This window comes from Ostrea edulis, chromosome 8 (assembly GCF_947568905.1).
Source record: "Ostrea edulis chromosome 8, xbOstEdul1.1, whole genome shotgun sequence".
In the NCBI taxonomy this organism is placed as follows: domain Eukaryota; kingdom Metazoa; phylum Mollusca; class Bivalvia; order Ostreida; family Ostreidae; genus Ostrea; species Ostrea edulis.
In genome coordinates this window covers 13531428-13591052 of record NC_079171.1, presented here as the reverse complement: position 1 = coordinate 13591052, position 59625 = coordinate 13531428, and the positions used below count along the sequence as shown (strand labels likewise).

Here is a 59625-nt window from a genome sequence, read left to right as displayed (position 1 = left end):
TCCTCCCTGGAATATGATTCCATCTCGTGTTTCCAGGGGTTTGTGTTAAACCTCTCTTGTAGTCCTAATTTTATTTTTTATATTGATCACTGTTTGCTACTTTTTATGTTTTCATATGCAATTGATTAAAGATACATTAAATGAAAAGTATTCAGACAAGAGAAAAATTAAAGTTGTAAGCCATGAAAATGATAACCTCTGTTACCTGATATTTTAAAGTGTATGGAGATTCTCAACGCGATGATTTTGTTTACATGGTCACGTTCAAGAACATATACTACACATGTGTTATTAATTAAACTATTGATGAAGACTATAATAAATGTAATTAAAAGTAACTGGATTTCCGGATTAACGATAGAAAATAACGTGTAAAAACTATGTTCCCAGAAAAGTTTTCCGGAAGGTGAAGCGTCTGAATTACAGAGACTCTTGTAATTGATTAGGTACGATTTCAGGCTCTCAGACATACAAATAGAAATCAAGAACAAATTAAAGTTGTAAGTCATGAAGGTTAACAAAAGTGTTTCCTGATATTTTGAAGGTTGTGAGTTATTTTACATTATGTTCTCTTTCGCTTTGCTCAGCCGAACATCAAATATTTCCTGTTCTATTATCAAAATAAAATACAAAATTATATTTAGGTGGCGACAATGTCAGCTAATTTTATTCACATATGTACAAAATAGAACGCGATTCTTTCAATCCATAGGCAGGCAACCCGAAATGGAAGCTTCAGTTGACAATGCATGTCGTCCGAAAGGAAAACTAGGATTTCCGGACACTAACTTGAAAAAATGTATCTGAAAAGAAAACTCATTCACAAAAATGTATACGGTTTGAAGGAAACTTACTGGTCGTAGCTGAATTGTCAAATGATATTCAAAATTCGAACACGAATTTAAATACCCTGATGGACAAATAACTGCGAATAATAAAATAGTATCCGATAAAAATACAATGTAACAATACGCTCAATGAACAATAGCAAACTGCTGACAGTACAAAATCAATCAGGTAAAACCATGAAAAAAGCTGAATCAACGAATTCAAAATAGAATTTTTATTTTATATGAAAAACGAAAAGAAATATATTTATGTTCTTTTTCGCTTTGCTCAGCCGAACATCAAATATATCCTGTTCTATTATCAAAATAAAATACAAAAATATATTTAGGTGGCGACAATGTCAGCTAATTTCGAAGAACAAACGTCAGTGAAAACGAAATAAAAATTATCAAAGAATTCAATTACAAACCAAACTTTTTTGACACAGAAAGAACCTTTTCCGTACTGTCTTTTATGTAACCGTCCTTTGCGGTTTCACTTTTCCATCTACCATGAGCTTTAAATAAACGATCCCATATATTTGAATTGGCTGCAGCAGTGGCGCCACCAGATCTGAGAGAATGCACACCGAATTTAGACTGATCTTCACCCACATCTTTCAGAGATTTCAGAATGATTTCTCTTAAACACGTAAAGGTTTATTAGTTGTTGAAAGTTTATAAGAATTGCTCAATTTGAAGTGTCTCAAAGACCTAAATATGAATTGATCTGAATCACACGGAATGCTCGCCAAATCAAGATAGTCTATCAAACATTGTACGGGATACATCGTTGATTGCGTTTTTGCTATGTATACAATGTTACCTCTTCTATATAAGTCGGTCTTTGATCTTCTGATTTTTGATTTCTACGTGTGTTGGAAGAACATTTATATCAGATCTTCGTATGTCTCACAACTCTCTGGCCCTGAAAACCCCTGTGTATCCAGGCACGAACAACGGTCTAGTACGTAAATGAGATAAATGAAATAAGTTGTTTTTTTTAAACTGAACACTTTCTGCATGATCTCGATGGTGATGGGTTCTTTTTCGTTTATTGAAGATTTGGTAAGGATTCGAGAAGCTCCCTCAAAAAGTCAATTTAACAAGTTTATCACTACATGGATTAGGAAATAAATTTTTCTCGTGATACCGCATAAATAACTGAAGTGATAATCGAAACAGGTGATTTTGTCTCAACGATATGGGAGATAAAGAGAGACACTGTTGCAGGCGTTGCTGGAAGAAATGATAATTCGTGAGAACTGCACCAATTTTGAAAAATAAGTTCTGTATTTACGCACAGAGTTGCATTGGATTTTGAAGCGTTGATCAATTCTGGGATTCTTCTAGCTAACGATGCAATGTATTTCTCTTCATGACCTCTCAATTCCGCCCAATGAGAATGATTTAAAAACTGAAAACAAAAAATAGGAATAACGAATTATAAGTGTAATAGTTTAATCAAACAATTCGTAATTTTTTATAATGTATATAGGTGCATTTAATATGCTTGTAGATTTCATTATACAATATAAGAATAAAGTCCAAGAATCTCAGCACAAAAATGATTTTAAAGTCAGTACATAGAAATTCATACCACATTGAAGAATTGACTCTCAGCCACTTCAGTTTTCAGTTCTCGATATCAACCCTTTTCATGTATTCTTTAAAAAAAAGAATTTTTTGTAAATGACTACACACAGTACGCTGCAATTACCCAAATACTTTACAGCTAACAAAATACGGAGGGAGAAATATGCGTCTCATCAATTTTCAGGCATATCGAATTTTTCAATGCACTTATCAATGTTCTATTATATACACAAAAAGTGTTCACCTTTGCACTTGACTAAGGAAAGATGTACAACTTGTTCTTCGGTGTAGACAAATCAAACGCGCCCATTGCTGTATGAATATCCTTTTCGTATTCATAATCATAAAACAACGTATCGTAAAACTCATTTGAACTTGACATTGTGAGTTCATACATGTATAAGGTTTTAAGATGTTAACTAACAGATATTTAATTCATTCGAGCTAATGTACTGCAATATATGTTGAACATTTTGTTGCTGTAATATTTCTTTTGTTTTTTTAAACCTTCATCCACCTAAAACAAGAGGTACTGTGAGCAATGCACACTAAGAATACCAACCGCAATCTCCCAAAGGGTGTTATTAATAGGTATAAATTACCTCTTTCTTGAGTGTAAAAAAGAAAGGGCATGAGAAAACCTTGGATAGTCTCTTCTCTAGGAGTGCGTTTGTTTGTTTTTTATCCCAAAGTCGACAGGGAACATCTTCGTCCCATTTGTATGATATGGTGACTGTAGGTGGAAAGAATAACGCCTTAGAACCCAGAGTCAACTATGGACAACCCTATTTCAGTATAACACCCCCCCAACTTTGTTGCGGGACGTATAAAAATCATGCATGTTCAAGAAAGAATGATAAGGCAACAACAATATGTGCCGTCATGCAGACGTGATTCAATACACACTTCCTTAGTCGATCGATATTTAAAAACTGCACTCGTGCAATGTATTGTTGTGAATGTATTTTGTAAAGGGGCTCTGCATATGGTTTAAGAATTTGTTCATGTCGTTCTCTAAAGCTGTCAAAATCTGATACAATCTTCAGGAGTTATGGAATTTTAAACGAAATAAGATACACGTGTAGGTAATTCAAAGGGGCAAAACAAATTCTTTCTATTATTCATGGCTATTGAAAATATCCAGAACACTGACATTGTTTCTGAAAATTGTGTTTGATATATTGAAGTTGTACGTTTCATACAATTACAAGAGTAGTATCGTGAGGAGATTGTTTTTGTTTTCTCCAACAATGAAGGATTACAATGTATCTTAAAAATAAGATTCGTTTATTCTATTTGCTAATAACACACTTACAAAAATGTATATATTCCTGTATTCAATGTAAAACGTATACGGTACCAATTTTGATGCACCAGATGCGCATTTCGACAAATAATGTCTCTTCAGTGATGCTCAACCGAAATGTTTGAAATCCGAAATAACTATGAAGTTTTGGAGCTAAATATAGCCAAAAACAGCGTGCCAAAAAAGTGGAGCCAAATTCGTCCAAGGATAAGAGCTATGCACGAGGGAGATAATCCTTAATTTTGAAATGAATTTCTAAATTTTATAACAGCAATTAAATATACATCCGTATTTTCAAGCTAGTAACGAAGTACTAAGCTACTGGGTTGTAGAGACCCCCGGGGACTAACAGTCAACCAGCAGAGACCTCGACACAGGGGTCATAATGTAAAACGTATATAGTAAATTCGACATTAATTCCTATCATCTCATAAAATAGTAAAAATGTCCTTACTGTTCCTCGTTGTATTGTGGATAGCGAATTACCCAGCGCTCCCCAAGCCGCCGGATATAACGTCAATTGAATGATCTTTGATAAACATGTTTGGTGACAATATGAATGGATGTGACCCTTGATTGCCAGAATTCAAGCAGGAAATCTTTTTCAGTTTGAAGTAAACGTTTAAATTGATTTCCATTACGAGATATATTTTGTTGACAATTGTCTAAAGTAAACATTTGGCAAAACTTATACGTATGATCGATAGAATGATCTCGTTTGCAGATACAGTCAGACGTGTTTTATGCACAATGTTGGGCCGTTCTTTACACACCGAATTTTGACTACGGATTACTATGTTGACCAGGTGGAGATGTAGAGCTCACGGTGGGTGAGGTTGGGGGAGGAGTGAAATGTTCTGCTGACAAAATATATCATTAGATTTAATTCAAAGTATGTACATACATGTAAGAGCGTTGTGAAACGGGCGTCTAAAACATCTTTAGTCACAGTTATTTACACATTTAATTGTATCGTTAGCATTTATCAGAAAAATTCTAAATAACATATCTCGATTTTGAATACAATATCAGGACCCTGTAATATTTACAGAATCCCTTCGTTCAAACTTGCATCCCCTACAGAGATTCAGGGTGTATGATTATGACGTGTTTTGCACAGAAATATATATGTTATGACGTCATACAGAACGTTTCATAATCATTGTATCATAATTTCATTTAAACTAGCCAAACGTATGATATTCTACAACATTGTGTATGGAGCAAAAAGGTTCAAGTTACTAGTTTATTTTGTATTGATAAAACATAATATATTCTCCTTTTTGTTTATAGGGCAGCTTATATTTAAATTCTTTGCAACACGCCTCAGAATACAACAATTGCTAATAAAAAGTGGAAACTTTACAAATTTAAATTTAAATGAATTAAACGTAGCCAAAAGCGGAAAATTTGTTTGAACTGGGGATGAACAAGGCAATTGTTTGACTTCAATGATACTAGTTCTTTATAGTGTTATTGTCACATGTACTCACTACGACTGCACAGTAAACATGCTAAGTTCTAAACATACAGAATTCATGGACACCTTAAAAGTTTGAATTGATTGATTAATTCTATATTGCTTAACGACCCTCTCAAGAAAGTTTCACTCATATGGAGACGTCACCATTGCCGGTGAAGGGCTGCAAAATTTAGGACTATGCTTAATAAGAAACAGGGTAAAAACAATATGTTCCCAAACTTTGTTTGGGGAACATGATAATAATAAGAAACAGAGTAAAAACTATATGTTCCTAAACTTTGTTTGGGGAACATCATAAGAAACAGAGTAAAAACAATATGTTCCCAAACTTTGTTTGGGGAACATAATAAGAAAACAGTAAAAATAAACTTTGTTTGGGGAACATAATTATTAATTTTATAATACTATATGTCAAACAATACATAATTACTTGTTTAATACAGAATAAAAAACCAAACCTGGTTGGATTATTATGTCATGAAAGGTGAAGATAACGAACAGTGATAAATAAGCAATACTAAATAGAGAGTTGATCAAACACGAACATCTGAATATACCAGATATGGGATCAGGTAATCTAAGGTTAAAATACAATGTGGAAAATATGCTGCAATCCAAAAGTTTAAGAAATACAGCTTTGATAAATTCTGGACCAGATAGAAGTTTTTTTTTGACTGATTTGTTTTTACTGGCATCTTTTCACTTGTGTGATTTGAGAAACGCACTAAAGACGCGAAATACCTAAAAATTGAAAGAGGGGAAAAATGGGTAAACATAATCTATATGAAATAGAACAAGGAAAAAAAATGAAGACAGCCAAAGTATAATGTTCAATTTCCCTCTCTGCGTGCAATATCACAAAAGTAATGTTTTGATTAAATTTAAGGTATTTGAGATTTCAAGTATATAAGGTCTTTAGTGCTTTCATTAAAATGGTAGATCTTGTCAACAGTTAATGTTGCTAAGAAAAAAATGAGTCAAATAAAGTCTACGCGAAGAACATTATTAACCTATGAGGATGTAAGCAGCATATATTTGATTTTGATTGATAGGTCCGAAATATTCCACACTAGTCTGAATTAGGATGATTTTAAAATACATTATGTGCATTTGTTATATGAAACCGTGGATTCTGAGCATGTTCATAAGCTCTTTGATTTTACATATGCTGACCTCCTTTCAATATATCATTACATAAAATAGTTTCCGTGTTCCGTTCCGTTTTCTGTTTTAGCAACACCCCAAATACATTGAGTTGTCTCTAGACTTATTGCATATCAGTAATAATTTCTAACCAAATTGTAATAAGTGGCAGATTTAAGGGAGCGTACCAGACGGCTCCTCCCCCTAAAATGTTCAAATGTAAGGTAAATCATGGTCTGTTGTTCAGAAAAACGATAACAGAAGTAATATTTTTTCCAATCTCGAAGAAAAAAATGACATGATCTTTTACTTTCATTGGGAGAAATTATGATTTAAATTAAAACCCTTATCATTTGTGTCATTTTTATTATTTTAAATCATCAAAAATGACAGAAAATAGTAAAAATGACTACATAGCAGACATATTTCAAACCCTATAAAATCTGTAAAATACTGCAGTTTCCGGGGGCTTCGCCGCCGGGACCCACGGGCAGTTGTATCACTTGGATTTAAATTACATGTGTACTCTTTAATAGTAAATTCGAACCCAAACGATATAATTGCCTGCACCAGGACCTAATGGGGGCCTTAAGGCGTCCCGACCCCTTGCCTTATGAAGTTGTTCCATCTCACCTCATTTGCTGGATCCGCCCCGATAATATGGTACTATATAATTTTTCCATAATTGAAAGTACTCGCACCTAAGCGGTTAAAGATGAAAATGGCATGCTACACGTCTCCCAGCTTTTCAACTTTCTCAGACACGAGTTTCTTCTAACAATGTCTGATGCTAACCGATGGACCACGTAACATGTATCAGCCAATCCCGAAAGATCACATTATGAATATATGTGATAAGTTTGACAGGGACCACGAGATGCTCGTTCATCCCATTTTAGTTACAATTAACGAGTTCGGTTATACAGTTTGTTTTCCTTCGGTTTCATGAGATTTCCTTTTGTTTCGTTTCAGCAGGTTTCATTTTGGTAGATTTCGCTTCGTTTCGATTTTGTTTCGCACTTTACAAGTACCTTTATTTCCCCTTCAAAGTAGAGATAATAAAAAAATTGCAAAAAGGGTAGGTTCATCGAAACATTTTCTTCTTAAGATCTCATTAACCAGAAAGAAATTTACATACAACTTTCCTGATATAGTGCAAATTCAAGTTTGTTAAAACAAATCATGCTCCCTGTGGGTAGGGTGTGGCCACGACAGAGAATCATTCTTACATATGAATATGGTCAAAACAAGATCACTGGTCTAGAAAAGTGGAAATTTACAAGAAAGGATACTGACGTACATGTAATGCAGATTCTGGTTTATTCAAACTATGGCCCCGTGTGTTGAGTTGGACACAAACGGGTCAACATTTTGCATGCTGATTTTAAAAATGGTCTTCTCAAGAACCACAGGGCCAGAAGAATGGACATGAAAGCTTCCTGATTTAAATTCGATTAACTCTTCTTCTAATCAAATCATAGTCCCTGGTGGTAGGCTGGGGCCAGAATAGAGATTAAGGTTTTAAATGCTGATACATAGGGGAAATCATTAAAAATCTTATCAAGATCCACTGGGCCCAAAATATCACACGGCCTCTCACCTCTGTCGGCGCGGGTTCTGATCCCACTCGTGCCGGTAAGTGAGAAAGTTTCCCAGTTTACTTTCGGAAGGTCGGTGGTCTCTTCCCATGTACATTGTACCTGGATTCTCTCTTCCACCAATAAAAACTGGGCGCCACCATATAACTGAAAAATTGTTGAGTGTGGCGGAAAACATCAAAACAAAATCAAAAAAAAAATCTGACATGAAAGGGGAAGATAACGAACAGTGATACATCTTATAATTTCTATAGGCAATACAAAATAGAAAGTTGAGCAAACACGGACCCCTGGATATACCAGAGGTGAGATCAGGTGCCTAGAAGGAGTAAGCACCCCCTGTCGACTGGTCACACTGTAATCATATCTGTAATCAAAATCAGTGTCCCGAAAACGGCCTAACAATCGGTATGAAACACGTCAGACAGCATTTGATCTATTGGTAGATTGTATTTGCAAACTAGATCGTTATACCCTCATACATATTTTCAAATATAGAAGTGTTGTGTGAACATCATGATTAAGCCTTTCTTGGCACACTGATTTTGACTGCGGATAACCCCGTTTACCTGATCAGGATATGGGGCTCACAGCGGGTGTGACCGGTCAACAGGGGATTCTTACTCCTCCTAGGCACCTGATCCCACCTCTGGTGTATCCAGGGGTCCGTGTTTGCCCAACTATCTATTTTGTATTGCTTATAGGAGTTATGAGATTGATCACTGTTCGTTATCTTCACCTTGCATCTGCAAAATATTTATTTTAAACGAGACTGTTGGAACTCTTGCACCATCAACTTGTTTGTCAGTACCCTACTTCGATTTGCAAACTGATCATAAGCAGAAGAAGCTCTTGTGTATCGAATCAGTTGAGATATATAAACACCATATGCAGTTCATAATGGAATATTACTACATAAATACGGGACAAAGTTATAGTTGACGACGGAGAAGCTGAAATCACCCCGTTTGTTAGTTGAGTTGTTAGTTTGCCGTTAGTATCTACTTTCAATATAATATTCAAGTATGAAGCAGAAGTGGACGACTCTGTGGTGTCCTTTATTTCGAGTTCACAGAGATATATCGAATCGACATATGAATGTTATCTTCATCATCTTAATGGGAGATATTACAAACAATAGGTGCACTCAAAATTACCGACACGCGCATATAGGACACCATTGATGAGATTATCTCCATTTTATAGAGTGTTGGCTAAATACTTTGTACGTAGATTTAGAGATAAAAGCTTCATTTTATTTAATGCATCAAAGAATTCTTTTTACATTGGCAATTCTTGCTACAATTTGCTGACTTCACTGATATCTCATTGATATTCCTAGACACTACCGTTTACAATGGTGACAAGTTCTATAAAGTGCATAATCTATGCATGTTCCTTTATCAAGCATACAAACAGTAGAGAAAGAGAGTTACAGAGAATCAGAAACTTAACGTATTGAAATGATAAATCCAAACTCCTTGGACATACAAAAACAAAACCAATTACAACCAAAGCTGTCCAGAGTTTACTTATCGGAAAATACGATCCATGTTTGAAAGGTATGAAAAAATAAATTATTTAAGTATTATCATAACATACACGAAAAATGAAATATGCACCAAACTAATCACGACAGACTCTTTACCTGCAAACAACAAAGCCAATGACTTTGATGATCTTATCATTTCAAAGGTGTATCCTTGATGAGCTTCGATTAAAAAACTTATCGTTGTTCTGTAAATGTTTAAATCAAAACAGGCCAATGACAATCAAATTGACGTTACAGGCGTTTTCTAAATTCTATGATCGTTATAACAATTTAATTTGCCAATACAAGCTGTTATTGGGTCAAATGCTATCTGCCGTGTTTCATACTATTTGTTAGGCCGTTCTTTACAGACTGGGTTAGACAACAGAATACTGCGTTTACGCGATCAAGATATAAAGCTCACGGCGGGTGTGACCAGTCAACAAGGGTAGCATACTTCTCCTAAGAATATTCATATATTTATCTATATATCTGTCTTTCTATTTATCCATCTATCATTCTATGTATGTCTACAGTATACGAGTATATATATATATATATGACGTATCTAAATATTCACCTATCTGTCTATAAATTATGATTTATCATAGTTATGTTTTATATTATTTTATTTTTTAGAATACAAGGTTTGAAATGGAAAGAATTGAATGGAAATATTTTCAAAAAAAGCAAAAGTTTTTATCTAACATACGTGTACCCACACAAAGATCACAGAGTTCTGTGGAACATCCAAATGACGATTTGAAATACTTACTTGAAGAACTAGAATTGCAGGATTACTTCCCAGACAAATTATCATTGCAAACTGCTCAATCAAAACTAGACGAGCATTTCAAATCTGAATCCAATCATCATGGAAGTATTCCATGGCTAATACTACAGAAACTTTTATCCAGCGATGTTGACTTTAGAGAAACGGTATTTAAGAATTTTGTACAACAAAAACTTGATGGTTTGTCTGAAACTTCTTCCCAATTGAGCTCTACAACACATAGAGGGGGTTCAAGAACCTCACTTTCTTCTGACAGTAAGGAATATAGTTCAAGTTTTGAAAGTGATATTGAAAATACGTCATTATCAGAGCACAAGAATCGACAATGGAATAGTGATTGCGGAAAGGAAAAAAGTGCCGTACACTTACAGTCCTCTGGAGTGCAAGATTTCAAAACAGAGACTTCAATTGAAGTATGTCAATCAGATTTTTCTAACGTTCAATCAGAGGAAGTATGTACATACGAGCGCCTAGAAACCGATACATCTAACCTCTCAAGAATGCACCACTCAACTGATGTTTCCATTAGGAATTCAGACAGAAGCGGCTGTCTACCTACTACCTCTGGTGAATCAACTATTAAACATGCCAACCTACATAAAACAGAGACTAAGTTATATGAGGCAGAAATATCATCTGATTTTTCCAATAGTTTTACAAACCAGCCATGTGATAGGCATTTGGTACATGGCCAAATTAGTTCAAACGTATCCGATTTTTACAAAGCGCATCCGTCAGATGTTATTCTTGCAATATTTTTATGCTGTGATCCATTCATGAAGAGATTAGTCGTGAAAAAGATGCATGATTGCCAATTTGCAATTCCTTTTATGTTTAATAAATTTGAAAATAACAAGATAGAAATTTCTCTATGGCCGATTAGAGATATCAACATTCTTGGAGACTATAAACCCGTTATTAAATCTGATTTTCCAATTGTATCATTTGTGAGAATAGGCCACCCATCGCTTTCGAAATCTCACGTGTTGAACAAGATATGCCGAAATCAAGGTGATATGCATGACATATTCTTTTATTCAGAATATGGAAGACAAGCAATTAGAAAAGTTTCGCTTGGTATGATAGAAATATTCTGGTACAAAGTAGATCCCCAGAAAGACTCACCATTGAAGCTTCCGTGTACCCTACTTAATTGGCGTGGAGGCATACAAGAAGAAACAGAAAAAAGTAAACTGGATCTATTGCAGAAGATGTCAGATGTGTTGGTAGTCTTCGTGTCAAAAGATTTTTCGGAGAAACCCGAAACACGAGATTTCCTTAAAGTAAAGGGAATGAAGCCCATTGTTGTTATATCCGATCCAGATGACAAAACATACGTACAATTAAAGTCCCCCAAAAAATGCACCTATAGTACAATACCAATATCAAATCTTGAAAAGAAATTATCAGAGTCCATAGAAAAGCATCTCTCTGGGAGGAAACTGCATAGCCTTGACAAATATTTTGCAAAATATCCAAGTCCACATGTTGATGAACAATGTGAAGAATGTAAAACAGGGAAAAAGATTGCCATGATGATCATTGATCGAATTCCGAAACACGAAAATGGCATGATTTGTAAAGCAAACATAATCCCACTTCAAGGAGAAAAGCTCTGGATGACATGGAGTAAAATTGAAAAAAAAAACAGAAAAAAAGGACAAGATGACTTTAATGCAGCCGAACCTCTCATGCATTCCATGCAAACTGTACGTATGGAGCAGATTAAGGCTTGTAATGAAGCATCAGAAGTAGTAGCAATGTTTGTAAAAGCTTTACTAATGTTATCTGACAGTGATGATACCCTTCTATATTTTGTATTCTGGTTTAAACAGGAGTTAGAAGAAGCATCACGTCATATTGTGCAAAAATGTCAGAAAAAAGGTATGAAAGTGCGCTCTGATCTAAGAGCAAATAAATCACATGAGAGAAATTTGGATGGCTTGCTTAGCATCGAGCATTTTCTGAGAGAAATTGGACAAATATACGAAGCCTTCCTTTCTAAAAAAGCTGAAGTGGAATTAAAGTACGAAACAGAGACAATTCTGCTCAAGTTACCAGGTGTTGTTGCAAAGCTGTCTTATTTAGGTCAACCATTGGAAATAATGGACGGTGACGCTGGCAACGTTCCTCTTCTTTGGCTAAAGGAAGTATTCGCTGAAATGAGTAACATTACAAACAATGAAAAAATCGCATCAATATCTGTAATTGGTGTGCAGAGTTCCGGAAAATCAACATTGTTGAATACAATGTTTGGAATTCAGTATCCTGTAAGTGCTGGTAGGTGTACTAGGGGCATATTTGCTCAATTTATTCCTGTCTGTAGAAAAACAAGTAAGTTCGGATACGTAATGGTCCTTGATACTGAAGGGCTTCGTGCATCAGAAAAAATAGACGAATCAATAAACAGCGATAACGAAATTGCAGCTTTTACTGTTGGACTTTCTGACGTTTCAATTATAAATATAAAAGGGGAGTCCGAAGCAGATATGCGTGATATTTTACAAATTGTCGTTCATGCATTGATGAGGCTCAAAAAGACAGAATCAGGTCCTGAGTATACACAAAGCGGAATTTTCGTTCATCAAAATGTATCTGGTATTAACATACATGATAAAACAGCTGCAGGGAATGCAGCATTTATGCGGCATTTAGATAAAATGGCTGAAATCGCTGCGCAAGAAGAGCAAATACCAAACGTGAATACCTTCACATCAGTTGTAGACCTAAATCCCGAAATTGACAGAATATATGTACCAAACCTTCTGAAAAACGATGCATCAGTGACAGCATCTGTCTCAAAGGGATATTGCAGGTCTATAGAGGACACTAAAGCTCGAATATTTGCTAAACTCAAAGAAAACAGGGACGTATTCTGCAATGCAAAAGAAAAATATTTAAATATTCGAACTTTGTGGAAGGGGATACAGGCGGAGACATTCATATTTAGCTTTCGAAATTGCCAAGAAGCTATCGCTAGTAGAATATTGGAAAGAGAATTTAAGAAAATAGCGTGGCATTTTGAAGAAAAGAAGATGGGTTGGTGGAACAAAAATGATAAAAAATTATTAGAGGCAGAATTGGACAATGTAGAAAACTGTGCTGAGAAATTAAAAGAAGATTTCTGGGAAATGTTACGTATGGAAAACGAAAATGCCAAATCTGAAATGGATCAATTCATTACCAACCATCAATATGTAAAATTTATGGAACATCGACGACAACGAACATTAGAAAACTTTATGTCTTTATGCAATGGTCTGAAATGTATAATTGACCGAAAAATAAATGTAGAAAAGGCACAGCGATTAGAGTTCTTAAAGCAATATCACAGAATGATAACAGAACAATCGAAAATAAAGGAAGAAGCGACCGAGTTAGCAGACAATATGAAAAATACAGAAATAAATGAGGAGACACTCAAAGAAGAATTTGACAAATGGTGGAACAAATATGTAGACGAGAGATGTTCGCAATACGAAAGTTTAGACATTAAAAGTACAAATTTGAAAAAAGAGATGGAGAACATATTACGTCATGTGTATGGCATTAATATGACCATTGAGAGAGAGGAAGCCAGTCATAAATTCCCGAAAATGAAAAACAGCATAAGTCGATGTGATATTGCTGAAGATTACCTTCGCGTCGTTTGCGAAAGCGATGAGAAATCCGATTCTAAGCAATTGGCAGTTAATGTACTTAATCTCTCATTCGAAAAGATTGACCGTTATTTGGAAGCTCTAGTGGATAAAGACTCTCGATTTGATGATTTCCATTTTAATATACTTCTTAAATATGTCATTGATGACGTAGAGAAACACAACAAAATGCATTACACAACTTTTGCAATCACAGAATCTTTCACAAATAAGGTTATTTGTCATGTGACACAATATGTGTTTCCAATTTTTTTGTCCTTAAACATAGAGCATGAGGAAATGTATGGCATGCGATCACAGTTATCAAAGTGTAAATTGAATGCACTTAGAATTTTCAAATCACAATTTCACCAAATCGTCGAGAAACGAAACGAGGAAAAAAGACTAGAAAAATCAGTTGAAGAGCTAAAACTGCAATTAGAAAAGGCAATTGACGAACAGACAAGACAGAAGCAGGAAGAAGAAATGAAGCGAAGAAAAAAAGAAGATGAGGATAAGAGAAAAAGAGAGAAGGAAGATCGTGCTTATCTGAACATTGAGAGTAGCACGGATTGCATAATAAGTCAATTGAAAGAATACGCAAATTACAGATTTACAGAACATCTTAGATACAAAATTAAAGAGGAAGTTATCGAGCAATTCAAAGGACAAAAACACCTATTAATGAAATCTGTTTTAATAGATTTAGCAAATGAAAATTCCGGCAACAAATACCCAAGCTACATTTCATCTCCAGAAACATTTGTTTTAGAATGGATTACAAATTACTCGAAACGAATGTTTTTTGAAGACAACGAAGATGATAAATCAAAATATGAGTTATGTAGAGGAAACGTAGTTATTCCAATAGCGTCGAGCGCTTTGGGCTGTTTATCACAGCTAAGACGTGACCAGAACGTTAAAAATATGAAGGATTGGCTTGCGGGGTTTCGTGAATTATTGTCAGGGCAAGATATTATTATATCCTCTGAAAGTTTAGAAGGTGCTGAATATGAAATAGAAGATTTTAACTTGTTATGTAATGTCCTGACAACCAAGATGAAAGATCTTCAAACAGAGATGACCAACAACCAAGACCGTTCAATTAAATGGAAAGGAAAAACACCTTACGAAGAAATAATGGAACATTTGTGGGGATGCAAAGAAAACTGTCCCTGGTGCAATGAACCTTGTAAAAGTTCTATTCCGAACCACGCAGACAAACAAAATTGTCATGAGTGTATACAACACCGACCGGTAGGACTTAGTGGAATTCATAAATCAGATTCCCTTAAACTTACAATAGAGTCTTGTGAATTCAAAGTTCAGAGTAACCATACACTGAAGTGTGGAAAATGGTGTGAATGCACTTTGGCAAAGTGTGAAATAACCCACCCCTATTCTGAATATAAGAAATCGATACCACTTTGGAATATAGTTCCTTGCGCTGACATGTCAAATTCAAAATATTGGACATGGGTAGTTGGGCATTTCCCCCATATATTTGAAAAGCATCATGGAATGCAATTCACGGGAATCCCGGCTTCGTGGAAGTCAATATCAGCAGAAGAAGCAGTTGAAAGTCTAGATGCATATTTCTTTGAAGATTGTGACAAAGATTGAAAAATGAATAAAAATGTCAAACGTCTAATTTGACATTAAAATCCTATGTTCAAAACTATGTGATAGGGTTTCGAACCAGTTGATACATGGCCTAAATTGCTAAAAAGCTTTTGAGCACAACTGCACAGGATGTTACAAGTAAGTATTTACTGGTTCAATACTGATCGTTTTGGTTCAAACATATGTGTACATCAAGTACAGAATCCTACCCATTTGAAAATGCTGTATCAATTTCAAATTTGATTGATTGGGGTTTTACGCCGTTTTGGCAATATTTCAGTCATTTTACGGCAAGGGTTTGGCAGAGTCTATATTTTGCGAGGCAGGATTTATTAATCAAAATGTTGTAAATCAGCGTGATTTTATAGCTTCTGTTTCACCCAGAATATCTTCTAGTTTTATACTCCCCTTAGTGTATTTCAGTATCATAATTCATTATAAAAGTAGCTGAGATTTAAAACTTAAATGTTGTAATATATCAATGTGGTTGATAGGTTTTTCCAAAAAGAACATCGATTCTTGAAAATACCGACACTCGAAAATTTGAAGAAAAATTCAGTATTTTGGCAAACGATCTCAGCATTTGATCTGTAACCCAACTCAATTTTGATTTTAAGACAAGGCTTTGGAAAGTATGTGAAACTTAAGAAATTGGGATTATTCCTGATTTAAACCACTTTAAACTCTTAAAGTTGATATCATGATATTTTCCGAATATGAAGTGCAAACAGATCACTATTTTTTCCATCACTAGTGTAAACTTTTTTGTATATCTGTATTGTTAGAATACAATACCATGAATGTGTTTCCATGTTTTGTGATATATGTTCTCGATCTGTATATATGTTATAGACAGGACCACAATGTAAACTAGTTTATATAACTAATTGTGCAATTCTGTATAAATAAAAGATATTATTATTATTGTTATGTTTTATGTAGTGTCACAGATTGATTCATGTTGCTTATGTTGTGTTAACACCAACAAACTACTCAAAGTTTAATCAAATAAATCTTGAGTGAATTTTAAGTGCAAAAAGTCAATGTTTAAAGCAATGTAGACAATAACAAGCGAGACCATATACAAATATTTAAGAAACAATTTGAAAACAGATAAACTAGTCTTAACATTTTACTGTAAAAAGTCAGCAATTCAATGAAGTCATCCGCATGTTGAAATACGCTTGGTTTCTAACCTATACAAGCGGAAATAGAATTTTTAAAAGGAAACAAGATATCGAACAGTGAATTATGTGTTCTAAACCGTTTACGAATGTTTTCAAACAGTATCTTGTTTCGTTACTTCTGATGATATATATGTATTTCTATCTGATTATTTAGCTAAATATAAAAACGTTTAGGCAGAGTTTATCACATTTAGCTAAGACGATTTTTACATGCATATCTGTTTTTGAATGATATCCATTGAATCAAAAGGAGTTTATGTAAAATTGTTATTCATTTGTAATATCCAGCATTACTACATGCACTCAACATGTTATAAAGATAGCTTATCAAATTAAACACTCGATGTTGTTAAGACATACAGTTATGTATATTACAAATATAATATGATATCATTGGAATAAGAAATAAAGATTACACTATTCATGTATTCTACGTTATTGTATTTTTTACAAATATAACTCTATTATCATCTATTCCTGTCCAAAAATAACATAGTACCACCACTATGATATTAAACGGCATTTATTATTTTTTTTTGGCGTTCTTGGCTGCGGTGATGGTTGGGGGCTACCACAGAGCCGCACCCTCAATAATTAATTAATCAATAAATCAATAAATGTAACGGCCCCAGATGGGCGAATTGTGCACTGGGTAAACGCAAGTGCACAACGTCAGCAAATGCAAATACAATAAATCAATCAATCAATAATACAAGAATTAAGATAATCAATCAATAATCCGACAATTCAATGTCAACAACAATTCAATCATTCAATCAGCAATTCAATCATCAATCAATACTGCAAATTTTCAAGTTCATGGCATGAAGCTGCAGAATATTGGGTACATTCCTTTATTTGAGTTTGGGTGCGTCGAGACGCCACTTGCACGTGCCACACACGCACGTGAAAAAGGAGCACTTGTGGGACTACAACCGTCACCAAGGGAATGCCCAGAGCAGTGTTGACGGCGGCAGTACGCCAACTCAAATGGTCACCGCTAACAAGATTGCCGCAAATTTAAACAGGACTTAGGAAATGTATTATCCCTGCAACCAATGAAGGTTTCAAGGGCACCTTGTAGATGATTTAAAAAAAAAAATGATTCCCGAGCTGCGATATATGCACACCATCAGAATGATACAGGTGAACGGGCTTAGCTTCAAATTGTGTGTGTTTGATGAACGCACCGCCCTGTTAATTCTGCTCTGGCGCTTTCCATTGCCTGTACCTGCGTAGAATAACGCCATCTAAATCTAGGTAGAAGTGAGGACCACACTAATCTCACACTATGAAAAAGTTTGGTTATTTCTAGTACAGCTGCTGACTGAAGAAGTTTGACCAGTGATCACAGGTTGGTACGGCCTATGTTGTTTGTCCCACAATGAACAATGATAAAATCAGGAATATCTTGCACCTGCATTAATATTTTAAGTTTCGGTACCAACTCATATAAATTCATACTCCTTAACCTTGCCACCAAATGGTCGTGTTTGGAACGTCAAGGTTTGGTACCCCTGTCCTGAATCTGGCAGCCACTGCTGCCCTTTTAATAATGGAGGATCCAACAATCCACACTTTGATGTGATCTATGAAAAACTTGGTGAATGTTAGGCATGCTAAATACCCAAGGCATATGAACGCTAAAAGATTAGCGAATATATGACTGATATGCAACAGATCTCCATCTATCTGCTACTTGAATAACGTCGGCTGACATGCCTTGTTGTGCGAGTGTAGTTGCTGCACCAATGCGAAACGAGTGGGATTTGAAACGCCTACTGTCTATCCCACCTAAATTTAGCGATCGTCACAAAACTGAGGTAAATTGGTAACGAGTAAGAGGCTGCCCAGAGTAATGACAAAATAATGGCCCCGCTTTCGGTGCCCTAACCTCCATATAATAGTGCATGACCTGTATTGGACAAATAGTTCTGGTCATCTTATGTACTGTCAATGTGGTGTCCCTTCCTAATTGATCAGTTTTTATACGCCCGTCTTAGGACGGGACGTATTATGGTATGGCCTTCATGTCCGTCCGTCTGTCCGTCTGTTAGCTTTTTCGTGTCCGACCCGTAACTTAAATACTACAAGGCCTAGAATCATCAAACTTTGTTTGTAGATACATCTTGAGTAGAAGGTGTGTCGCACATTAAAACCAGGTCACTGTGACTTTTCATTAAGAAGATATGGCCATATATGGCAAAAACATGTCCGTCTGTTAGCTTTTTCGTGTCCGACCCGTAACTTAAATACTACAAGGCCTAGAATCATCAAACTTTGTCTGTAGATACATCTTGGGTAGAAGGTGTGTCGCACATTAAAACCAGGTCACTGTGACTTTTCATTAAGAAGATATGGCCATATATGGCAAAAACTTGTCCGGCTCATAACTTGAAAACTATTAGACCTAGAATCACCAAAATTGGTCAACTAATGCATCTTAGGTAGAAGGTGTGTCGCATCCTACTTTAAGGTCACTGTGACATTTAATTAAGGTGATATAAAAATGTTTTAATGGGTACAATCTATACTGTTAACAATATGTGACGGGCGTATCATGTGCCGTGGCGGTGCACTTTATTTAATATCTAATGTGAATTGTTAAATAATTAGTGTGCAGGTGTAATATTCCGGAAATTTATCCATTGACCATCCAGGTTCTACATTGTAGTTTTCAATGTAAACATCCGCAATTTAGTCACATGACCTAACACTATAAATACAGCGCGAAACAGTTGTCGTCAGTCAGTTATTGTCGAAGCCCAGAGCGAGAAGACGTGGTGGACAAGATTAAGAGTAAGTTGCAAGCAATAAAGTGATTTACTGAGAAAGCCAGTGTGTTTAATTCCGTGCATTGTAACGGTGTCAGAGTGGAGGCATTGAGGCTGTCCTTTTAATAGGCTGACCTTAGTAGTAAGAGGCCTGCCACTGTCGAGGTCGACCAGATAAAGGCTAGCCACATAATTCGTCTGTCCTGTGTACTGGACTTGACTGACGACCAGGCTGTTGTTCACAGTGTCTGCCTGAATAAGGCTCTACAGTGTGTGCAGCGGTTGAAGGGCTGTCACTTGTACTGTGTGTCCTGAATAAGGCTGCAGTACAAGCGTTAGTCCGAGGTCAGCCAGTCGTTCGCTGAGGGTGGTCATACCCATTGTTAAATTGTTTTGATATTATAAATCATTTGGTGAACCCCTGATCTTTGTATGTTGATTGACTTTACTTGATTTCATAGTAATTATTAACCTGGGTAGGGTTAGGCCATATTTGTATATATCTGCAGGCCCAATTTCTAATAACATTCCCAATCTTATTTTATCAATGAAAGTTGCTATTCTAATTACACCTCGAACCCTTGAATTGACAAGGCACGGACTTTGATAGCCTTCTTGCGTATAAGGAAATACGTTACACAGGGAAATGTTCCCAGTCTCTAAAACCCGATCCACAGAATTGCCGTTTGACAAAGCAAAGTCCCCTATCCTAAGCAAGACATTAAAAGCTAGTGAGAATGATGCTTTAGAAAGAAAGGTATCATACGTGCTAGAACATACAACCTGTAGTTTATTTATGATTAGTTTCAAAATGTCCAATGTGATAGGTAAACGTGCATCCGATATTGAATTTGTGCGCTTCATACCCTGCAACAATTTCTGCACTATGAAATGCTTAGTCGGATCCGCATTCCAGTGGAGTTTGCAATGAAAACTAATGGCAGAGATGTATGCTTTAGCTGTGGATTGCTTGCAACCGTGTATGGATAAATATGCAATAAATGTATTGATGTGAGCATCCGGTGGTGGCCATGTGTTAGGTAGTCCCTGAATGCTACGGATATGGTTGAATGCCTGAATACCCACCATATATGCTTGGTTGGTGTTTGCTGACAAGGATGAGTGTAAAAGGCGGCTTATTTCACTTGACAAAGCAACCTGGAACGAAGCTGGATTAGCTGAGGGTTGTGGTCGGCTGTAGGTGTCAGGTCCCTGAACAAGTCCCACTGCTTGCGAGATTTATAATCAGCACTTTTATTGGTTTCTCCAAGGATATGCTGGGCTTTAAACTGAATATTGAAGTGCAAGGATTGAAGGATAAGTGGTCTAACAAACGACATGACCCGATGTGACTTAGATGACTGTTTAGAATGTGTATTAAGGCCATATTGTCCACACGAAATAGTATCGTTTTGTTTTGCAACCTACTGCCCCATACTGATATTACTAGCACAATGGGCAAAAGTTCTAAAAATGTGATGTCTTTCAAGATGGCAGTAACGGCCCAATTATGTGGCCATTGAAAGTAGGTCCACTGACCCTGAAAATAACACCCGAAACCTAAACTAGATCCACCTGCATTGTCCGTAAACAGTTGTAAAATGTTCTGGGTGGCCCACTCCCTCTCTGGGAAATACACTACACCGTTAAACCCCCCCCCCAAATCTTATCCATGTATTCATGTCTTCACGCATTGAGTGTTTGATTCTGATATGATGCGATGGCTTAGTGGGACCAATCGTGGCGTTGTAAAATCTACGGTTGAATGCCCTGCTACTGGGTATTGCTTTGCCCAAAAAATTTAACTTGCCCACCAGGCTCTGAAGGGTAGATAATTTTATTTTATTTTTCGAGACCCAGATTAATAATAACAAATTTATTTTGTAAAGCGTAAAATCCATATTGCTCTAAACGCCATTTAGATAACATTAAAATAAGTAAAAAAAGTTGTAGGAGTGGGAGATTCATGAGTTCGTCAACCTTTTCTCGGGGTATTTTAATTTGCATTTTGATAGTATCAATCTCCAGACCGAGAAATATTAAACAGGTAGTGGGTTGAACAGATTTATCATAGTTCAAAGGTATTCCCATCTCGACACACATAGACTGAAATGTATGCATAAGGACATGGTAATTGCTTATATGCGCACTGCCTACAAAAATAAAATCATGCAAGTAATTATGAACCGTTTCAATCCCTGATTTTTCAATGACCAACCACTCTAAAATGATGAGAACATTTCAAAAAATTTTCATGAAATAGCGCAACCAAAAAGTAAATACTTATCAATATAAAAACTGCCATTCATATGCAAGCCCAAGTGTTCGAAATCAGCTGGTTGAACCCGAATTGACCTGAACGCACTTTTGATACCGACTTTTGCAATGAATGCCGCATTGCCCAGAAGACTAATGGTTTGGACTCCAGTATCGAACGAGGCATACTTAACAGATGTGTGACGCCAACCGCCATCTGCCTTGGGAACGACACCTACTGGCGAAACATGTAAACTATGCCATGGGGGTGTCAAAAGGACCAGCCATTCGCCCTTCAAGTACCTCTTTATGGATTTTTTCTTGCAACGCCCCTGTGTACTCAGTGGCTGATATAAGATTACCACAAAACATTGACAGTCGAGGACCCGAATACTGCAATCTAAGCCCCTGAATTAGACCATTTTTAATTAAATAGCTGCTGTAGTGTTTGCATATGTGTGGAGATAACTAACTACAATGCTCGTCTTTATTGGCGAATTTGCCAGGGTCCATATATCCAGACTGCTGTCTGGTTTGGCTTGGGATAAAGGATTGTGACTGGTTGCTATTGACCAGAAAGGGTTGATTGTTGCTTGGTCCACCTGGTTTGCCCGACTTGGCTTGGGTTTTAGCACAATCACTTGACGGATGGTTGTCGCCACACTTAAGGCAACGGTGTAAATATCTACACTGATTCTTCTGGCAGGACCCCTTGTAATTATAATCAAAGCACTTGAGGTACTGATTTGATGGTGGCTGATGGAATGGTGTGCTTGAAGGGGTCATGTAAATGAGCCAAAGCTCTGCACCAACCCTGCCCCAGTCCATAGACGGATTAGTTGCCATACGCAAGCGAAACTGCTCGTCATAATTAGGCCAACCCTGTGACTTTTCTGCCCCCAGTCTAACATTGTAGATGTACTTTAATAATTGCTGTGTTTTTTTCTTGATGAGCAGCAATATATATGCTAGTAAAAAATCCAGTGTTCAATAGTAGTGATTTTGTTTGATTGCTTAGGATGTGCAATGATTTTGCCAAATTTGTTGACTGAGAGAATAGATGCTATGTGAGAATCACTGCTGTCACGTACAAGCACATTAGCTACATTAAAAAATTCACCATTGACTATTTTATGTTTAGTGTGATTATCAACATGGTATGCCAATGGGGCCTGGTTTGAATTGATCATTGTAGGTAACGGTTGTGGACCTTGATTAAATTCATTGTGCAAAATATCATTACCTGTACTCGGCGTTAATTCTGCCCCAGGCTGCACTGGTTGTGGGGGTTAAAAGTGATCGTTGAGCTGGCGTACTGGTATCTGTGGCTGGACTACACATGGGTCAGCATCATTGCTCCTCCGTGTCCTACGACTAGACCCTGAGCATGCTGAGACTGGTCCGACGTCGTGAATCTGGATCCCCCTTTTTGATTTTGTTTTCGGCATATTTTAAAGTGATATGTATAGCTTTTTATTTATCCTTCTGTGTTTAGTAAACCAGAATGATAAGATAATTAGATAGGTTACACGAGGAATATGTTTTAGTTATAGCTGACAGAGCTTGTAACAACATTGTCTATGTTTATAAGGATCATTTGTAAACGAATTTAATTCCATGTTTGGTAATCCTATTTGTACTTAACCTACCCCTCTAATAGATGAAATATATGTCTTCAATTGAATCTTAAACTTCACAAACCCCTTTGATACACTGCTGGATCCAGTAAATGTTGTACCAAGTCCATTCTTTGCTTCTCACGAAAATGCTAAAAACTGTGAAGTATCCTTCAAATGTATAGTGTCACAGCAATAGGTTGCCAATACAACCTATCATTGGGTCAAATGTTGTCTGACGTGTTTCATACAGATTGTTAAACCGTTCTTGACACACTGATTTTGACTACGGATAACTCCATTTACTTGATCAAGATATAGGGCTCACGGCGGATGTGACCGGTCAATATGGGATGCTTACTCCTCCTAAGCACCTGATCCCACTTCTGGTGTGTCCAGGGGTCCGTTTTTGCCCAACTATTTATTTTGTATTGCTTATAGGAGTTATGAGATTGATCACTGTTCTTTAGTAGTGTAAATCAAATAGTGATTCTAAATCATTCTAAAGAACTGTTAGTGAATTTGAAATAACAAAGCTGTTATGAAATCAAAACGTATCATTTTTCAACACTTTATATGACAATCTCTAACGATAAGTGAAAGACTAAACCTTTTGACAAGTACCTATAGATATACATGTAGGTGGTGGTTTCCAGACTTTCGTTCATCATATATATAAGCACGTTTGCTTGTAACAGGCAGTTTAAATAATGGTCGTTATTATGCGGCTAGAACATCATTACAGGCTATAGAATCACACATATATAATTCGTTATCATTGAAACCTTAGGAATACCAACTGGGATCGTTCTATTCTACATACCCCTACCTATTCCATGACATTTCTGCCTTCGAATCTGCATGGATCTGGCATTGAGTAAGACATCCACTGTCGTCTTTTAGCAAACTCTAGAGTCAAGGTTGAAACGAATATATTGGACCAACCTATCAATATCGCTAGTGACGTTGTATCCAAATTCTCATAACTAATCCTACGACGATTCAACAACTCATTGTAACAATTGTTTCTTTGAAAAATGGAACAAGGAAACAATCATCGGCAGTGATAAAGTCATTCAAATCGAGGAAAAACTTTGTTAAACACCACCCATTATAAATCTTCAAAAATGGCGACTCATATAGGTATATTGATTGTTTAATAATTTTTCATAGACTGAAGGCAAATAGTTGAAAAATTTAGGCCTATGCTTGGCGCTTATGGCTTTTAAGCAGGGAGGGATCTTTATCGTACCAAACCTCCTTTGACCTTGGTCGTTTTGAGTTGACCTTTGACCTTGACCTTGGTTTTTACGGTCTCGTCCGAAGGAGTGCCGCATTGATTTCCCTCCCGTGGGGATCCGGGTTAGAATAGGTCCTTAGTACCCCCTTGCTTGTCGTAAGAGGCTACCAAATGGGGCGGTCTTTCGGATGAGACCGCAAACACCGAGGTCCCTTGTCACAGTAGGTGTGGCACGATAAAGATCCCTCCCTGCTCAATGACCATAAGCGCCAAGCATAGGCCTAAATTTTTCAACTCTTCACTGGCAGTGATGACCTCTCCATTTGAGTGAAATATTGTCGAATGTCCCACAATATTCAATCAATCAATCTTAAGACAAGCAAGAGGTAGTAAGAACTTATTCTAATCCATATCCCGATGGGATTCATATAGATCTAAGAATAAGAATGTATTTCTATGTTTTTGTCGAAATTTCTCCTTATATATCTTCATACATAAGGCTGCAATCTTGACCTACAAGATGTAAAATTAGTAACTTTAAAACCAACAACTGTCTTGCATTTAACTATAAAGATTCGTTGTTGTTACTAGGAATGTATAAAGTCTCTCCAGTTCCACTTGATGGGACACCAGTTCACACATCCGTAAAGTAATATGGAATACGCTATAATCACAACAGTGGTACATTTGTCTGTTGGTTTTTGCTTTTCATTAAAATGAATCTAGCAACCACTAACAATAGGTCTGCTAGCAGCTATTACAGAAAATCATCAAAGGACAGAGAGTACCCAGACGAATATTTAAAATTGCAAACAATCAATTTCTGAAATCGATTTATACGTAAATGACTAAATGTAATTGCTAATAATCTATTGAGCATTTTACTTGATCTGAATTGATTAATTCACAGATTTCAATTATGCATTTCAAAGGGTAACATAGATTGATAGTTTCTTAATCTTTGCGGGGTCCAGAAAACGACCCATGCAGTTTTGATCTTCAAGGGTACGACCTGGGTGTTCACTTTTCAGATAATTGTTAGTCAGGGGTGGACGAATGAAGCAAAACCAGTTAAAAGAATGGAAAACAATGCATACTATCACATATAACTCCTAAAAGTGGTCCGAAAGCCTATGGGGACACAATGGAAGTTATTGATTTTTGTAGAGTTGACGAAAGGAGTATAAAGTCAAATTAGGAAATCCCCTGGACTATATGAGTATGAGATTGTAGGTATATAAACCTGCGATACAGTTGTAGGCCCTAAGTTGCTTTAACAATCACATTTGATACTTTCTTTATCAATTACATTAGCAGTAATTAATTTCGATCGACTATTTTCTTATTCTGAGTAGTCTCAGTATTTTGATAATTTTCAACAGTGGATACTTTCTTTCGTGGACTTATTGCCTGCCCGTTCTTTAGCCTAGTTCAGTTTCTCGTGTCAATGACGAGAATATGTGTTTTGGAAGCATATTGAATGTTTTAATAAAACGGTAAGACTTGTTACATAGTGCAATTTTTTCATTGCATGGCGAGTGTCGAGATTGATGGAAATGAAATTTAGAGTCACTTGCGATTTTGCATGTATATGTTATATCCGATTTTCGGTTTGATAATAATATATTATTGATATCATACTTTTTTTAAAACTTGTTTTATTTAGAATTCATAGAACCTTTAAAATCACAACATAATGATGTGTTTGATATAATAAGCAAGACAATAAACTGTTGATATATCTACATAACTTGAGATCGCAACGACGAACCCCAATATTCCTATTTATGACACCATATGGGAAACATCTGGAAATGTTACCAAATATGATTTAATGGCTATTTTGTTTAAATAATTCATTCAATGATATTAATATAAAACATAATTACAGTTAGATGATGCGGAAAATGTTATCATTAATGCCTGTCCATCAGAACATTGGATAGCCTGCACTTAACATCCCCATCCCATTGGCCAAGGATCGATCACGCAAGTCATACGGGTTCAATCACCGGTGGCAAGCTAGCTCAGCTGGTAAAACACCAGACTAGAGATCAAGTGTTGAAATCCCTATTGTTGTCTGCTGCATTATCACAATTTCTGAAAGCTTCAGATTAGTGCGTGCTTTATCTATTCATATTTTCCTGAAATAAAAAAAGCCGTATTTTCCACGAGTTCACGGCACAGCCTTCGTACATGTTTACAACTCACTTTTGCCATACTTCAGTATGGATTGATTGACTGATTGAATATTGTTTAACGTCCCTCTCGAGAACATTTCACTCAAATGGAGACGTCCCCATTGCCGGTGAAGGGCTGCAAAATTTAGCCCTATGCTCGGTGCTTACGGCCTTTGAACAAGGAGGGATCGTGCCACATCTGCTGTGACACGGGACCTCGGTTTTTGCGGTCCCATCCGAAGGACCGTCCCATTTAGTCACCTTTTACGACAAGTAAGGGGTACTGAGGACCTATTCTAATCGGGATCCCTATAGGATTTTCCATACTTTAGTATGGAAACTAGCAATAGTAAAATATTTCCTTAAATACTGCTGCAATCAAATGTATATAAACTCTTACAGACATGGAAGCAAGATTTGTTTGGCGTTCATAATTTGAAACAAAATACCAAGAAAGACACAATGAGCTGGTGTGTTTTTAAATACTACAAAAATATTACTATAAAATCAGTATAGTGATTAGTAACTGTTACATTAATTCAAAATTATAATATTTATACATATCTCTATCATTTTATAGCGGTTTTAACAAAACCTATGATGAACATATTGAAGAGTATGAAGGTCAAAGTTCATCAAGTGCAATATCTGTACTTTATCTACATTTCCATCACTTTTAAACAATATGATGTTCTGCCAGTATGTGCCATTAAACAATTGATATTGCAACAAGACAAATGTCTTTTATCGTTAATAAAATAGTTTCATGTTGTTGGATCGAATATATTTTGATTGCTAAGCAACAACATCATAGCAAATGTTATCAAAAGTACTACCTGATTTTCCTCTCCGGGTACAATGTACATATATACGAATTTTCAAGTACGTACCTTAAACTACTAAATTTAAATGCACTTGCATCATAATTACATGTAACAAACATGTGTTTTTCATATTCAAACTCTTAAGACCTGTTGAGGTTGATTGTACGAGTCATTTAACATATTGATACAAAAATGTACATGCAATAAAATATTCAAGATAATGAAAATTTATTTTTAAAGATCTACAGAGTTCAAACACAGCTTAATCTTTTTCAACTACTAGGACACAATATTTATAATCATGTACTCTTTTACTAGAATACTGAATGAAAAATGACGAAAGCACCGTGTATTATTTCGGATTTCAAACTTTCAAACATTTCGGTTGAGCATCACTGAAAAGACATTGTTAATCGAAATGCGCATCTGGTGCATCAAAATTGGTACCATATAAGTTTACATTACATGTAAGTATAAGCTACTGACAAACAAGTTGATGGTACAGGGATTTCAACAGTCTCGATTGAAGTCAGCATTTTGCAAATTCTGTGGTCGTTATAACGATCTAGTTCGTCAATACGACCTCGCATTGGGTCAAATGCTGTCTGACGTGTTTCATACCGATTGTTAAGCCGTTCTTGGCACACTGATTTTGCCTGCGGATAACCCCGTTTACCTGATCAGGATATGGGGCTCACGGCGGGTGTGACCCGTCAACAGGGGATGCTTACTCCTCCTAGGCACCTGATCCCACCTCTGGTGTGTCCAGGGGTCCGTGTTTGCCCAACTATCTATTTTGTATTGCTTGTAGGAGTTATGAGATTGATCCCTGTTCGTTATCTTCACCTTGCATTGAAACACTTATGCAAAGAAAATTTGTAATGCATGAAAAAAGAAAATAAGCACAATTTTGCTGTTTTCAATTCCATGCTATCAAATGATTGGAAGCCATATACTACGATAAACATTTCAGGCATTACACTAGAAATTTAAGCACTGTACCATGGTTGTGCTGTTTATGCATTATCATGAACTTTGAACTTTTCTCTATATATGTATGTGAACATATATATATGTATTTAATTGTATTCACTTGTGATACATGTACCTTTGTTGCATGTAAACCCAAAACTGTCGTGGTGGTCTAGAGGTGGTGAGCTCGCCCAGCATACGGTTGGGGTTCGAATCCCAGCCGCGACAAACATATCCTAAGTCGTTAAAACAAGTAGTGACAGTTCCATTGCCAAAACGCTTGGCATCAGGTGTGAATGTCACGGAAATGACCTTAAAAATGGATGCCTCATGCCACAGTAGGTGTGGCGTGCTAATGAACCCTCACTGCTGTCCGAGAGCACGGAGCATGGGCCTAACTTTGAAGTCCTTCATCGGTATTGGTGACGTCTTCATATGAGCTGAGAAATTCTCGTGAAGGACGTTAAATAAGATGCAATCAAATAATCAAGAACCGAAAGCTTCATTCCAAAACAAACAGGTTTGTCTTTTGTGAACTGAAAAATACTCTCATAGACAATTTGCCAGTAACACATTACATCTTCCCCTCTACGGATTTTTCTACATTATGAATGTTTGAGTATGTCACATCTACGGTGTTACATGTTTGTACAGTGTGTTTTCAGTTATCCTGTAGAGGACCCCTCTAGTCAAACACCCTTCAGAGAACCCCTCGATACCTGTATTTATTCACCTGAGTTTAGGATTTCATTCTCTTCAGACCGTGTTCCATGCAATACAGTAGCACGAGTTCCTGCAAATTCTCTTTTTGTCAAATTCCTAAGTTAAAGTTAGAAATTCGTACAGACACGACTTCTGAGGTCCCGGTGTAATGACTCATGGCACTTGGTGTTCAACGTAAACCGGACCAAATGTGAATATTGTTAGTAACGAATACCTGAGCCAGCAGTGGAGAATGACTATGTACAATATATCTGTAATCTAAAATGAAACGTTTGAAATCTTCTGTGTTTGATTGTCAAACCTGGAAGCCAACCCGGTCAACCTGTAACAGTATAAATAAGATGTTTGAAAACTGTATATTGTCATCTGCACTATATCAGCAGAATTTCAAGTAAATGTAAAGTTTTCAGACCGGTGGTTCTTGTGAAAATTTTCAAATATTTCCCCAATATCATGCATGTAAAACTTTGAGCCCCTATTAAGGCCCATCCTAACCTCGGGGACCATGATCTGACGAAAGTTGAAACTACTTCATTCCAGGAAGCTTTATGTTGAGGCGTTTTCAAGATATAATCAATCGAATTTATCAATAGTTTGTAAATTCCATATGGCCGTTACCGTGTACCATAACCCTTACCAAAGTACTTCATTGTTATTTCGGATTTCAAACATTTCGGTTGAGCATCACTGAAGAGACATTATTTGTCGAAATGCGCATCTGGTGCATCAAAAGTGGTACCGTATAAGTTTTACATAAGCCCTTTAGCTCACAGTTGCTGCACATTTGCACAACTAGTTGCGGCGCATTCGCCGCAAGTATACTTTTCGTATGCAAATATTTTTTCTGGCACACACTTGTTTCACACTTCTGTCACACAGTGTGCGTCATATTTGTTTCAAGTATATTTGTCGTATGCAAATTTTTCCTCTGACACACTGTTTGTGGCAAAATTGTGGCATACTCTTGCTGCATACTTCTGGCGACGATTTGGGATGACATTTCGTCCAAAATTGTCACCCGGTATCCCAAATCCTCGCCCTGGCTACTATTTGGGACAAGATTGCAGTATCGTTAGGGGCGATGATTTGGGATGTAGTATAGTACACCCCAAATCGACGCCCATCCTAAATCATCGCCCGTCAATATTTTATTGACGTTTTAGGGTAGATTATAAAGAAGTTATTTTATTGAACCCCCTCTTATATGGGGACGGGGTACATAGGTTTCTCTGGGTCTATTTATCTGTCTATCCGCATTCAAATCTGTGTCGTTTGTCGATCTATTGGGCTCATATTTTGTATGTAGATTACAAATGACCCTCTGACATGCCTCCCTCAACACGAGAAGACTGGAATGAGAGCTTAAAGCGCCGCAACATCGGCACAATTTTGAGCAAATCTGCAATATTTCTTTTGTTTGTGAACTGATGTAGGTTACATGTGTTCTCAGCATGAGCTTTCCGTAGCATGAAATGTCTTGATCGTGAGCTCAAAGCGTCGCGAGCTGTAATTACAGCGAACTATTTTCCACTGTCACTCTCGTATTGGTAAACCGATCGAGCTGTAATTTTTTATGTAGGTTATATGGGACTCATCATATAGGTTTCATTGACTTGTTTGTTTCCTGATTGAGAGATAGATAGATAGATAGATAGAGAGAGAGAGAGAGAGAGAGAGAGAGTTACATGTATGTGTTGCATAAGAAACCCCAAATCGTCGCCCATCCCAAATTTTCGCCGGCGACGATTTGGGACGTCATGGTCGACGACTTGGGACGGGCGACGATTTGGGATGGGCGACGATGTAACACCGTCTATTCAAGAATTACAAGAAATGCTTAAAATGGCTAAGTTCAACTACATGTAAAATGTTTCAAAAATGTCTGATCACTTTCAAAAAAAGTCATGCACATCTTCAATGTGTCCATCACGACTGTACAAAGTTTGAGGAATGTAAAGATAGAGGAGCACGGACAGTTCATCACACAAGAAAGGTACCGTCTATTCAAGAAATGCTTACAAATTACTAAGTTCAGCTATATGTAATTTTTATAGAATATGTCTGATCATTTTCAAAACCACTCATACACATCTTCAATGTGTCCATGACAACTGTATAAAGTTTGAGGAGTGTTAAGTTGGGTATAAGAGGGGCTGATTACACAAAATATGTACCGTCTATACAAGAAATTCTTACAAAATGAAGTTCAGCTACATGTAAATGTTTCGAAAAATGTCTGATCTCTTTCAAAAAGGCACATGCACATCTTCAATGTATCCATAACAACTGTACAAAGTTGAGGAACTTACATGGACGCCCGTCCGCCAGTCATTCACCATTTTATAAGCTGTATGCACTTTGTGAAACCTGACCAAAAGTATAGAATATAATAAGACGTGAGAGTAAACTTAAAGAAACTACAAACGACTTCCGGTCCACAAATATTGCATTGTGCAATGCTAAAAAGTTCTCGGTGAAGTCCTACCCTGACCATGCGTGTATATTTTATCTGGAAACTGCTGCATAAAAAAATATGTTAAGGTTGCTCCATATTTACATTATTATCTGATAAAGTTTGAATTATTTCTTTATTTCAGTTTATTAGAGTTAAAACTAGTAGACTTTTTAAGATAAGAGGCATACATATCATAAAATCAACGTAAAAATTGCAATATTTCTTCCACAGTATTATCAAAATTTCACAAAAACTGGGTAAAACAATATAATAATTATCGTAATAATTTCATGCAAGTGTTTCGTTACTAAACTATTTAAAATTTTCTGTAAAGAAAAAAGAAAATCTACAGCATAATGGACTAGATAAAGGATTCACTGATTACAGAGTTATTTCCCTTGGATTCAACATTTAGAAACATATTTTTCATTATTTATATACGAGTTAGATTTCATATTCATATTCAACCATACCTTTTATAATACCCATTGGCATAAACTCCAACAAAATTTATGTTCCTATCATGCATAAAGGTAAATAAATCATGGATTTTGTAAAATCGTATGACATCACAGGAGGGTAGAACTACGTTAAGATCCAAGAGAAGAATATCAACCCACTGTTGCACGTTTCTTGCCTATTTGTATGGTTGTGATTTAAAAAGATTTGTGAATTTTGACTGTTTTAGATCAATCATGTAATATGATTTTTTTTAAAAAAATCTTATTACATATGATGCTAATACTAGAATTAAGTAGAATTTTGTATACAATTAAGACAAAGGAGTTTACATTATCTAAAATACATATGTACTTGCATTGGATAGTAGGTCTATCATTTGCATAACTATGTAGATCAATGACAACAGGTTTCAACAACATTTCCAGACACTAATGACATATATTCAAAATTCAAACATGTAAACTATGTACTTTTCCTCAGAAAAATCCGGAGACAATCTACATATATTTTAAAGTCAGTACTGTGAAGGACTGCATATTCTGACAAAGTGATAGGCCTTAGGTAGAGTGTTCTGTCTTTGCACAGTCTTTTTATTCCTGAAAAAAATTGAGAAGACTACTTCAGTGTGAATGTTGTGCATAGTGAATATTTTTAAAGACTGTGACGTAGCATCACACTGTTATTTCTTGAAGGTGTCAGAAATACAACATTCGTGAATATTAGTAATTAAAATTAATGGAGGTTTGAAATAGATTTTCAAATTAAAAATATATATATACATTTATCAGGATTAAAATCTCTGTTGTGTAATAAATGCTTACACTGCATTGCAATCTCATCACCAATCATTAGATACCAATATTCAATATTTCATGATTGAGCACATTCTGCAAGATGATGCAATCTTTGAAATAAATTGTTTACAAGAAAAAAAAAAAAGGAATAATTTTTCTTATGAATGAATTAAAATGAAATATTTTGGTCAAAACCACGCACTTTGAAGCTTACAAAGCCTAACGAGCTCACATGAGAAATTCACGAGTGTTTATCTGACATCACTGTCTTTTTTGGTTTGGTCTTTTTTTCTTTCTGTAGTGCCACACTCTCTTCCGATACTAACCACACTACATCGCCTTTATACTCTGCCTCGGCAAGAGAGACCGAGGAGAGTGCGCAGAGGTCAGAGGGTACTGACCCAGTGACAAGCGATAATGTGACCAGGGGTGAGGGGTCAAGTACAGAGCAGACTTCTGCTTTGAACACGTTTATTGTTGGGTAAGCTAATGTATGTTTTCATGTATTCGTAATCCACCGAATGAATTATTTTTTTACATTTACACCGTTTTCAAAATTTTTGCATGTTTTGTTAAATGCATAAGCATATATAACAAACTGAATTTTGCTTTGGTTTTGTGAGAATGAAATGTCATACTTGCTGTTTTCTAATTGATACACTCCAAAGCTTGGATCTGAGATGGGAATACTTACATGTCACATATGTATATATTGACTTGAAAGTTTTGAAATGCGTTCTCGATGAGATGAAAGTAGTCAACTTCTGACTATTTGTACAAAATTGTCCTTGAGTTCGGTTGTGGAAGTGAATTTGTCTATTTTAATTTCGGAAAGTTTAGCTGAATTCTACAGAAATGGAACACAATACTTAAGTATTTATTTACGTACATTACACAAGACATTATATTCAGGACCCACATGTATCAAGGTGGGGTGAAATTTATCCCTCCATGTTTAAACTTTTTTGAGGTAATAATTTTAATGGGTCATGTGGAGCTGCAGAACTATAGCTCTCGGGGAAAAAATTGGGACAGACCCAATTCCACCCCACCCCCTTTTCCAAGAATTACAGTCAGAGTTCTGCAGCTACATGTAGGTCACATGATGAATGTAGATGTAGTCACATCATAATGAAAGTTAACTATTTAACAGATTTTTTACTCAACTAAAGCCAGAAAAGAATATTATTGATAATTAATATTGTAATCAGGATTTAACCACACTATAACTTTGTATGCTGTAGTTTATTTAATACTATAAACCAACTGTTATTCATGTGCGAGAAATTTTTGTGAATATTTCTTGCTGCGAACCAGTCCTTTAATGTCTCTTGTTTTTTAAAGATTCTCTCCATCGTGAAAATTAGTTGCCGTGAACCAGTTTATCATATATAGATCATGAACCAGTTTATCATATTTACATCGTGAAATGGAGCCGTCACGAATACAAGTTGCTTTACAGTATTGAATTAAATGATATTGTCTGAGAAAAGATGTTAGTATGTGGAAGTTTGACTGCAATAATTTACTGTATTATAATTCTGCTCAGGGATAGATAAATATAATAAAAGTGTAGTAGAAAAAATAGTAAAAGCAATTATAGATAGATGAAACATCTAAGCCTATGGATGAGTTTCATTTTGTAATGCATCATTTGTTTTAAATGTTCGGCTATTGAATTTCAGGTCGGACACTGGTCAGTCCATAGAAGGGAATCACACGGTAGTGGCCACGGCCAGAGGCGTGTTTGACCATCAGGGAGGGGTGTTACAATCGCCCGAGACAGGTGATTTATAGTGTACTGTTGGTGTACGATAAGTAAGAAATTACTTCAAGAAAGTTGGTGTTCCTTTTGCATTGTCAGATAACACTTCACTGTGAACAAGATGGGTGTTCATCTTGTGTTGATAATGTTCACTGTAAACAAGATAGGTGTTCATCTTGTGTTGATAATTTTCTCTGTGAACAAGATAGGAGTTCATCTTGTGTTCACCGTGAACAAATTAGGTGGCTTTTATGTGTTGACAGATTATATGTGTGATGTAACAAGTTATTACATTACAATGTAAGTGTTAGAGGTCTGAAATGAATTGTATAATTTTCTAAATTCAAAGATCTTAGTGCAAATTGATTTTGATTTTTGTCTGTTGAAGGTGATGTACATGTAGACCAAGATGCAAGTGTATATATATATATATATATATATATATATATATATATATATATATACTAGTGTTAACAGGTTATTTTCATTCTGTTATATACTGTATACAGAGTTATTTTCACTCCCTGTTGTTTTCACCTTTCTACACTTGCAGACAGTTTTGCCCCATTTTGAATTCGCCCAGTAACAGTTGTGTTAAAAAAGAACAACGATTTCGCCCAGTCTTAAATTTGCTCACTGACAACAAGGGCAAAGGAGACAAAAATAAAATGGGGGGGGGGGGGGTGGCAATATTTCCCTGTATACAGAAATAGTGTTTCAAAGTTATTCTCATTGTCTTCAGGTGTTAGTATAGTCATTCCAAAAGGTGCAATCCCAGACGGTGTAAAACAGGAAATTTACTTCAAAGTCTGCAAGGATAACAACATTCTCCCACCATTGGATAAAGATAAATTTTTGTTTTTAGAATTCAGTGTTCTATAAGCTATATATTTCAAAAAGGAGAGAGAGAGGGTAGAGAGAGAGAGCAAAAGCAAAAAGGGTATGTGTGGAGAGAACATGTGTGGAGAATGTGTGAGGATAGAAAGCAAGTGTAATGGGGTGGATATAGTAATCACTAGATTGTCCATCACTCTGGCAGAAGCAGGAGATATTAATTTGGGTTTGTTAGTCTGTTTATCTGAAACACCTTGGTTTCCTTGTGCAGGTCTGAACTAGCAATAACACAAACAGTCTTTAAGGAATGATCCCTATTGTTCCTATTGTTCCTATTGTTTCTATTGTTTCTATTGTTTCTGAGATGAAAGTGTTAAGGTCAACAAATATGTTGTGCGTTCATTTGTTGGTCAATCTTAAAATTCTTACGACTTGCCTGAGAAGTATGGTAACTGGCAGTAATTGGTGTGGAATAGGCTGTGTTTTCACTACCATTAAAACCTGTCTGTTTAAGTTTATAAAATGTTTGCAATAGAAGAGGGTACCAAACATCTCACCAATATTTAACCAGTACAAATTATTACGATTTTGCTGTAACTTTTTCTTTCAATATTAACTAAAATAGAGATTGAGAAAGTATTACATATTTTAGATTTGAATAATCTGATAAATATTGAATTGGCACTGATACAAGGAATTTCCTTGCAGGCGAGACCCTCCTCAGTCCTCTAGTCATGTGTGGTCCCCATGGCCTGAAGTTCCTGCTACCCGTGGAACTGCGACTTCCCCATTGTGCCTCCGTCAATCCAGACAGCTGGTCCTTTGCTCTCAAATCCAGCGACTCACCAACAGGTAATACAATAAATCCAGTGACTCACCAACAGGTAATACAATAAATCTAGCGACTCACCAACAGGTAATACAATAAATCCGGCGACTCACCAACAGGTAATACAATAAATCCAGCGACTCACCAACAGGTAATACAATAAATCCAGCGACTCACCAACAGGTACACTGTAATACAATAAATCTAGCGACTCGCCAACAGGTAATACAATTAATCCAGCGACTCGCCAACAGGTAATACAATAAATCCAGCGACTCGCTAACAGGTAATACCATTAATTTTTCTTTCCTTTTCAAGACAACCTTGGGTGGTTTCTCCTTGATTTAGAGATTAAAATTTTCTTATTGCAATCGTCAAAGAAATATACAAAGTTGCAACTTCCAGCTATTCTAATTCAGCTACTTTAAAGAATTTAAGGATAAAGTAAGTTGCAGAAATTCTTTGGCCTTTATTTCTGCAATGTCATGCTGTGAATGTATTGCATTTGGTTATGTATTCTATTTAATCAGAGCCTTTTGCAAAAAGCAGCTAGCACTAAATCAAGTACACCACTAATGTATTTTCATATAGCACATTTGGAAAGTGCTAAATTGAATCTACCCCAACTTGTTGAAAAATCAATTTCCACCAAATATCTTACATTCTAGATATAATATACATATATAAAGTAATTGTAAAGGAAAGCAATATAAAACGGAATGACATGGGGGGGGGGGGGGGGGGACTTACAAGTAATTGTGTTCTGTCAAAGATATTTTTTTGCAGTAAAGGTTAGACTTTGTAAGCCAATCATAACACCATAGGGTTTTCTTCTGACATCACAATGCCAATCTCACCAATCAAATTCAAGTAAAAGAGCTATACATGTATCATTACTACTGATTGGTGGCTGTTACATCAAGTTGACTGATGAATATGTAAATTTCTTGAAATTTGAAGATCCAAGTAAACTTTCAAACCATAATGCAAATGTAGGCAGTGCATAATTACTTTTTAATAACAAAATTTAATGAATGCTATAGGTGTTCCATGGACAATTTTCGATAGTCTTGCATTATTCATTTGTCTGTCCACTTTATAGCTATCATATCATTCAGTGTCTACAGAAGATTTCATTATGTAAATTACCGTCATATATTGTATTAATTCCCATGTTGATATAAGGAGAAAAATAATAAAAACACCATTTTTGTAGGTCATCCAACCCAGTGGCAGAACATGACCTTGGCAGGGATGGATGGGGTAGCCCAAGGTCGAGTGGGCAAAAATAGTGTATCTGTTCTAGTGGACCATTTCTGAGGGGGTGGTACATCAGCCAACAAACAGTCAGCCAGCAAACATAGTCAGCCATCGAAACATAGTCAGCCATGGAAACACACAGCAAGGAGATTATATAGTGTCAATCAAGGCTGTTAAAATGCATAGTTAATGTGCATAAAGGAACATGAAGGGATTTATGTAAACACTGAACTCAGACTTGATAGGTATTGGAAGAATGGAATATGCCTGTTGTGTAGGATACATAGAGTTGTACAAGTGAGACGCTAAAATGTTGCTATGGAACCAAATATAGCAATGTGTGCTGTTTTCTGATCACTGGGAAATCAACACTATGTGACTGCCTGACCATTTAAACAATCGGAATGTTTTATATGAATGACAGTTTGAAGACCACACAAAATTACAGTGAAAACTCTTCCAATTGAAATGCGAAGATGTTATGTATGGTTGTGAATATATTCAGGATGAGAATGTTTGGATTTTCTCATCATTTGGGAATTCTCATTGCCAGAGAACTCTTATCATTCTCATAATTTTGGAATTCTTGTTGCCTGGGAATTCTTATCACCTGGGAATTCTTGTTGCCTGGGAATTCCTATCGCCTGGGAATTCTTATCGCCTGGGAATTCTTGTTGCCTGGGAATTCCTATCGCCTGGGAATTCTTGTTGCCTGGGAATTCCTATCGCCTGGGAATTCTTATCACCTGGGAATTCTTGTTGCCTGGGAATTCCTATCGCCTGGGAATTCTTATCACCTGGGAATTCTTGTTGCCTGGGAATTCTTATCGCCTGGGAATTCTTGTTGTGATATCATTAGAGATTCATTGGATTCGGCAAACTGATTTTTATGATAAATTGAAACTGTGGCGTCTGATATACATAAAAGGTTGTGCTTGTAAGATTTGACTCTTTGATTCAATGGAAAGGTTGGTGGTTAGACTTGTGATATTTTTATTTTACTTTCCTTTTGTGTACAAGTCATTACTCTATGTTTGATCATGGCTATGGTTGTTAAAGAAAACAAATATACAGTTTATTTATAAACAGTTCAAACTAGTAACTGTATGTTGATCAGATGTGTGATTTTTGTGTGTGGATTTTTTAAACAGGGCCTGAAGCACTACAGATTCTGTTTTTATACAGTGAGGGTACTATTAATTTGTGTCTGATTTCAGAATTATAATTTTGTTGGGTATTTAAATTCCAGTAATTTGTATGCCTTGATAGTCGAGAGGAATAAATGCTGTGTGACAATCTTGCCATATATTTTTCGAATCCTGCAGGAGCCGAGCTGTTTTTACGCTTCTAATATAATACAAAGTTTTAAGGACTCGAATTTTTAAACGATTTTTCTCTAAAAAGCAAGTGTTGGTACCTCATATTTGGGTTTTATTGCCACACAATGGCGTGATAAACAACAGGTTGAATGTGGGTTTCCTGCCAAAAAATTATCAACAATCTTAAGTGTATCAAGCCTCCTCAACTTACAAAAAAATCCAAACCGTATTCGCATGTTATACTGATTAGAAAGGTATGATTATTTTTCTTGTTATGTTTAAAGAATATTATTCATAAGAAGTTGATATTGATTTAATCTTGTGAATTTTTAATTATATATATATATATATATATATATATATATATATATATATATATATATATATATTATGCAATGAATATACTTACAACAAAGAATATATATAATATCAAACAAGTGCCCCTTCTAAGTCATTTGATTACATCATGCACAAAATGCCATATGTATTTGGGTGATTTTTTGAAACAGTTCAAATTAGTTTTGTATTATGCACATTGAATTTTGCAATATTATATTGATATACTTAGAGTTTTCAAAATCTATCAAAGGTTTTAACCACCGGTAATGCATTCAAATCATATTTCATTGTTAAGACAAGTAAAAAGATTGATATGAATATTTTGAAAACTGTACACTTTGCAATAATGCATCAATAGAGAATTTTAATTCCATATTATATAATAGAAGCAATGTTCAACTGAACCCAGATTTTAGTTTTCATTATGTGTTATGCAGATGGTAACAATGGTGACAAATCCTATATATATATAGGTGAAATTCCAATACTGTAGATTCCCTTATTTTAGATGAGTACTTGTATCGCAAAATGACTCGTAGACATCAGATCAGGAGAACCTGAATTCACGCATGGTGTGGTGAACAACAGCTTTAGTAAGGTGTGTATTTTAGTAACAGAGAAAAAGCCAGTAATTTTATTTAGCTAGTGATAATAAATTCCTCGTGTATATTTAGGAATCACCCTACAGTATCTCACATGCAAATGGTAAGCAAGTAGTGAATTTTCTAACATTTAACTTAATTTCGGAGAAAGTTCTATTAATTTGCTAGCCCATTGCTGCGATCTGTGGAAAAGAAGATATACATTGCCGTGTGTATAAATGTCCAGCAGTGCGATTTTTAAAAATTATGTATGCGTGTTTGTTATTGTTCAAGGTTCATGTCTTCATGCTGTTCAAACTACTGACCGTGTGAAAAATGCAATACTGACACACCCACCTTTATATATACATAGGGGACGTATTATTTACCTGTATATATATATATATATATATATATATATATATATATATATATATATAGGTAATGGGAGGAAAACAAATCAATGGTTGTGAACATTTTCACTTAGAGCTCTTTGATTCGTGTCTGATAAACATCAATTTTGTTATTTTTCTAATTTTGTGTAAAGTCTGCGGTAAATCATCTACATCCGTTCAATGTTTAATGTAACACGTACTCTATATCAAGATGAGTCATGGGGAAAATACAACATTGAATTTAAAGCATTGGAATTTCATCTGTACTTCCAGTAAAATAATTTTGTGGGGAAAAAATTGTAACCATACCAAATGCTTCATGTGGAATTTCACTCAAAAAAAGCAATATAATTTTATCATTTTTAAAAATTTTATTTTGCGCATGTGTTTTATAAGGTGTGAAGGATGAACAATTTGGCATTTTTCATTTTCAAAACCAGTATAAAAAAATATAAAAAAAAATAACATCATTCTGAAAAAATACTCAAAAATTAGAGACATTTGTACTATTGTGGGCTATTTTTAGTATCATTTCATTGACTAATAATTGATGGTTTCCAGTAGATTATTTTTGAAAGCAGAAAGTTTATAAGAATAATCTACTGTATCAGATTATATTTACAAAAAAATTGTTCACTGTTAATGTTATGTTCTAGAACATGAAAAGAAGTTTGTGATTTTTTTTTTTGGTGAAATATGTGCTTATATAAAGGTCAATATATATTTGCAAATATACAAGAAATATGAATTGTGTATTTTCAATTTTGCTTTGTTATGAGTTTTTAAAGGATGATATTTGTAGTGCCCATTGATTCTTCTTCAACATGAAAATGTCATAAAATACACACATATATTACATGTATGTACGTATTATTTTTGTTGCATTCATTTGTCATACGAGTTAAATATGCATAGTTTAGTCATTCAACAAATGCCACCTATCATTGATTCATTCATAATCGATACACTGCATTTAAAATACGTTAATATTCGTGCAAGTCCGTTGTATATCGTCAGTTCATGTATATTGCACTCTTTTGGTCTTCCATAGAAACCAAGATGCTTCATGAAGGAGAAAACAATAAAAAAAATAATTGGCATTCCATTTTCTTTGTATCTTGTGATTTTGTACGAGTTGCAGAGCATGTCGTAATGCTCTAAATTGTGTGTGTGAATTGTATATTGTTTAACGTCCCTCGAGAGAATATTTTGCGGTTATGGGGATCTCACCGTTGCCGGTGAAGGGCTGCATTTTAAGTCTATTGGGCGCTTACGGCCTTTGAGCAGGGAGGGATCTTTATCGTGCCACACTTGCTGTGATATGGGGCCTGGGTTTTTGCAGTCTCTTCCAAAGGACCGCCCCCATTTACTCGCCTCTTGCGACAAGCAAGGGGTACTGAGGACCTAGTCTAACCCGGATCCCCACGGGCAATTGTGTGTGCTTGTACGCGTCTAGAGAAAAAAAAGGGGGGGGGGCTCCGTGGACGGTGGCAGAGTGGTGGCATCGCGCTCAAAATCACACGGCCTCTAACCTCTGGTCGGCGCCGGGTTCGAATCCTGCTCGCGTCGGTAAGTGAGAAAGTTTCTCAGTTTACTTTGGGAAGGTCGGTACATTGTATCTGTGTTCTCTCTTCCACCAATAAAAACTGGGCGCCACCAGATAACTGAAAAATTGTTGAGTGACGGAAAACAGCAAAACAATTAATAAAAAAAAACAACCCTGGATACGGTAGAGAGGAAGATCCCTAATTGATTTGGGCTCAAGGTCACAGTGATTGATATTGAGGACGCGAAAAAAAGATCAGTTATAATTATTCAGATAATATAAATGACGATGATACACAGTTCGCTTGTATTCCAGAGTGATTAGAAATGGAACCTACTCCATCCATTTGCTAAATCATTATACGGATCTGATATATTGGTTTAGCTGCAGTAACACTGTAGTTTGAGGTTGTACCAAATATCATTGTTGTTTTTTTTTTGTTTTGTTTTTTGTTTTTTTTATCCCAGAGGGTTTCCCAAACCCCGTCAAGCTTTCTATACCCCGTCAAGCTCCACAGTTAAACTTTCATCACTTGGTTGAATTTGAGGCTGATTCTAAAATGTATTTTGCCTGTTTGGATATATTGATGGGGTTAGAATAGTCTAAGATAACAAGTTTCCCAAACCCCGCCAAGTTGCCAAAACACCAACAAGCTCTCTTGGTAATGCAAGGTGAAGATAACGAACAGTGATCAATCTCATAATTCCTACAAGCAATACAAAATAGATAGTTGGGCAAACACAGACCCCTGGACACACCAGAGGTGGGATCAGGTGCCTAGGAGGAGTAAGCATCCCCTGTTGACCGGTCACACCCGCCGTGAGCCCCATATCCTGATCAGGTAAACGGAGTTATCCGCAGTCAAAATCAGTGTGCCAAGAACGGCTTAACAATCGGTATGAAACACGTCAGACAGCATTTGATCCAATGCGATGTTATATTGACGAACTAGATCGTTATAACGACCATAGAATTTGCGAAATGCTGACTTCAATCGAGACTGTTGAAATCCCTGTACCATCAACTTGTTTGTCAGTAGCTTACCTCGATTTAAAAACTGACTATACCCAGAACAAGCTCTTGCATATCGAATCAGTTGAAATATATAAACACCATATGCAGGTGATAATGGAATATTGCTACATAAATGTGGGAAGTTGACGATGGAGAAGCTGAAATCATCCCGTTTGTCATACAGTTGAGTTGTTAGTTTGCCGTTAATGTCTACTTTCAATAAAATATCTAAGTATGAAGCAGAAGTGGACGACTCTGTGGTGTCCTTTATTTCGAGCTCACAGGGATATATTAAATCGACATATGAATGAAAGCTATCATTGTTAATAGACAAAACGTCATCGATATATCTAAAAGTCGAATTGAAGGTCACAGCGAGAGATTTTTTCTTCTCACGTAGAAGTTTTTGAATAAATTCTGCTTCATATGAATATAAAAACAGGTCAGCTAACAAAGGAGCACAATTCGTGCCCATGGGAATTCCAACAGACTGTTGGAAGACCTGATCACCAAAGACCACGAAGATATTGTCAATGAGGAACTCTAGCATATTTTTTATTTCAACTTCAGAGTACTTGTGCGTGGAATCAGAGTGGTGTTTAACAAAGTAAGTTTTTGAATGACTGATCACTAGATATGAATATTTCCGTTTTCCGTTTTTGTTGAAGAAGCAACTGTCTATGATGTCAAAAAGTCTAGTCTTTAATTTATCGTGAGGAATGGTCGTGTATAGTGTTGAATGTGAAACTATTACTCTGACAAAGATAGATCATGCTCGTGTATCTTGTAATTTTTTTTAAATGAACCAGATTCAAGAAAACCAGTGAATAAATATATCCTCTCTCCGCCAGGGTCATTATGGGATCCATGTAACACTTGACCATTCTAACCCACATATTCATTTATTGTATATACACATAATTTAGAATATTTCTTGATTTGTTTGAAAAAAGCAGAATTGTTATTTTACAATTAGATATCTACTCTCTCAAAGCAGTATTTATCATTTCTGTTAGATTCTCAACTCAAATATATACTGAGGGACTTTAAAACACAACAATGAGCAATATTTGTCTTCTGTTTTTAGCTCACCTTAGCTGAAAGCTCAAGTGAACCTTTCTGATTGCCTGTTGTCCGTCGTCTGTCTGTCTGTAAACTTTTTACATTTTCGACCTCTTCTCCAAAACCACTGGGCCAATTTCAACCAAACTTAGCCAAAAGAATCCCTTGGGTGAAGGGCTTTCAAGTTTGTTAAAATGAAGGACCATGTCCCTTTTAAAGGGGAGATAATCACAAAAATAGGGTGGGGTCATTTAAAAATCTTCTCAAGAACCACTGAGCCAGAAAAGCTGAGATCTACATGAAAGCTTCCTGATATAGTGCAGATTCAAGTTTGTTCAAATCATGAAATCCGGGGGTTGGATGGGGCCACAATTTTACATATAAATATAGAGGACAATTCTTTAAAAATGTTCTTCTCAAGAACCACGGAGCAAGAAAAGCTGATATTTATATAAAAGCTTCCTGACATCATGCAGATTCAAGTTTGTTAAAATCATCGCCCTCGTAGTATGATAGGGCCACAATAGGGGATCAAAGTTTTACATACAAATATGTAGGGAAAATCTTTAAAAATCTTCTTAAGAACCACTAAGCCAGAAAAGCTAATATTTACACGAAAGCTTGCTAACATAGTGCATATCTAAGTTTGTTAAAATCATGCCCCCCCCCCCCCGAGGGGGTATGATAGGGCGACAAGGGGGGATCAAAGTTTTACATACAAATATATTGAAAATCTTTTAAAATTTTCTTCTCAAGAACCAATGAGCCAGAAGAGCTGAGATTTACATGAAAGCTTTCTGACACAGTGCCGATTCAAGTTTGTTCAAATCATGTCTTCCAGGGGTAGATTGGGGCCACAATACGGACTAAGGTTTTACATGCAAATATATATGGAAAGTCTTCAGATATGGGTCAAGGTGACTCAAATGAGCGATGTGACCCATGGGCCTCTTGTTTATTTCATTTATTTGAGACATCATATTTCTATAGTTCATAATGTTTGATAAAGAAGTCTTGTATCCATCAATCTAAAGCGTCATAATGATTGCTATATACAAATGAGGTCAAAGGCGCGATTGTCTGGTTTGGTTCAATAACACCGGGTATGTCCAGCATTAGCGTTTATGATGGCACGTAGGCGACGTTCCATGACTGACCAATGGTCGAGTGGGTCTTTGAGGAATATTCTCCAACAACGCTCTTCCCAGATTTTGTGGATTCTGAGGCTGGTGGCTGCACACACGTCAAACTTGCTCGTCCCATACATTTTCAATCGGAGACATGGCGGGCTAATCAAGGACATTCTTTGAAGAAAATTCCGTGTCAATCTTGTAATGTACGCACGCATTGTCCTGCTGAAAAATAAATATTGCCTTGTTTGTGACCAGGCTGAAGCTAGCAGCCACTAACCAGCAGCCAATAAGCACGTAGAAGCTAGCAGCCACTAAGGAAAATCATCAAAGGACTGAGAGTACTCATAGGAAAATATTTAATTTGAAACCTATTCTAAAGGAAATTTTTAATTCAATTAATGTTTTGAATTAATAAATGTCAATCTCAACAGTCATGGGCAACTTAGCTCACCTGAGAGATTGTACACCAATGGTGAAATGAATTTATATCAGTAATTTGTAATGAAAGGAAATAAAATTGACCACACATTTTATTTTCTGATCTTTTTGAACAATTTCTCAGCTTACATGCACGAAAGTAAGTGCACATTGATAATTTAGCTCACCAGAGTATTACAATCAGTCATTAAGTACCTATGAATAGATTGATATGATAGGGAAAATTATATGATGTGGGGTGCTTTATTATCTCAAGACTGATCCTATTTTCATGTGCCAATCCATTTGAAATCATATTGCATTCAAAAATCTTTTCTGTAAATTAGCTCACCTGAAGAGTGTGACCATTGCTTTGTAACAAAAGAAATCAACAAAGGAAATCTTTTGAGCAAGTGGTATAAGGAAGCAGGATTAAAAAAATGAAACAAACACTTTCTCTGTAATATCTGGTGAATAATACCTCCATCCTGTGACTTATAAAAAATTGTGCATTAGCTCACCTGATTTTGACATTGCGCATAACCTAGTAAGAAAACGTGCAACACGAGTTTTATGACTGCTTTTAGAGCTGTAATCTGTGAAGACAAGGCGGAAGGAACATCAAGGCAAGGTAGAGGACCCCAAGGACTATCATTTACCACTTTCAGTTTGGGGCTGTAGTGGTACCACCAGGTGACTCCCGGGGCTCGGGACAGATTTCGAGTCCCTATTTCTACTCAAGGAGGGGTGACAAGGACAATTTATCCATTGGTTGAGGTAGAGAGTACTATGGGCTACTCGATACCATGTACAGAAGAGATCTGGGATACCCAGAAGTATTGTTTAGCTCACCTGAACTTTGATATTTTTCGTTTCTCGAAATGAAAGAGGGGTTTTTAGGACTCCTCTTCCAGCATTAATCTTTGAAGACAAGGCGAAAGGAACATCAAGGCAAGATAAAGGAACCCTAGGACTATAATTTACTACTTTCAGTTTTGGGCTGTAGTGGTACCACCAGGTGGCTACCGGGGATCGTTACAGATTTCGAGTCTCTATTTCTAGTAATTGAGGGGTGACAAGGACAATATATCCATTGATTGAGGTAGAGGGTACTAAGGGGTACTCGATGCCATGTAAAGAAGGGCCCTGGGATAATCTGGACAGATTTTGACTCCCCATTTCTACTTTAGGAGGAGTGACATGGACAATGTATCCATTAATCGAGGTAGAGAGTACTAAGGGGTATTCGATGCCATGTAAAGAAGAGCTCTGGGATACCTAGAAGTATTGTTTAACTCAACTAAAGAAGGGGTTTGTGATACCGGAAAGTATTGTTTAGGTCATCTGAATTTTTCATACATATAATTATCTGATGTATAGAGACTGCTCGGTATAATGCATTTCGTCTTTCCATCGTAAAGATTCTCCATTTCTATACATATGATTCCACCCATTCTGTTTGAAGCCGTAGCGGTACCACGTGGTGGCCCCAGTGGGTTGTGACAGATTGATGGTCTTTACGTCTAGTCTTTCATATACTCAGGAAGGGTCAAAGAGACGTGAGGGGATGGATTTTTGAGGAAAAAGCAAATTATTAAAAAAAAATAGAATAAATTTCCTTAGACAATTGCGTGTAGTACAAAGTATCCCAATATTGTGAACGAACATCGGTAGGTACTATGGAGAATTGATATAGATTTAGTTAACGACCGCCATTTAAATGAGCTGGTGACTGCCATTTAATTTAAGTGGTGACTGCCATTCATTATCTGGCGGCGCAACTTAATTTAAGTGGCGGAAGCCACTTCTTGTATGGCAACCGCCACTTATTATCTAGCGGCAGCCACTTAAGCTGAATGGCGTCCACCACATACTAGTAATTTACCTAATTGTCTAACTGCCGGCGGTCACTTAATTCAGTTGTTGGCCGCGAATTGATGGTGGTTTTTATTTAATTTATGTGGCGATCACCACATCAGTTCCTGTAAACCAACTTTTATTCGCAGCTACTTTTATTTCGCTATTTACATGCGGTAAACTGGTTCGCGGCGAGTAATTTTCGCGATTGACCTTTTTTCGGGCCTGTGACAGACGTTCAAGGACTGGTTCACGACTACAGATATATAATCAACTTTGTATTGTTGGATTGAGCGCCAAATTAACATAAACTCAAATACAATGTAATAGAAGATATCTTTAATTATTTGAAGATATCATCAATTCATTTGATGCGCGCAACAAATCCATTAAATATCTCCGCAAATAATTGATATCTTCAATTCTGAATTATTGCGCACATTAATTCAATTGTTGATAACATTAAATCGATTTAGAAACATAGAAATACTTTAATGTTGTTTTATATCTGTTTTCAAACCTATTTTCACATATACGTCCTTTTGGTTTGGTAGTATTCAATCATTGTTTACTTAAAGTCGTAACTTCCACTTACCGCCTTTTTAAATTATCCAGAATGGGAATGAAACAGATACTACGTAAGTGAATCATGTTAAAAAAATCATTCATTCATTCCATTTATAAAATGATAGTTCAAAACAAAAATATCTGAATTTGTCATTCAACAAAACACACACCCATGAATAGTGTGAAAAATACTTTCATTATTTCATCCCACAAATCAACATTAAGAATATCAGTTCAGCTTGCTAATCTACTTACATTCACAAATAATCGTCAATGGGTAGCTACATTTATATCAGAAATCTTCGAAAATGTGATCTACAAAAACCAGATAGATTAATAGAATATGCAACAACATCGGATTCCGCATCAACATCAGAAAAAAGAAACAAACCTGTTTTGTGGGTTTGTTCAAATGGAATCATGTGATAAAAAGTGAATTCTTGGAACGCTACTTGGCAAAACTGACAAACAAAAGCCACACAGTGCACATATTATGAGATGCTCTACCGTAACCTTGAGTCAATCTGAACTGTCTTCTTCATCGGGTTCTTCCAGAACGTTGCACACATTCCCCTTGTAAGGAAGCTGTGAGTAGAAACTCTGAGGAATGTTTTTCTTGCATAGATTCATTAGATCTTTGAACTTGGTATCTGATATTGGGATAAGGCTGAATACAGTGGTTTAAGATGTAATTTTTCATGTTTCTCAGCTTTCCTACACTGCTTCATCCCTAAATATCAACTGATGTATATTCTGGCGGACTGATTTCGTATTTGAAAAATATCTTGGTAGGGTCTTCCTTTCGATGATACTGAAATGAATGGATATTGTTCCATTTTAATCTTGTTCCACCTTCTGCAAAAACCCGGTTGTATATGCAGTCATCTGTAAGACTTTTGAAATGTAATACATCTGTGTGTGCCAACTCCTTCACCACATACTTGGGTGGGTTTACTTTAGCATTGCGGACACCAAGCATTCAATCACTGAGAGAATACATATCTGCATGTTTTGTGGATCGTTCAATAGTAGCTTGAACAGAATCTCCCTCCATTTGTGAGTGCCCTCTTTCAAAATAACTGCGTGTTATCTTTTGAATTGGAAGATTAACAACCGAGTAGAGACACATCCCACTAAATGGTAAATTTCTTTGTTGTCCGGTGCAACTGTTTGAATAGTACAACAGTTCATTTTTATTTTATTTTATTGTAGTCAAGAAGACATGAAGCGCCACAGTTTCCTCGCTTTGCTATGGTTTCTATCACATGTTGCAAACAGTTTCTTTAGTAATTACATCAAATATAGTGAAGTTGTAAGTAGCAAGTTTTCTGCTGTAGTATAAGTCATTTACTTGAGCTTTAGGAGTGACAAGTACCTTTTGCAAATCAAAATTTATAGTTTTGATAATCACATTTTCAGTTGATCTCGGTTTATCTTCTTGCTTTTCCATCCTTGCTTCCTGCTTTAGTTTTTCCAAGTGCATCAGGAAATGCGCATAATTATATCATTCTTTGGCCTATGAAACCATTCATTGAACTCGGTACCAAATATTGTACCATACAGGCAATATTTCTATGCCTCATTGTAGTCCTTTTTACACTTCTCAGTGTACAAATTGTACATTTTTCTTATGGATAGAGAACTGTCCAAATATTCTCTCTCAGTTGATTTTCTGCAGTAATGAGATTCTGTTCTTGGGAATTAACGGATGTGGTCTCTGATAAAATTGTTGTCATCCTCTGAAATTGCGTTCTTTGGAATATGTTTTCCTCTATTGTCTGTTGAAGAGAAAGGGTGCTTTTTCTTCTTCAATGCGTACGTAACTGTTTTCTCACCAATATCCAATGTTCCCATAAGTGTTCTCTTTCATACCTCTACCTTGCTCTCATCTATAGGCAAATAATAATGAATAGTGTGTTTCCTTCTTGATTCTTCTTCTGGATTTTTTGTTTTTCCACGCTTTTCTGACATTATTGCATAACACCTTATGAAATATCTTTGACGATCGTATGATATATTCCAGTAACATTGAAATATATTCGACCTTTGAGTGTTACTGATTTTGTCTTGACATTTGTAGTTGCATTTGCAAGTTGTTTCTTTCTATGTTCTCCCAGAGATTTTACTGCCCTTGCAGTTTGTGTATGCCTTTCCTTTATTGCAAAGCTGTTTGGCTTTATTTCTTTTCCATTCTGTTGTGTTTCTTTGCTTTCGTCCACATCCCAATGTATTAGTCGTACAAGTAGATGGTTCATTAAGACTGCTGTTGCAACTGTCTTCACATTCATTTTCATTAGCACAGACATTTTTTGTCTTTCTAAATGTACGTTTCATTTTTATTCTTCCCCAGAGAACTTGAACTATTAAGCCATTTTCTCTTACCTCCACTTGGAAGTACATATTCATCTGAAGAATCTTCAATTAGATCGAAACTGCTTTCATATGTTGTACTTTCTGCATCTTGTGAATCGTTACCTAACGTATGATTAGATTATGTCAATCTTGATATGATGTTTCCTTCACCTGTACTGGTAAGCTCAACTATCACTTCATCGCAAGGGATGTCACCAATAGCATTAAGTATTTTATCTAATTGATCCACTGTGAGAAAAGCATTCATGCTCTCTTTGGGTACATGCACCTCACAGTCTTGTGTACCTCTGTTAGAACATTAGAATCTACGTTCTACTCTGTTTCAACTGCTGATTCTGTGTTGTGTATGATCTCTTTCGCTGATTCTATGTTGCCTATGGTGTCTTTCGCTGATTCTATGTTGCCTATGATGCATTTCGCTGATTATGTGCTGCCTATGGTGTCTTTTGTTGATACTGTGTTGTGTATGATGTCTTACGCTGATTCTGGGTTGTCTATGGTGTCTTGCGCTGATTCTGGGTTGCTAAGGGTGTCTTTCGCTGATTCTGGATTGTTTATGGTGTCTTGTTCTGATTCTGGAGTCTTAATATTAAGTCAAAGCGTTCTAAAGTTTTGGTCAATTAATGTTTTTTTTCTTAATTTGACCTTGAATGAGGAAAGGGGTCAAGGTAAAAAAATTGCTGCACTCTTCCAAATCATCTCTCCATATTCCAAGTTGCAAGTTTTAATGTCAAACGGTTGTCAAGTCAGATTTTGGTATGGACTATATTTTGACAAAAAATTGACCTTGACTTTATAAATAGGTAAAGGTCAAATATTTTGGTGGAATTCCGCCTTTCCTCATTCCCCCTTCTCATATTCTAAGTTTGAAGTCTTAATGTCAAAAGGTTCTAAAGTTATGGTTTATTCATGTTTTTCTTAATTTGACCTTGAATGAAGAAAGGGGTCAAAGTCAAAAATGTTGGTGGAATTTCCCCTTTCCTCATTCCCTCTTCACATATTCTAAGTTTGAAGTCTTAATGTCAAAGGGTTCTAAAGTTATGGTTTATTCATGTTTTTCTTAATTTGACCTTGAATGAAGAAAGGGGTCAAGGTCAAAAATGTTGGTGCATTGCAATTTGTATCTATGTCCTCTTCCCACGTTCCAAGTTTGAAATCGTAATGTCAAAGGGTTCTCAGCTATTGGCCTGGACTATATGTTGCCGTAAAAGATTGACCTTGACTTTATAAGTGGGTCAAGGTCAAAAATATTAAAGGCGGACACCCTTCCTCTAAACCATCTCTTTGTGTTCCAAGTTTAAAGTCTTAAAGTAAAAGGGTTCTCTAGTTAGGGAAATTTGGTTGAAGAAGAAGAATAAGAATAATAACTAGATGCGATCTCGTTGCGAGCAACGAGTGGGTCTTCCGTCCAATTTTAGATGTGATAAGATAAGAATTTGACTGACATTTTCGTTCATAGATAATGATACAAATATATTGTCTAGACGTACAATTTAGCTTCGGTAATGTTTTACAATTATTGATCATTTAAATGTTATAAATTAAAGACTCTCTCTCCCTCTCGGCAACTAATTAAAGGGGTCAGCTTTTTTTCGAGAAAAAAGTTAATGTTATTTACCGCAATACATATTCGACTGTTCAGGAGAGTCATGTCGCCCTGAGGCCTATTTTTTTTTATATATATAATTCTATATATTCCTCGAAAAACTGAACAAATTTTGTTCTACATGTCCTATGGAAATTTTCTTGAGAAAAAGGTTATTGACATTTATGAGACTGTGAAGGCGAGTCACAAGGCCCGTGGGCCTTTTTCTTTATATCGTTTGAAAGATCTTGCAAACCTGAACAAGTTTTGTACCACTTGTCTTATCAAAAGATTCTCGAGAAAAAGGTTAGCAACTGTGACATTAATCAAACTTTTCAGGCGACCCATGAGGTCCGTTTGCCTTTTTCATGACGTTGTTCGAAAGATCTTGCAAAACTGAACAACTTTTTGTTCTAGATGTCTTATTAAAAGTTTCTTGACAAAAATGCTATAGATTGCAACAATAACCTAACTGTTCAGGTGAGCACATGAGACCCTCAGGCCTATTTCTTAACATCGTTAGTTAACACTTGCTAAACTGAACAATTTTTGTTCTAAATATCTTGTCAAAAGTTTCTCGACAAAAAAGGTGTTAATGTTATTAATTGTGATATAAATTGGACTATTCAGGCGAGCCATGACTCCCGGAGGCCTATTTTTTAATATCATTAGATATATCTTGCAAAACTGAACAACTTTTATTCTACATGTCTTATCAAAACTTTCGTGAGAAAAAAGTTAATCACTGTAACCGAAATTCAATGGTCCAGGCAAGCCATGGGGTCTATGGGCCCATTTCTTGATATGGCACGAAAGATCTCAATAAACTGTACAACTTTTGTTTTATATGTTTAAACAAAATATTTACGAGTAAAAAGTTCTGATTTAAAACGTGGGAAAAATGGGGCACTTTTCTAAACTCCATTTTCGACCCCTACAGAGCTTCCATACTAGGCACTTCCAGAAATTTCGAAAACCCAGGTGCACAACTACAACATGTCGTCTAACATCACTGAACATTTCAGCACTCTAGCTTATGTCGTTTTTGAGTTTTTGTCCGGACAAAATGGTCATCTGAAAATCGATAAAAGGGGAATAACTTCCAACCGGAAGTGATTTTTCAAAAATTGAAACAGCGGTATAACGTTCAAATGGCAGCGCATCAACCCTGACAATTTGAAGCAAATCGATCCAGCCATCTCCGAGAAATCCTCTGCACAAAATCGGTAAGGAGAAAAAAAAAGAATAATAATAATAGCTAGATGCAATCTTGTTGCGAGCAACGAGTGGGTCTTCCGTCCAATTTTAGATGTGATGAGATAAGAATTTGACTGAGATTTACGTTCATAAATAATGATACAAATATATTGTCTAGACGTACAATTTAGCTTCGGTAATGTTTTACAAATATTGATCATTTAAGTGCTATAAATTAAAGAATCTCTGCCGCTCTCGGCCACTAATTAAAGGGGTTAGCCTTTTTTTCGACAAAAAAAGTTAATAATGTTATTTACTGCGATACAAATTCGACTGATCAGGTGAGTCTTGTTGCCCTGAGGCCTTCTTTTAATATCATTCTAGATATATCTCGCAAAACTGAACAAATTTTGTTCTACATGTCCTATTAAAATTTTATTCAGAAAAAAGTTATTGATTGCGACATTTATAAGACTGTTAAGGCGAGTCAAAAGGCCTGTGGGCCTTTTTCGTGATATCGTTTGAAAGATCTTGCAAAACTGAACAACTTTTGTTCTACATGTCTTATCAAAAGTTTTTCAAGAAAAAAGTTATTGATTGTGAAACTAATCAAACTGTTCAGGCAGGCTATGAGGTCCGTTCGCCTTTTTCATGATGTTGTTCGAAAGATCTTGCAAAACTGAACAACTTTTGTTCTAGATGTCTTATTAAAAGTTTTTTGACAAAAATGTTCTACCTTGCAACAATAACCCAACTGTTCAGGTGAGCCATGCGACTCGCAGGCCTATTTATTAACATCGTTAGTTAACGCTTGCGAAAGTGAACAACATTTGTTCTACATGTCTTATCAAAAGTTTCTCGAAAAAAAAGTTATTGATTTGTGACACTAATCAAACTGTTCAGGCAAGCCACGAGGCCCGTTCTCCTTTTTCATGATGTTGTTCGAAAGATCTTGCAAAACTGAACAACTTTTGTTCTAGATGTCTTATTAAAAGTGTCTTGACAAAAATGTTATAGATTGCAACAATAATCCAACTGTTCAGGTGATCCATGAGACCCACAGGCCTATTTATTAACATCGTTAGTTAACGCTTGCAAAACTGAACAACTTGTTCTACATGTCTTGTAAAAAGTTTCTCGAGAAAAAAGTTATTAATGTTATCAATTGTGATACAAATTCGACTGTTCAGGCGAGCCATGACGCCCTGAGGCCTATTTTTTGATATCATTAGATAGATCTTGGAAAACTGAAGAACTTTCATTCTACATTTCTTATCAAAAGTTTCGTGAGAAAAAAGTTATCATTGTAACAGAAATTCAATGGATCAGGCGAGCCATGAGGCCTATGGGCCCATTTCTTGATATGACACGAAAGATCTCAATAAACTGTACAACTTTTGTTATATATGTCTAAGCAAAATATTTACGAGTAAAAAGTTCTGATTTAAAACATGGAAAAAAATTTGGACACTTTTAAAAACTCCATTCTCGACCCCTACCGAGCTTCCATACTAGGCACTTCCGGAAATTTTGAAAACCCATGTGCACAACTACAACATCTCGTCTAACATCACTGAACATTTCAGCACTCTAGCTTTTATCGTTTTTGAGATTTTGGTCGGACAAAATGGTCATCTGAAAATCGGTAAAGGGGGATAACTTCAAACTGTAAGTGAATTTTCAAATATCCAAAAAACGATATAAACTTCAGATAGCAATCCATCAACCCTAAAAATTTGAAGTTAATCGATTAAGCCATCTCTGACAAATCCTCTGCACAAAATCGGTAAAGAAAAAAAATAAAGAATAAAAATAACGAGCTATAACTGTGTTGGGATGCCAACACAAATGTCTCCGAACACCTCCCTATGTCAGAAATGGTTTTTGATACCGGATATGCACTCAGGATCCTCTAAAACCCCTAGAAACTAAATTTGGTTAAAATCCGACGGACTTGTAATTTGGCCGCCATTTTCTTCAATGGCGGCCATTTTGAAACATTTGAAAATAGATTGGAAGGAAATCCTGATGCTAGTAATGAATTGTGGACCCTCAATTTACCCCAGAACCCAAATGTTGTAAAGATTTCAACTTTTTGAGATATTTCGGTATATGGCGGCCATTTTGAAACATTTGAAAATAGATTGGAAGGAAATCCTGATGCTAGTAATGAATTGTGGACCCTCAATTTACCCCAGAACCCAAATGTTGTAAAGATTTCAACTTTTTGAAATATTTCGGTATATGGCGGCCATTTTGAAAATGGCGGCTCAAAAAATTTTTTGATGGTGGAAATGGACTCGGGGTCACTCAAGTACCCTAGAAATTGAATTTGGTTGAAATCCGACAACCTTGAGTTTTTGACATTTTTTGGCCGCCATCTTGAAACGGCGACCATTTTGAAAATTAGAAAAGTTGAATGCACCCCTCCTAGTGACCCCCTATCAGCTCACAAAGTTTGAAGTGGATCTGTCGAACAACTTTCACAAAATCGGTCGGACAAATTTCTCACTAAAGAAGAGGAATAATAAGAATAAGAAGAAAATAATAATAATAATAAGAAACGGAGCAAAAACAATATGTCTCTGACACTTTGTGTTCGGAGACATAATGATAATAATAATAAGAAAAGTGAAAAATGAACAATAGAATAATAGAAGGGTCTTCCGCTGAAGACGGAATAACTAGATGCAATCTCGTTGCAAGCAACGAGTGGGTCTTACGTCCAATTTTAGATGTGATGAGATAAGAATTTGACTGAGATTTTCGTTCATAAATAATGATACAAATATATTGTCTAGACGTACAATTTAGCTTCGGTAATGTTTTACAAATATTGATCATTTAAGTGCTATAAATTAAAGAATCTCTGCCGCTCTCGGCCACTAATTAAAGGGGTTAGACTTTTTTTTTGGACAAAAAAGTTAATAATGTTATTTACTGCGATACAAATTGGACTGATCAGGCGAGTCATGTCGCCCGGAGGCCTTTATATATATATATATATATATATATATATATATATATATATATATATATATATATATAATTATTATTATTATTCTAGACATATCTCGCAAAACTGAACAAATTTTGTTCTACATGTCCTATTAAAATTTTATTCAGAAAAAAGTTATTGATTGTGACATTTATCAGACTGTTAAGATGAGTCATAAGGCCTGTGGGCCTTTTCCTTGATATCGTTTGAAAGATCTTGCAAAACTGAACAACTTTTGTTCTACATGTCTTATCAAATGCTTTTCGAGAAAAAAGTTATTGATTGTGACACTAATCAAACTGTTCAGGCAAGCCATGAGGCCCGTTCGCCTTTTTCATGATGTTGTTCGAAAGATCTTGCAAAACTGAACAACTTTTGTTCTAGATGTCTTATTAAAAGTTTCTTGACAAAAATGTTCTACCTTGCAACAATAACCCAACTGTTCAGGTGAGCCATGGGTCCCGCAGGCCTATTTATTAACATCGTTAGTTAATGCTTCCGAAACGGAACAACATTTGTTCTACATGTCTTATCAAAAGTTTCTCCAGAAAAAAGTTATTGATTTGTGACACTAATCAAACTGTTCAGGCAAGCCATGAGGCCTGTTCGCCTTTTTCATGATTTTGTTCGAAAGATCTTGCAAAACTGAACAACCTTTGTTCTAGATGTCTTATTAAAAGTGTCTTGACAAAAATGTTATAGATTGCAACAATAACCCAACTGTTCAGGTGAACAATGAGACCTGCAGGCCTATATCTTAAGATCGTTAGTTAACGCTTGCTAAACTGAACAACTTTTGTTCTACATGTGTTGTAAAAAGTTTCTCAAGAAAAAAGTTATTAATATTATTAATTGTGATATAAATTGGACTATTCAGGCGAGCCATGAGTCCCTGACGCCTATTTTTTTTTTTATATCATCAGATAGATCTTGCAAAACTGAACAACTTTTATTCTACATGTCTTATCAAAGTTTCGTGAGAAAAAAGTTAATCATTGTAACAGAAATTCAATGGTTCAGGCTAGCCATGAGGCCTATGGGCCCATTTCTTGATATGACACGAAAGATCTCAATAAACTGTACAACTTTTGTTATATATGTCTAAGCAAAATATTTACGAGTAAAAAGTTCTGATTTAAAACGTGGAAAAAAATTGGACACTTTTCTAAACTCCATTTTCGACCCCTACTGAGCTTACATACTAGACACTTCCGGAAATTTTGAAAACCCATGTGCACAACTACAACATGTCGTCTAACATCACTGACAATTTCAGCACTCTAGCTTTTATCGTTTTTGAGATTTTGGCCGGACAAAATGGTCATCTGAAAATCGATAGAAGGGGATAACTTCCAACCGGAAGTGAATTTTCAAAAATCCCAAAAAAACGATATAAACTTTAGATAGCAATGCATAAACCCTAAAGATTTGAAGTAAATCAATCAAACCATCTCTGAGAAATCCTCTGCAGAAAATCGGTTAGGGGAAAAAAAAAGAATAAAAACTAGATTCGATCTCGTTGCGAGCAAAGAGTGGGTCTTCCTTCCAAATTTAGATGTGATTAGATAAGAATTTGACTGACATATTTGTTCATAAATAATGATACAAATATATTGTCTAGACGTACAATTTAGCTTTGGTAATGTTTTACAAATATTGATCATTTAAATGTTATAAATTAAAGACTCTCTCTACCTCTCGGCAACTAATTAAAGGGGTCAGCTTTTTTCGAGAAAAAAGTTAATAATGTTATTTACCGCGATACAGATTCAACTGATCAGGCGAGTCATTCCGCCTGGAGGCCTATTTTTTTTTTTTATATCATTCTAGATATATCTCGCAAAACTGAACAAATTTTGTTCTACATGTCCTATGGAAATTTTCTTAAGAAAAAAGTTATTGATTGCGACATTTATCAGACTGTTAAGGCGAGTCATAAGGCCCGTGGGCCTTTTTCTTGATATCGTTTGAAAGATCTTGCAAACCTGAACAACTTTTGGTCTACATGTTTTATCAAAAGTTTCTCCAGAAAAAAGCTATTGATTGTGACACTAATCAAACTCTTCAGGCGAGCCATGAGGCTCGTTCGCCTTTTTCATGATGTTGTTCGAAACATCTTGCAAAACTGAACAACTTTTGCTCTAGATGTCTCATTAAAAGTTTCTTGACTAAAATGTTATAGATTACAACAATAACCCAACTGTTCAGGTGAGCCATGAGACCCGCAGGCCTTATTCTTAACATCCTTAGTAACACTTACGAATCTGAACAACTTTTGTTCTACATGTCTTATCAAAAGTTTTTCGAGAAAAAAGTTATTAATGTTATTAATTGTGATACAAATTCGACTGTTCAGGCGAGCCATGACCCCCACAGGCCTATTTTTTGATATCATTAGATAGATCTTGCAAAACTGAACAACTTTTATTCTACGTTTCATCAAAGTTTCGTGAGGAAAAAGTTAATCATTGTAACAGAAATTCAATGGTTCAGGCGAGCCATGAAGCCCATGGGCCCATTTCTTGATACGGCACGAAAGATCTCAATAAACTGTACAACTTTTGTTATATATGTCTAAAAAAAAATATTTACGAGTATAACGTTATGCGACATTTATCACTGTTAAGGCGAGTCATAAGGCCCGTGGGCCTTTTTCTTGATATCGTTTGAAAGATCTTGCAAAACTGAACAACTTTTGTTCTGCATGTCTTATCAAAAGATTCTCGAGAAAAAAGTTAGTAATTGTGACACTGATCAAACTGTTCAGGCGAGCCATGAGGCCCGTTGGCCTTTTTCATGATTTTGTTCGAAAGATCTTGCAAAACTGAACAACTTTTGTTCAAGATGTCTTATTAAAAGTTTCTTGACAAAAATGTTATAGATTGCAACAATAACCCAACTGTTCAGGTGAGCCATGAGACCCGCAGGCCTATTTATTAACATCGTTAGTTAACCCTTGCGAAACTGAACAAGTTTTGTTCTACATGTCTTTTCAAAAGTTTCTCGAGAAAAAAGTTATTAATGTTATTAATTGTGATACAAATTCGACTGTTCAGGCGAGCCATGACGCCCTGAGGCCTAGTTTTTGATATCATTAGATAGATCTTGCAAACCTGAACAACTTTTATTCTACATGTCTTATCAAAAGTTTCGTGAGAAAAAAGTTAATCATTGTAACAGAAATGCAATGGTTCAGGCGAGCCATGAGGCCTATGGGCCCATTTCTTGATATGACACGAAAGATCTCAATAAACTGTACAACTTTTGTTATATATGTCTAAGCAAAATATTTACGAGTAAATAGTTATGATTTAAAACGTTGAGAAAAATGAGACACTTTTTAAAACTCCATTTTCGACCCCTACCGAGCTTCCATACTAGGCACTTCCGGAAATTTTGAAAACCCAGGTGCACAACTACAACATGTCGTCTAACATCACTGAAAATTTCAGCACTCTAGCTTTTATCGTTTTTGAGTTTTTGTCTGGACAAAATGGTCATCTGAAAATCGATAAAAGGGGGATAACTTCCAA

General features: G+C 35.9%; 1 protein-coding gene across 1 annotated transcript; it reads left to right on the top strand.

Moving 5' to 3' along the window:
- The first annotated feature begins 11356 nt into the window (after window positions 1-11356).
- On the top strand, window positions 11357-35668 carry LOC130049606 (interferon-induced very large GTPase 1-like). The gene is made up of 4 exons (XM_056147449.1): window positions 11357-15172; window positions 33270-33502; window positions 34707-34807; window positions 35529-35668. The coding sequence occupies exons 1-4, from the start codon at window positions 11357-11359 to the stop codon at window positions 35666-35668; spliced, it is 4290 nt and encodes a 1429-aa protein (XP_056003424.1).
- Window positions 35669-59625: the final 23957 nt, after the last annotated feature.

Bases quoted from the DNA above. Each gene is read 5' to 3' on its own strand.
- LOC130049606 (XM_056147449.1), top strand. From the start codon at position 11,357: ATGATAGAAATATTCTGGTACAAAGTAGATCCCCAGAAAGACTCACCA. The intron at 15,173-33,269 runs GTAGGACTTAGT...GAAATTCACGAG, and splicing joins AGTGTATACAACACCGACCG to TGTTTATCTGACATCACTGT. The intron at 34,808-35,528 runs GTGATTTATAGT...CATTGTCTTCAG, and splicing joins GTTACAATCGCCCGAGACAG to GTGTTAGTATAGTCATTCCA.